The 72,089-nt window shown below is 36.4% G+C and overlaps 1 protein-coding gene across 1 annotated transcript; it reads right to left on the bottom strand.

The window, feature by feature from the left end:
* Positions 1 to 11,339: 11,339 nt before the first annotated feature.
* RGS18 (regulator of G protein signaling 18) lies at positions 11,340 to 41,017 on the bottom strand. The gene is made up of 5 exons (XM_068986638.1): positions 40,899 to 41,017; positions 40,315 to 40,416; positions 39,240 to 39,301; positions 13,790 to 13,956; positions 11,340 to 11,597 (listed from the first exon to the last, which is right to left on the bottom strand). The coding sequence occupies exons 1-5, from the start codon at positions 41,015 to 41,017 to the stop codon at positions 11,340 to 11,342; spliced, it is 708 nt and encodes a 235-aa protein (XP_068842739.1).
* Positions 41,018 to 72,089: the final 31,072 nt, after the last annotated feature.

A 72,089-nucleotide genomic window follows, 5' to 3' on the forward strand; every position in this document is an offset into this window, starting at 1 on the left:
TTTAAATATTGTTACCCTTTCTTCACTGTGATCACCTTTTAAGAATGGGAGTAAGGAAAGAAGGTGGCAGTTCTACCTATAATTCAGCTATTTGCAAATTGACCTGTTCCATGGAACAAGAGCTACATGTATTGAGTGCTTATTATGTGTCAGACATCTGTCTGAATTCTTTCAGTAGATTAGCTCATTCCATCCTCCAGAAACTGTAAGGGAGGGACATTACTATCTCCTAATTTATAGCTGGAAAACAGTCACAAAGAGGTTATGTTGTTTGTCAGAATCAAAACACTGTTAAGTGGCAAGGATAGAACACTGTGCTTAAAGCATATTATACCCTCAATAAATGTATTCAGTGGGACATCCCTGGTGGCCCAGTGGTTAGGACTCTGCTTCCACTACAGGGGAGGTAGTTTGATCCCTGGTTGGGGAACTAAGATCCCTTCAAGCTGTGCTAACGTGCCCCTAAAAAATGTCATTAGTAATTTGATAATCATTTAGGATTACTGGAAAAAATAGTATAGAAAACCAAAGAGGACATGAATACATATATTTACTAAACAAGCATTGTTACTGCTTTATGTTAGAACCTCTCTGGAAGGGTACCCATCTCAGAGAAGTATAAAATCAAATCAGGAAAGAACTTCTAAGTCACAGTTACTTCTGTTTAGCAGTGCTCATTGTAGTGCTGTCCAATTTTTCAGTATATCGACTAAGAAAACCCAGGGTAAAGAAAGGACAAAATCTTAAAATAGAAGCAAACAACACTGGGTAAAATCTCTCTATTGTGTTTGAGAAAGAAAATAGTGGATGAAAAGCATGTAACCCAGGTTTCATTTAATGACATAACCTGACTTTGACCTTTTGGTAAAGAAGTTAGCTAAAAATCATACAACAAGGTGCTTTGCTTCTCTCAAAGCTTGGTTTTGGTTCTTCCAGCAGAAACCTGGGATGGCCTCTCTAGTTCTCAGGGGCTGATTCTCAAGTAGCTCCAGGACTGAGTCTTTTCTCCATCTCTTATTCCCAGGCCCCCATCCCCCAAGGACTGATTATCTCCTCAAACACTCGATTCATCTGGGCAGAGGTTGCGAAGTCCAGCAAAGTACCAGGAATCCAGACTCCATGTCAGGGTCACTCTCGTAGGCCTGGGTGGTCGTGGGATGAGAGAGGAAGCTGCAGGAGGCATAGAGGGATTTTCAGAGGTTTTACGCCCAAATGCTCCAGGAAGGAACCTGGGAGCGGGATAGGCCACGCAGTGTGCTTTCAATTTCACGCTTTCTTTTTAAAAAAAATTAATTTATTTTTTAAATTGGAGGCTAATTACTACGTGCTTTCAAACTGTGGTGCTGCAAAAGACTCTTGAGAGTCCCTTGGACTGCAAAGAGATCAAACCAGTCAATCCTAAAGGAAATTGACCCTGAATATTCACTGGAAGGACTGATGCTGAAGCTCCAGTACTTTGGCCACCTGATAAAAAAAGACGACTCATTGAAAATACCTTGATGCTGGGAAAGATTGAGGCAGGAGGAGAAGGGGGCGACAGAGGATGAGATGGTTGGGTGGCATCACTGACCCAGTGGACGTGTTTGAGCAAACTGTGGGAGATAGTGAAGGACTGGGTAGTGTGGCGTGCTGCAGTCCATGGGGTCACAGAGTTGGACATGACCGAGTGACTGAACAACAACAAGAAATTCAAGTCAGTGGAGAAATAAGATCATGTTTCTGAATTAATATTTTGTAAGATATCAGGTCAGTGGAGAAATAGGATCATGTTCTGAATTAACATTTTGTAAGATCTATTATAAAATTTTAATAAACTCACATGCTCAATAGAGTTCAAGAAAATTACGCTTCTTTATCAAGAAACATAGAAGATTATTAGTTTTTTTAATTTAAAGGGAATAGAGTAGCGATCAGATAAGTGACCCTGAGATGATAATTCTATGACACTTTTATAGTCATTTGATTTTGAGATAAAGAAGCAACAGATCAATAGATGTCTGCCATGCTCTTGAATCAGAGTGCAATTTGAGTAAGAATTCTGTTCAAATAGATAAACACAGGACATAGTTATAAAGAAGCACATGTTGGTTGCCATGGTTAAAAAAATACTAGTGTAAGTTTGGTGAGGTGCAAAGAGGTAATCAGGATAAACAATGCCAGCTTAGAATTACTTGATTAGTAGAACTACATAGAGAATTGTGTTGAGTTGACCGATAGCATTGATAAACATTTTCTAAAGCCAATGAACATATGGAGGCAAATTCTAAGAATTTGTTATTCTACAGGATTTTGTCTTTATGTCTCTTAGGATGAGAGTATGTTAGTTGACATCATCAAAAAAAAGTTTGTTTTAATTGTTGAGCTGTTTCCTCTAATAATTACGCTTTTGCCCTAAGGTTGGCTTAAAAGCTTAAATTATGAATATTTCACATTATATTATTTTCATATTCCTCATACATACCTCATGCAAATTAGCTTTCTTATAGGCTCACACTGACCTTTACCTTACTGATGGAAATTAAATTGTAAAATGAATCTGCTTAGGAAAATCATTTTCAGAAAATATTTCTTCCTCTGTGTTGTTGAAGTTTAAGAGAAGCTTTTAGCGTGCCAAGTCATCAATCCTACTATATAATGAAATAAAAATCTAGACAATTGGTAAAAAAAAAAAGATGTTTTGTTTTTCTCAGGATGAAAATGAAATAACTTAAGATATTGGAATACAACAGAAAAGAAAAAAGTGCCTACAACAATTAGCTGTGAATATTCTCAGAATTTTAGGATGCTTTTCATACCATATACTAGCATACTTGATTTTTTCCTCAGGCTGCTTGAAATTGATGAAACATATATAAAGACAAAGACATTTTGATTCTGTAAATCTCTGAAAATTCTCAATTTGTGCTTCTAAAATAGTATATATTCATAGTTTAAGAAACAAAAAATACCTGAAATATCTGAAATGAAAGATGTGTTTTTGCATGTAGTAGTTACAAATAATAAACTATTTTCTATTTTACCTGAGAGTGCTTTTAGAGTAATTTTTAAATCTCTTATGATTTCTGAGGGAAATAAAACTGCAAGTTGTATATTTTCTGTTCACAAAGCCTCATTTGCTCCTAAAATTCACAAAAGTACCTTATGATGTCTGGTGGCACTCAAGCCTTGTATGCTAAAAATGGAGAAAAAGTTTGGGCTTTTCATGCACCGTTTATTCTACATTCACATTGCATCTTATTCTCAAAACTCTGAAATCATATTACATGGACTCTACTTCCTTTATATAAACATCCTGATTCAATTTTCATACTGAAGTGTTTTTGAATGCAATGTCATGCATGGAATCAAAAATAGAAGCATTGGTGTTTTATTTTTGCACCCGGTAATTTGGTTTTTAAGCCAGGTTTACAGGGAACAGACCTATAAAGAGAGTTTATAGATTTCAGAATAATCTCAGCAACTGATTACTTAGTTTAGGAAGTTAAAGTCTAACAGATGAAATAGCTAATCTATAAAAGCCCACGAAACTCAATTGATTTTATAGAAATTTTAATTTTAAAAAAGTGGAAGAAAGAATAATTACAATAATTATATATAAAGTAGTAAGATAGTCAAGCCATTGATAAGTATATTCAATAACTGTTTAATAAAGTCTATGATTAAGTTACATATAACTTATTAATATATGTATAAGTCTTTCCTATTTGAGAATATTTTCATAGAGGTTACTTATCTGGTTCTCCCAGAACCTCCAAATCTTCCTTCACTTTTATGACAAAGCCTAATTTTCCTTCTAGGTAATTCATTGTTTTTCTATGATTTTAAACATTCTTTTACTTTACATAACATGATGAGCAACTTTAAAAGGATATATTCATCAAAAACTTTCAGATGTCTGATTGTGATTTTGCGTTTAGCATCTGAGCCTTTTTTTTTTCTTCTTCTTCTTAAGGTGAAGTCTAGTCTGAATCATGTTTTGAAGAGATTTAAGCAGGCGCCTCATTTATATTTTTGCTAAACACTCAGTCTTATGACATGGAAGAGAAAAATTAAGCTTTGTTATCAAAATTTACAATTGAAGTTTTTGCTTTTTATACTATTAACCAGTAATAGTCATTCCCACATTTATTCTATAGATGTATTTGAATCATGGAAGCAAATTTATGTAGCATATATAAAGTAGTAAAAAGAAACAATAGACCTTTTAAAATAAAACAAAAGAATGAGCCAACAGCTCTAATTGGGACTTATGAAAATTAATCAATCAGATATATAAAAATTATGGTAGTTCTATTTAAAAATAAATTTCAGAGATCAACTCATTTAGTATTGTTGTTGTTGTTCCGACTGTGTCATGTCCGACTCTGTGACCCATGGACCGCCACATGCCAGGCTTTCCTGGCACCATCTCCCAGAGCTTGCTCAAACTCATATCCATTGAGTCAGTGATGTCATCCAACCATCTCAACCTCTTGCCCCCTTCTCTTGCTTTCAATCTTTCCCAGTATCAGAGTCTTTTCTAATAAGTCAGTGATGTCATCCAACCATCTCAACCTCTTGCCCCCTTCTCTTGCTTTCAATCTTTCCCAGTATCAGAGTCTTTTCTAATGAGTCAGCTCTTGTACGAATTTGAGGGCATATTAAGTGCAGCACTTTAACAGCATTATCTTCTAGGGTTTGAAATAGTTCAGCTGGAATTCCATCACCTCTACTAGCTTTGTTCACAGTGATACTTCCTAAGGCCCACTTGACTTTGCACTCCAGGATGCCTGGCTTTAGTTGAGTGATCACACCATCTATGATATCTGGGTCATTAAGATCTTTTATGTATAGTTCTGTGTATTCTTGGCACCTCGTCTTAATATCTTCTGCTTCTTTTAGGTCCATGCTGTTTCTGTCCTTTATTGAGCCCATCTTTGCATGAAATGTTCCTTTGGTATCTCTAATTTTCTTGAAGAGATTTCTAGTCTTTCCCATTCTATTGTTTTCCTCTATTTCTTTGCACTGATCAGAGGAAGACTTTCTTATCTCTTCTTCCTATTCTTTGGAACTCTGCATTCACATGGGTGTATCTTTCCTTTCCTCCTTTGTCTTGAGCTTCTCTTCTTTCCTTGGCTATTTGTAAGACCTCCTCAGAAAACCATTTTGCCTTTTTGCATTTCTTTTTCTTGGGAATGGTTTTGATCACTGCTTCCTACAATGTCATGAACCTCCATCCATAGTTCTTCAGACTATCTATCAGATCTAATCCCTTGAATCTATTTGTCACTTTTACTGTATAATTGAAAGTGATTTGATTAAGGTCATACTTGAATAGCCTAGTGGTTTTCCCTACTTTCTTCAATTTATGTCTGAATTTTGCGGTAAGAGGTTCATGATCTGAGCCACAGTGAGCTCCTGGTCTTGTTTTTGCTGACTGTATAAAGCTTCTCCATATTTGGCTGCAAAGAATATAATCAGCCTGATTTCAGTATTGACCATCTGGTGATGTCCATGTGAATAAATATAACATCATTTTTAATCAAACTATATATGTATATGTCTATATATATTTAGATATTCTCTATCCATCTATCTCTCTATTATTTTTTCTGTCTAATTACCCTGAAAAATTATTTTACAAATTCTTGGCAAGATAGCCACCTAGAAAAAAGGACAAACAAATAGAATAAAAGAAAATATATCTGAAACTGGCTAGCAAAAATAAATTAATGGACCAAGTTGCATAGTTACTGTTTCTTTCAGGATCCTATGATCTTTTAGAGAATGTGTATAGTATATTTTACAATGATATGTTTATGAATAATATAGGCTTCTCTGGTAGCTCAGCTGATAAAGATTCTGCCTGCAATGCAGGAGACCCCAGTTCGATTCCTGGGTCAGAAAATTTCCCTGGAAAAGGGATAGGCTACCCACGCCAATATTCTTAGGTTTCCCTGGTGGCTCAGATGGTAAAGAATCTGCCTACAATATGGGAGACCTGGATTCGATCCCTGGGTTGGGAAGATCCCCTGGATAGGGCTTGGCAACTCACTCCAGTATTCTCGCCTGCAGAATCCCCCTGGCAGACTACGGTCTAGGAAGTCACAAAGAGTTGGATATGATTGAGCCACTAAGCACACATATGAATAATATAGATAAATGAATTTATGGATTGCACCATGATTTTTCAGTGAATTTACTTCATAATTTGAGTTACCCTGTATCTGTTTCGGGGGTGATATTCATTTTTCTGTGTCTTTTAACACTCTGCTTTTCACTTTTCTACCGAAAATTTGCTTCCAAAAACTCCGTGTAATTTTCTATGAATATAGCCTAAATACATTTCTGGGAACTCGTACTTAAAGGGAGCTTATAATGAATAACATTATGATGTGAATGATGCCCATTTATCTATTCCAGGAGAGCAGCTCCTGTTTCCAGAGACTGGTATTTTAAAGTAGGTTTCAATGGAAAGAGCATTTCAGTACCTAACCTCAGAGTATAAAGTATACTCAGACATATAGTGGAGACACAGAGATGTGACTCTGGTGTTTTACTACATCATTGTGAAACCATCTTGCTAGTTTTTAGAGATAGGTAAGGCAAGATTACATGAACATTTTGCATGTTATATTGAAATGATTGGTTTATGTGTTTGCCTACACAGGAATCCCTATGGGTTTGATATCTTCAGTGATAAACTTTATACTGTGTTACTCATCTTGGCATTCCTACCATCCAGTACAGTGACTAGAAGCAAGGTGAAGCTGTAGTAAATGTTTATTAAACTGCAGGGGCTCTGTATAATTAAATAAGGATAAATTAGGCATGAGGTATTCTAAGCTATAGATTATTAAATGGGTGTCATTGGTATCATTAATATGGATTTGACCTCATTTGAGTTCATATATAAATATTCTTATTCCTCTGCATATATTAATGTTCAGAAAATAATTTGGGAATGTCACATATTGATGGCAATCTTTTCAAATGTTTGTATTTACTTCTTTGGTCTGGTAAATGGAGTCTATTAATCACATTTTTGGGTATTTTTGGTAGCTCCAAATTTGATAGTGTTTTAATCTTCATATCCCACACAATTATTATTTATTTTATGCCAATAGGCAAAGATATCAGAGATGAAAGTTTAAATAGGCTATGTGAAAGTTAACACTGTTGTCTTACTAAATCTATGATAAACTAGTTCCTTTGGTTATAAATTCTAAAAGTCGCATTTTTATTATAGAAAATTTAATTAGAAAGCAAAGTCCACATTTGGAATATAAAGAATGATTATATTGTTAACATCACAGTTGAGGACTGGCTTTTAATTTTATTAAATGCAATATTTTACCACTCATGCTGCTAATTTCTCTCTTTTGTTTCTCAAGTGATATGATTTTTTTAAATGTTGCTTTTAATTATGCTTCCCAGATGGTGCTAGTGGTAAAGAACTCACCAGCCAATGCAGGAGACATAAGAGATGTGAGCTTGATCCCTGGGTTGGGAAGATCTCTGGAGAAGGAAATGGCAACCCACTCCAGTATTCTTGCGTGGAGAACTCCATTGACAGAGGAGCCTGGTGGGCTACATTCATGGGGTTGTAAAGAGTGGGACAGGACTGAGCAACTAACACTTACACTTTCACTTTATGATTATGTCTTTTTTTTTTTTTTACCCTTTGAAGGAGCTTTCTTACTCTTGGAAGGACCTTTCTTGATCAGTAAGGCAAAAACAAAGAAATGAAATTAACAACCAAAAAAGCCTTAATTAAAATGTGTTTATATATTGTGTATGCTTTTGGTTAGTTTTGCCTTTATAAGACGAGCAAAGTTTTTGCAAGTTAATGGTTCTATTTTTCTCTAAAATGAAATTCGTTACTTAACTCCTAGCTTCAAAAGAGAAGTGATACCTACATCATCATTTACAAATGGATTTGTGATTTGTGACTAATATGAAGGGTTGTTTGTAAACAAACATGGCTTTCAGTTGTATATTATAGAATGCAGACTTTATCAGAGAACATCCCAGGAAGAAAGTTTCTTTCTCTCTCTCTGTTTCACTCTTTCTGTTTGATTTACCTCTGAGTGTTCAACAGGTAACAGTATCAATCAAATACACAGTATTCAATAAATATATGTTAATTTAGTCACCATGTTACAAAAAATGGATTTGTATATGTTATCTTAAATTTTATTTTCATTGTTGAAAAGACTTCAGGTGATATAGATGAATGAGCTTGTTAAATTATCACGGGGTTTTGGTTTTGTTTTCATTTTTAAACAGATGATAATTAAAGAGCAAGGCAGTTAAATATAAGGTCTCTTCATGTGACACAGTGAAAATAACTTTAATGTGTTTAAATTTAGCTAATGCTATAGTTAAGTCTGCGAGCATTTCAGGGGTCATGTATCTTCAATAAACTTTGTCCCCTTTTTTGCTCATAAAGAATGACTATACTGAACATAACCAAATAGTCAAGCTTTGTTTTCAGCTTTTTCTTTTAAAACAAAAATTTGTTTTTAATATTCCAATATTTTTCATTTAGCCAAAAGTTATTATTTACTTTTATTTGCAGTGAAAAATTATAAAAGATTTTGTGAGAGCAATAGCTGTCCCTATATTTTATTCAGGAAATCTCATTTTTCTCAGAGGATGTTTGTTTGATTTGTAATCTAGACATTACTAGAAATTTTATATTATAATTAAAATGTGGTACTTAAATACAGGGAATGCTTTTCATAATCCTGCCCATGCACTAAAATAAATTAATCTATACTTGGCACTTTACAAATATTTTAAAATTTATTCATCTTAAGAACACTGTAAATGTTTTATTCTAATATTACAGATGAGAAATTGAAGTTAATATTTAAGTACCTTTGCCAACATGTTGCTCTTGAAAAGTGGCAGAGCCAGGATTTAAATAAAAATATGCCACATTGTAAAGATTTTACCTTTTGCTAAAATACTGTATTACTTTTCTCATAATGCTTTCTGTTGCTTCCAAGGCTATTTATTGATCTTCTATTATGTACAAAATGTGACAGTCTGGTTTGACTTTTGTCTCCGTGCTTCATGACACCTCAAGACCTCTAATTCAGCCCAAGTCTCTCTTTGAATTCAAATTGCTTCTTTGACCCTTTTTTCTTTTTTTTTTTTTTCCAATGGCCATAAAACAAAAATTCAAGTTATATTTCCTGTGATTTGTTTTTCTTTTCACTATACTTCTAATTTTTTTTAACAAAATTGTTTCCTATTCTTAGGCCAATATCCCATGTTAACTTTTAGCCTGAAATTTTCCTTCACTGACCACAATTATGTGCCTCTTTTTTTAATTTGTGTGTCAACCAAGAGGTGCTTTGAAGAATATCAGGTCAATAAATGAACAGAATCCGTAAATGTGAGGACCATAAGGAAAATCAGAAATCTTGAGTCCTTTTCTTGAAGAAATGTGTGGAATAAAGATACTTAGAAGTTAAATGAACATCTGAGGATCAGGCATCTGATTAGGGGGCTCAGGTATTAAGACTCTTGGGCTTTCATTACATATTTCTGCAATTCCTTCAGCCAACTTTCAGTACTGTCTGCATGTTTTTTACTTGACTTCTACAACTGCTTGTTTTGTTTCCTTTATTTGGCTCTTCGTTCCCCCACAGATATCCACTCCTTGAAGTCAGGGCTTGGCTTCATTAAAAAGTCCTGGTATGATTTTGAAGGATCTCATGGAGTATTTCATAATTTATATGATATCAGATGCTTCTGAAGAGCATTTCAAATGAAAAAGCTGCATATTAGCTCTTTGTGGTCCTTGAACAATGCTGTTAACATCAACCCGTGGTTTTTTTCTTATGAGATCAGAAAGCTTGCATACAGTCTTAACTCTATGCATAAAGCAATCAAACTCTTTGAAAAGAGACTGCCGCAAACAAAAAAAATATCAATCAACCAAAGAAAAAATAGAAAAATAATTTTCTTAGTTGATCTTTGAAATGCATAATACCGTGTTTTCATATTCACAATACTGGGAGTTGATATTAGCATTAAGATCAGTGACAAAACACCTCGATTAAAAATTTCTACTCCAATATCATTCTAAAATAAGAAAATATGCCTTTGTCTAATTTGATGACAGGAAGGATAATCAATAATCAGTGAGAGCATTTAGTACCACATAAACATTAACTGGACAAATGAAGAAATTAAAAAATATTTATTTCTATAGGTGATATACAGATTTATATTTTACAGTTCAACTAAAATAACATTTGCCAAAACCAGATGTATGGCATCTTTAAATACCACCATTTACAGACCATGCAACACACATTTATAGGAAGAGAAATATATAACTATTAGCATCATCTTATTGGAATAATATAGTATTAAATTATTCAGTGAGATGAGATTTGGAACAAGAACATGATCAGTGGAAGAACACTTTCTGAATATAAGCCAATGCGGCAGATGCCTGAGTTCCCAGGGCCTTGGACTCCTTGCTTTTTTATTGCTTCTCATTCCAAAAATGAAGGCTCACTCAGGGGATAAGCCTCTTCTGGTCATTATTGAAATGACTGACTACTCATTGTTTTAGTGGCAAGTTCCCCTCACAGATGAGAAGATGTCCCTCCCTGGAGCCATTGCATCATCTGGTCATGTGTCTGTGACCAGCAGTGGTGGCTCCGTGTGACTGGGTGAGTTTATGCTCACTTTGGAAGGAGCCCACATGTGGATCACATTATCAGTGATCAACCTAGGTTACGTATGATCTGGAGGTTCTGTAGAGATGAATGTGTCCTCTCAACAGTTTCTGCTGCTGGTTTATAACTAGAGGTGATAGATTGCTCTTCAAGAGCCAAGGTTAGTAAACCAAGAACAAATGGTCATCCTCTCCCATTATGCGAACTGGATTGCTGCTGTACTTTCTTTAATCAAGCCATAGAGAAGCTTCATCATTATAGAAATTGTCCAAATACATGTCTATTTGAGCACTGTAGAGTCTGCATCTAGAAAAAATTTCAAACTAGATAATTGGCCAATCTGTTGACAATTTTGCAAAAGCTTAACCTTTATTTAACTTTACAATCTTGTGCAACACTGTTTTTATTTCCTTACTGCCTTTTAATTAAGCAGCTTTCTGACTATGAATGAAATGAAGTCGAATGGAAGCTTTTATAGAATATCTTGGCAGATACATTATATATTGTTAGACAAATAACAGTTTTGATTTGCATTTTTAAAATCATTTCAAATGACACACTTATTTTAAAAGACGTACTCATTTGTTAACATAAACATGCTGTATCTTAGAAGCAAATGAACAAGCTTACGAATAAAATGAGCAAAAATAATTTTCTTTATAACCAAATGGCAACATCTGACTTTACATCCTGAAATTCAGTGCAGGTAAATGAACGCGATCGTCTTCTAAGATTTGTTGGTCTCTGTGATCTTCCTTCTGTCAAGTCTAAATAGATGTCAGATTTCAGAAAACGCATGTAACTATCTTGTTCCATGAGCTGATATACTCTGCTTTGGGCAACATCAAAACTGTGGAGGGTGGGTTGGGTGATGCTCTTGGAGATGATTTCTTTGGTGTGAAAATCAAGATTAACCTGGATAATAATAAAAACAAAATGGTAATTATAGTCAGTCTCCTTAAGTAAACACCTTGAGAAACAAAAGTACAGGACTGATTCCAGGTCAGAGGGGGCAAACTGTGCTTGGATGCCAGGTGAGTTTCCTGTTGTGGGCCTAGGGATCCAGTGATTCATTCTGGGCTGTGATTTCATCTGGCTCTTCTCTTCCTGTGTGCCTGTTCTTTCTGTCTCTGCTAATGCAGCATCATGGACCACTGAACTGGTATATACCCAAGAGATCATTAGATTCAACTCATTTTCAAAATGGAAACTAAACTTTGTAGAAATTAAATTATTTTGCATGAAGGTTAACAGTGTGTTTGGGACATATGTGGGATTTCAATGTGAGGCTTTTGCTGTATTTCAATGCTTTTATCATTTTATTATACACCTATAAGTATATGTGTGTTGAAAATGGCTATCTTTTAAAGACATAAAATCTTTAAGGTTTTTTATCAAAGCACTGATGACATATTTGATGGTAAATTTTTAGTTTTCAGGTAGGTTTCTTCCTTTCCCTTGATGGGTAACAGCACATAACCAGCTACCTTTGTCTGAACGTGTGCGTGCTCAGTCACTCAATCCTGTCCCATTCTTTTAAGACCCCATGGACTGTAGCCCGCCAGGCTCCTCTGCCTATGGGGTTTCCCAGACAATAATACTGGAGCAGGTTGCCACTTCCTCCTCCAAGGGATCTTCCCAACCCAGGGATCAAACTTGAGTGTTTTGCATCTCCTGCATCAGCAGGTGGATTCTTTACCACCTGGGAAGCCCTGCTTTCATTTACCTGTGTATAAGTTTGGCCTTGGGGAAAACAGGATAATACATTGAAACACAAAACAGATTGAAACACACTGAAACTAGGAAAATAAGTGTCGTTTCATGCAAAATGATGTCTACACAGGCAATGCTATTTCGTGGACAATACCAATTTATAGTCAAACAGAAATCTTAGCAGTGACAGACTACAAGTTCTATTCTTCAATGAAAAGACCCTATTTATTGAGCACATACTAGAAATATAGAACCTCTAATTCATATTTAAGGATAATCAAGTAATACTTGCTAGTTTATTAGCCATTTTAGTAATTCTTTTATACAGTTACCTCCTACAGTTACCTCATTTGAGCTTGCAATCAAAAAAAGAAAAAAAAAATCACAATTGCTTTTCCACTTGAATTCATTACCACATTAAGTTTAGCTTATCTTTCTATTATGAAATTTTCTTTTCATTTATCTTAAGGTATGGGGATGATAATTATGGGGCAACTTAAACTTTGTACAGGTAGGTGAGCTAACATTAAAATGGTATATGATACAAGCTTCTTGATTTCTCTTATCCTCACCACATGTAAAAATGTTTAGTTTCTATAAGAGGTTACTTGTGCTGTGATTAATATGATAAATGAATGAATCTTAATGTTGCAATTAATTATATTCACTCAGTCTAGAATAAAAATATCTCAAGGAGTAATTTCAATTACATCTTTCCTTCCATGGCAATATCTTTATTTTTATTTTTTAATTGTCTTATAATGATTCTGTTTGTATATAGAAACTTATATACAAACATATCTCAGAGATGTTTCACGTTCCCTTCCAGGTTACCTCAATAAAGAGAAAGCAGCAAAGCAAGTCACACAATTTTTTGGCTTCCCAGTGCATAAAAAAGTTATGTTTACATGATAGTCTAAATGTGCAGTAGAATTATGACTGAAAATACAATCTACATACCTTAATTAAAAATGCTTTATTTCTAAAAAAAGGCTAGCCATCATCTGAGCCTTCAGCAAGTCATAGTAGTAATATCAAAGAACACTTATCACAAATCGCCGTAATAAGCATAACAAATGATGCAAAAGCAAGAAGTTTTGCAAAAATTATCAAAATGTGACATAGAGACCGGAGATGAGCCAATATTGTTGGAAAAATGGCACTGATAGATTTGCTCAATGCAGGGCTGTCACAAACCTTTAATTTAACACAGTATCTGCAAAATGCAGTAATAGTGAAGGGCAATAAAATGAGGTAGGCTTATAAAGAGACACCATTTTTGTTTCAGCAAAATCCTGACCTTTCTGGTAGAATGTACAGCAGTACTGATTTGATGAAGTCATATTTTCTCAAAAGGTTTTCAAACAAATGTACATTTTTACAATCATCCTTACCTCTTGTGGAGCATCATTCTGTATAAATTTCTCATATATTGCTTTCGCTTTACGAATTATTTGTTGAGGGTCTTTGCTTTTCTTGAAATCTTCACAGGCTATCCAAAATTCAATGTTTTCCTCACTGAATTCAGTTTTAAGAAATCTGGTAAAAGTCTCCAGTCCATCTACCAAGAAAAGACGTGACATATTTTAACTATAAAATATTCATTCTGAGAAAACATATTACTTTGTATTAAAGTTTAGCCATGAATGTTAGCAGAAGAGGTGTGCTGTCTTCTCTCTAATTCAGTGCAGTAGCGTGCATCTTGGTCTTCCCTGGTGGCTCAAAGAATCTGTCTGCAATGTAGAAGTCCTGGGTTTGATCCCTGGGTCAGGAAGTTCCCCTGGAGAAGGGAATGGCTACCCACTCCAATATTCTTGCTTGGCGAATTCCATGGATAGAGAAACCTGTAGGATCTACAGGGTCACAAAGAGTAGGACAAGACTGAGTGACTAACACTTTCACTTTCTTCGTTACACAGCACACATCTGGTACAGTATATATGAGCTGTTGTTCAGTTGTTCAGTCATGACTGACTATTTGAGACCCCATGGACTGCAGCATGCCAGGCCTCCCTGTCCTTCACTATCTCCCAGAGTTTGCTCAAACTCATGTCCATCGAGTCAATGATGTCATCCAACCATCTCATCCTCTGTTGCCCCCTTTTCCTCCTGCCCTAAATCTTTCCCAGCATCAGAATCTTTTCAAATGATAGACCATGAATCAATTAGCTGATTTCTTTACAGCTATGAAAACGAAGTACCATTTCTGTTGAAATAAGACCAGTATCATACTTAGGCATGAGAAACAGGGACCTTTGGGCTTCCCTGGTGGCTCAGTGGTAAAGAATTGACCTACCAATGTAGGAGGCATGGGTTGAATCCCTGGATAGGGAAAATTCCCTGGAGAAGAAATGACCATCCATTCCAGTGTTCTTGCCTGGGGATCCCATGGACAGAGGAGTTTGGTGGGCTACGGCCCATGGGTTTGCAAAGAGTCGACATGACTGAGCATGCACACATGCTGACTGTCTCAGCCACACCTTTCCCTGGGCTATGTGTGGTAGGGTTATTCTACACAGTCAAGGAGCCATTCCAGCCGGAGACAACCACAACTTCTGCACTATGCTTCTTAAATTCAGCGCCTTAGAATTATCTGTAAAAAGACTTTGTGTTTCCAGGATTTGCATAGATCTCTTTGCCAAGTTCATCCACAAAAGGCACCTGATCCAGTGGAATGCACACTCCAAGGCTTGGATGTGGACAGGACTTGAATTTGCATGCTGGGGTGTTCACCCAAATGTGATAGGAGGCATCTCACAATGTGGCACCAAACCATGGGTGGAAAGTGGAAGAAGACAGGCCATGCTATTTGGTAGAACTGGGAAGAGTATGAGAATCTTAAAATCAAACTTAATCTGCCACGTATCAAAACAGAAGGATAGAATATCTTCTTTTAAAGGTTTATTAGCCTGATCTATAATGGTTACGAATCTAGTAATACAGTATTGGACTTCCATTTTCACTTTTGTCCTGCGCCCCATAAATGTTAGGGGGCGAGTATCAAGTCTTATGGAAGACTGTTAGGGTTCAAGTTCTTGTTCAGCTAGTGACTATGTGATGTTGTCTTGTGGCTCAGCTGTTAAAGAATTCACCTGCAATGTGGGAGACCTGGGTTCAATCCCTGGGTTGGGAAGATCCCCTGGAGAAGGAAAAGGCTACCCACTCCAGTATTCTGGCCTGGAGAATCCCATGAACTACAATCCATGGGGTTGCAAAGAGTTGGACACCACTGAGCAACTTTCTTATCTTATGGGTGTTGCATGAATTGGTTTTTCTTTCTGTGCCTTGGTTTCTCAGTATTAAAATGAAGATAATGATAGCATCTACCTGGTAGAGCTGTTTAGAGAATTAAATGTGACAAAATATACGAAGTGTGGTTAAAACAGAAACTGGCACATAGTAAGTATGAGTTTTGATGGTGATTGTGATGACGGTATTGATGATCTTGATGATTAAAATATTTGTAAAGCTCAATTAAGTAAAATTTCATAGCTAAAGCTGTGGCAGACTCAGAATTCAACATTAAGACAACCTGACTTTAAAACTAGTTCTCTTTCAATTATTTATAATATTCTAGTCTTTTTGACTTACAGGTATTTTTTTTACATTTAACTTCTTTGAAAAAATTATACATTTACATGTAGTCATAGGAGATAAAAGAGCCCATGTACCCTTTACCCAGTTTCCACCAATATAACATTTTATAAAACTGTAGTAAAATATAACAAATAGGATAATGATACTGATATAGTTAAGATACAGAATATTTCCATGATTGCAAGGATATCTCATGTTGCTTCTTTACTGTTATAGTCACATTTTCCCCATATCCAACCCCTCCTTAAACTTTAGGAATCAATACTCTGTTCTCCATTGTAATAATCTGGTCAATTCACAAGTATGAATCATGTAGTATATATTGCTTGGGGTGGCTTTTTTCATCTACCATGACTCTCTGGAGATGCATCAATATATCAGTAATTTCCTCCTTTTCATTGCTGTGTTGCATTCCATGATGTAGATTTGTTTAATCATTACCACTGAACCATTAAAGGCTTTCCTGATGGCTCAGATAGTAATGAATCTGCCTGCAGTGCAGGAGACCTGGCTTATGTCCCTGGATTGGAAAGATCCCCTAGAGAAAGGAATGACTACCCACTCTAATATTCTTGCCTGGAGAATTCCATGGACAGAGGAGCTTGGGAGGCTATACAGTCCATGGGGTCACAAAGAGTCAGACATGACTGAGCGACTGTCACTTTCACTTCCACTTTTCATTGAAGGTTTTAGGGAGCTATTATCAATAAGGTTGCTGTAAACATATATGTATACATCTTTTTTAAAAATTTTACTTTATTTTACTTTACAATACTGTATTGTTTTTGCCATACATCAACATGAATCCACCAGAGGTGTACACGTGTTCCCAATCCTGAACCCCCCTCCCACCTCCCTCCTCGTACCATCTCTCTGGGTCATCCCAGTGCACCAGCCCCATGCACACATCTTTTAATATAGACATATAAGATTTTATGTCTCTGGGATAAGAGAAGTGAAGCTGTTCAGTCATATGGTATTGAAACAGAGAAAAGGGCATTCATTGCAGGAGCATTAGTAAAAGATAAAAATGTTCCTTTTAGATTTTTCACATAAATACTCTCAGTGAAATTTACATTTGAGTTGGATACAAATGATTCTTAGCGAGCGATCTTTCTTTAGATTTGTTCTCCAGTCATTCAGTCACTAAGTCATGTCTGTCTCTTTGCAACCCCATGGACTACTGCTCGCCAGGCTTCCCTGTCCTTCACTATCTCCCTGAGTTTGCTCAAACTCGTGTCTGTTGAGTCGATGATGCCATCCAACTGTCTCATCCTCTGTCGTCCCTTCTTCTCCTACCTGCAATCTTTCCCAGCATCAAGGTCTCTTCCAATGAGTCAGCTCTTCACTTCAGGTAGCCAAAGTATTGGAGCTTCAGCATCGGTCCTTCCAGTGAATATCCAGGGTTGATTTTCTTTAGGGTTGACTGATTTGATCTCCTTTCTGTCCAAGGGACTCTCAAGTGTCTTCTGCAGCACCACAGTTTGAAAGCATCAATTCTTCAGTGCTCAGACTTTTTAGTGATCCAACTCTCATGTGGTTGTGGCTTATTTCTCTTTCTGCTCTTGCAGGTGAGTTATTAAAAAAGGAAATTGCACAAGGCATGAGCTGTGTCTGGATTTCTCACTTGGCAACATTTGATAATAACAATATCCTCCTTTTTGAAATATTCTTCCTAGGATTCTAGGACAGCATGCCTCCTAATTTACACCATCCAATCACTTTAATGTAATTATCTGCTCTGGCTTAACATTGTTTGTTCCCTGGTTAAATGTGATGTTCACAGGGATTCTTTACAGTCTTCTCCTTTTGTCCCCTCTTTCCATTTCTTAGTCTATTCTCTTATATCTTCCTCTTATAACATTTTCCCTGAAACTCCTTTCCCTCTTATCTTCTTCTGTATTTTATGCATATTGCTGGCACCTACAGGCAAGATAAGGTGTTACAAATAATCTTGGAAAACAATTAAGATTTTTTGAGTTAAATTTACTTTTAATTATATCAAAATAAGAATTTTAATCTCATCATATGAAATCATTAAAATAAATTTTTCTCTTAACCTCAGCTTTTCTCCAACTACTGATCTATATCGTTCCCCTTGCAAATACAAAGTCTTTTGAGTAAGCCTTATACAGTTGGTCTGTTAATCTCCCCATTTACTCATTTATTCATTTACTTCCCTAGACACTAAAGTGTGGTTTCTACTCAACACTTGACTTAAATAATTTTTACCAAAATGACTTACTGTTATATTCAGTGGAAAAGTTTCTTTCCAATCCATATATTACTTCATCTCTCTATATCAGCAGACAAAGATATGTTTATAATTTTTCTATGGCATGTACACTTATGAGTTTCTTCTTTTTCCTCTGACTATTGCTTTTCTTCAGAGTCCTTTGGACAGCAAGAAGATCAAACCAGTAATGAGCTACATGACTCATGATCCTAAAGGAAATCAACCCTGAATATTCACCAGAAGGACTGATGCTGAAGCTGAAGCTCCAATACCTTAGCCACCTGATGCGAAGAGCTGACTCTTGAAAAGACCCTGAGGCTGGGAAAGACTGAGGGAAGGAGGAAAAGAGGATGACAGAGAATGAGATGGTTGGAGGGCATCCTTAACTTAATAAACATGAGAGGGCATCCTCAACTTAATAGACATGAGTTTGAGCAAACTCTGGGAGAGAGTGAAGGACAGGGAAGCCTGGTGTGCTGCAGTTCATGGGGTTGCAGAGTCAGATGTGACTTAGCAACTGAACAATAACAATTGCTTTTCTGAATACTTCTCAATTTATCCTTCTTCATTCTTCCCTTTAACTCTATACCCAGGACAATCACTTCAACACTTCAAGACAATGAATATGCTGATGACTTTCAGAAATCATCTCTAGCTCAGATCTCTTTCCTGAACTCCAAACTTATATTACCTGGTAAACACCTCCACTGAATTTCCCACCAAAATAATCACATCACAGCTGAATTCATTATCTTCACCCCAAAGCTTCCCAGAATGTTTCCGTTTAATGACACCATCGACTCAACATCATAACCCACAACCCTGATATCCTCACGGATCCCCATTTTTTCTTCTCAACACAATTGATAATCATATCTTGTCAACTTATCTCCTTCATATATCATACATCTCTCTTTTAAGATATTTAATTATTTATTTTATTTGGCTGTGCTGGGTCTTAGTTGTGACATGTGAAATCTTTAGTTGAATGTGAGAACTCTTAGTTGCTGTATGTGGGATCTAGTTCCCTGACCAGGGAATAAACCCAGCCCCCTGCATTGGGAGCACAGGCTCTCAGCCATTGGATCACCAGGAGAGTCCACCCGTCTTCATTTTAATGCAATCTGGAATTACCTTTATTCAAATGAGGGTTATCTTTTACATAGCTAACTTTAACTACCTTCTGTCAATAACTGATGATTCTATCTCCAGTCTTCTCTTGCTTCCTTCTCTCCCAACCCTCCACTTTCCTAGTTTATTATCCACATTCTAGTCAGTAATATCTTTCTAGAGTACAAGTTTAAATATGTTTCTTCACTGTTTAAAATTTCCCAGAAGTGCCTTAATCTCTTTCCACTATCTTTTTCACACTTTAAGCTCCAAGCATAGTGAAATAACTTAGAATTCCACTCATGTGCCATGTTCCCACATGTCTTTACCTTCTATTGGAAACATTTTCTCTTCCTACTCCAATTTTATCAATCAGATTTCATCAGGTTAGTCTGTATCAGCCATTGAAGTTTAAATCTGGAAAGATTTTACCAGTCTCTCAAGGGTAAGTTGAGTATCCTTCATATATGACTTCCTAGTACACTGGGTAGCAAATATTGTGCTGCAGTTGCTTGCTTATTTTTGTTTCTCATTTTATATTATGAGATTTGTGAGAGGAAGATCCTTGTCTTATTTGCCAAAAAAAAAAAAAAAAATCCCCAGCATGAAGAAAACACTCAATTTTTCCTTACTAAAAGAAATAAGCAATAATTGAATACAAAGGAAAAGTACAAAATTTCATCAAAAATACAAAAGTTCTAGGGTATGTTTTTGTTTATTTAATGAAATAGAATACTTTTAAAAGAAATTGTCAGAGCCAGGAAACATTAAACAGCAATAAACAAAAAAAAAAACAAAGAATCCTGTCCAATTATAAATATGGACACCAAAGATATGAAATTAACATTATACTATCCATTTAAGAAGTCAATTCTTATTTTAGTGTGATGCCTTTAAACATTTAATTAATGTTCTAATTTCAAGCTTGTCAAGCAAAAATCTTGTTATGGTTTGGCTCCTTTCTTGAGTGCACAGAAGAGAAGTGGCTACCAGTGACAGTTTTATTTCTGAATCTATATTATTAAGTTGGACCTCAGCCTCATGAGTTTTGCCAAAGTGAGCCTCTACTGAATGTTGGGTCCTTCTTAACATGCTAATATTCAAGTCTGCAAGGTTAGATTTTTGTGAAAAATGCCAGCCAGAGTGGCTTCAGATAAGTTGACAAGCCTTCATGGAGGTACACAGCTCCATTTTGGATATCACTGTGGGTTATTCAAGCATATTCCCAATTTTTTTTGTCAACTATTTTATCAAATAAATTTGTTTTCCCACCATATTTCCCACCAAGCAACTTGTTAATTTATTGAGAAAAAAATATGTATTGAGTGCTAAGTATTTCGGGGACACTGATCTAGGTTTTGGAGATCCAGTAGTGCTGAAAATGTTTCATTATATTGGGACTTGAATGCATGTGCCAGGATTTGAACTGGACCAAAACCCTGCTTGGGACTCTAACTCACATGGCTGGGACTCAAACCCAGACAAAACTCACAGTAATGAAACTCGGGTTCTTGTTGTCTTATCACAGCGATAGGTAAGAAGTAAATTTACTCAGAAACACACTCCACAGACAGCATGGGCCATCACAGAGTGAAATGTGGTGTGGTTAGCTTTTATGGGCTGGCTAATTTCATAGAATAGTGAGTGGGATGTGAAGAACTGACTCATTAGAAAAGACTCTGATACTGATAAAGATTGAAGGCAGGAGGAGAAGGGGACAACAGAGGATGAGATGGTTGGATGGCATCACCAACTTGCTGGATATGAATTTGAGCAAGCTCAGGCAGTTGGTGATGGACAGGGAAGACTGGCATGCTGCAGTCCATGGGGTCTCAAAGAATTGGACATGATTGAGTGACTGAACTGAACTGAACAGAATGAGTGGGTGGGTTATTCCGACTCTTTTGGGGGAAGGGGTGGAGATTTTCAGGAGTTGGGTCACTGCCCACTTTTTGGTCTTTTGATGGTGCCTTGGAACTGTCATGGCGCCTCTGGGTGTGTCATTTAGCTTGCTCATTGAGGATCAAGTTCCAGTTGAAGTTGACTTGTCTGCCATCTTGGGCCCATTTGATTCTTATTGGTTTTTGCTGTGTCCTCAGGCTTTGTTGTTCTTTCAAAAGTTGTGCACTGCCCCTTTCCCTCCTGTTTTAGTACCTAGTAGACAAAATCCTTGCTTTGATTTTTAAACTAGAGTCTCACCTTAAATAGAAAGAGATATTGCATTCAAACTATAAAAAAGAAGAGGACCATAATAGAGTAAAAAGAACCAAATTTGCCTTTTGACAGCATATAACCATAAAACTTATGGATGGCATCGCCGACTCAATGAACATGAGTTTGAGTAAACTCTGGGAGCTGGTGATGGACAGGGAGGCCTGGCGTGCTGCAGTCCATGGGGTCACAAAGAGAAGGGCATGACTGACTGACTGGACTGGACTGAACTGAGTCATAAAACTAGAAAAAATATCCAAACAGTCATTTTCACAGAGTATAACTGGCAACAAGGCCTGGGAGCAGTGTGAGAAGAGAAACATATGAAGTGAGCCCTAGGTCTGCTCTTTCTTTTTACCTGAGAGTACATATAAGGCTGGAACGGATGCAGATGGAGCTCAACAAAGTTAAAAACCCTCCTACACTGTTGGTGGGAATGCAAACTAGTACAGCCACTATGGAGAACAGTGTGGAGATTCCTTAAAAAATTGCAAATAGAACTACCTTATGATCCAGCAATCCCACTGCTGGGCATACACACCGAGGAAACCAGAATTGAAAGAGACACATGTACCGCAATGTTCATCGCAGCACTGTTTATAATAGCCAGGACATGGAAACAACCTAGATGTCCGTCAGCAGAGGAATGGATAAGAAAGCTGTGGTACATATACACAATGGAGTATTACTCAGCCGTTAAAAAGAATTCATTTGAATCAGTTCTGATGAGATGGATGAAACTGGAGCTGATTATACAGAGTGAAGTAAGCCAGAAAGAAAAACACCAATACAGTATACTAACACATATATATGGAATTTAGAAAGATGGCAATGACGACCCTGTATGCAAGACAGGAAAAAAGACACAGCTGTGTATAACGGACTTTTGGACTCAGAGGGAGAGGGAGAGGGTGGGATGATTTTGGAGAATGGCATTCTATCATGTATACTATCATGTAAGAATTGAATCGCCAGTCTATGTCCGATGCAGGATACAGCATGCTTGGGGTTGGTGCATGGGGATGACCCACTGAGATGTTATGGGGAGGGAGGTGGGAGGGGGCTTCATGTTTGGGAACACATGTAAAAATTAAAGATTTTAAAATTAAAAAAAAAAAGTTACTTAGGAAAAAAAAAATCTTGTTGAGGAGGGAGAAATGAGTTTGGGGATCATAATATGTGTGGAATATATGGGTCAATGTAGTAAGAAAAAAAAAAAAAGAAATATGCAAAGGGTCCCTGGACATCGACATGCAGGTTCTCTGCTGATTCTTGGCTGAGGGTCACACTGTACATGGGCAGGGTAAACTCTGTGCAGCCCAGAAGAGTGTAGCGGCTGTGAGGCTGAGAGGTGAATGGAGATCAGGAATTTCTGTAGGTATGGGAGGCTAGAGTTCTGACCCAGCCATAATGGAGACACCCCACAAAGGTCATGTTTTTATCTAAATACTTTGCCTAAAGGCAAAGTCTTTGTCCTCAAACTAACATACATTGGAAAGAGATTGGTTCTAAGATCAATCTGATCAGAAATAATCAAGGGGATCCACCAGTGATTTAAGCAGAAAAATAATGTATCAGCATAATCTAAGACAGGATAATCTAGACTCCTATACCTTCCTTCTTGCTCATATGCAATAAATATTTATTAGGAATGCAAGGAATAGCTAATGTGACCTATTATCAATAACAAAAGTAGTCAAGAGAAATTGACCACAAGGTATTTCAAATGATGGAAATTGGATTTAGGATGTTATATGTTTATATGTTAATATGTTGAAGAATGTAAAGTTTAAAAAAGACACAATCAGTGGATAGATGCAAAAATGCAGCAGAGAAATTAAACATATATAAAACAATCAAAAGGAAATTATAGAACTAAAATGGAAAATATTTGAAGGAAAAAATTCACTGGATGGGTGTGATAACAGGTTAAACTGCCTGAAAAGATCAGTAGACCCAGAAGATAAGTAGGTAGAAGTTATTTAATCTAAGGCTAGTAGGAAAATTTCACAGTTAGAGATATAGATTTTAATTCTATCCACTCATAAATTTATAGAACAAGTAGAATGTCAATGAGAATATATAAAACAGAATGGGAAAGACTAGAGATCTCTGCAAGAAAATTAGAGATACCAAGGGAACATTTCATGCAAAGATGGGCTCAATAAAGGACAGAAATGGTATGGACCTAACAGAAGCAGAAGATATTAAGAAGAGGTGGCAAGGATAAACAGAATTGTACAAAAAAGATCCTCATGACCAAGATAATCACGATGGTGTGATCACTCACCTAGAGCCAGACATCCTGGAAAGTGAAGTCAAGTGGGCCTTAGGAAGCATCACTATGAACAAAGCTAGGGGAGGTGGTGGAATTCCAGTTGAGCTATTTCAAATCCTGAAAGATGATGCTGTGAAAGTGCTACACTCAATATGTAAGCAAATTTGGAAAACTCAGCAGTGGCCACAGGACTGGAAAAGGTCACTTTTCATTCCAATCCCAAAGAAAGGCAATGCCAAAGAATGCTCAATTTACTGCACAATTGCACCCATCTCACATGCTAGTAAAGTAGTGCTCAAAATTCTCCAAGCCAGGCTTCAGCAATATGTGAACCGTGAACTTCCAGATATTCAGCTGGTTTTAGAAAAGGCAGAGGAACCAGAGATTAAATTGCCAAAATCCACTGGATCATGGAAAAAGCAAGAGAGTTCCAGAAAAAACATCTATTTCTGCTTTATTGACTATGCCAAAGCCTTTGGCTGAGAGGATCACAATAAACTGTGGAAAATTCTGAAACAAATGGGAATACCAGACCACCTGACCTGCCTCTTGAGAAACCTATATGCAGGTCATGAAGCAAGAGTTAGAACTGGACATGGAACAACAGACTGGTTCCAAATAGGAAAAGGAGTACGTCAAGGCTGTATATTGTCACCCTGCTTATTTAACTTAGATGCAGAGCACATCATGAGAAAGGCTGGGCTAGAAGAAGCACCAGCTGGAATCAAGATTGCTGGGAGAAGTATCAATAACCTCAGATATGCAGATGACACCACCCTTATGGCAGAAAGCAAAGAACTAAAGAGCCTCTTGATAAAAGTGAAAGAGGAGAGCGAAAAAGTTGGCTTAAAGCTCAACATTGAGAAAACGAAGATCATGGCATCTGGTCCCATCACTTCATGGAAATAGATGGGGAAACAGTGGAAACAGTGTCAGAGTTTATTTTGGGGGGCTCCAAAATCACGACAGATGGTGATTGCAGCCATGAAATTAAAAGACGCTTACTCCTTGGAAGGAAAGTTATGACCAACCTAGATAGCATATTCAAAAGCAGAGACATTACTTTACCAACAAAGGTCCGTCTAGTCAAGGCTATGGTTTTTTCAGTGGTCACCTATGGATGTGAGAGTTGGACTGTGAAGACAGCTGAGCATTGAAGAATTGATGCTTTTGAACTGTGGTGTTGGAGAAGACTCTTGAGAGTCCCTTGGACTGTAAGGAGATCCAACCAGTCCCTTCTGAAGGAGATCAGCCCTGGGATTTCTTTGGAAGGAATGATGCTAAAGCTGAAACTCCAATACTTTGGCCACCTCATGTGAAGAGTTGACTCATTGGAAAAGACTTTGATACTGGGAGGGATTGGGGGCAGGAGGAGACGGGGACAACAGAGGATGAGATGGCTGGATGGCATCACGGACTTGATGGACGTGAGTCTGAGTGAACTCTGGGAGTTGGTGATGGACAGGGAGGCCTGGCGTGCTGTGATTCATGGGGTCGCAAAGAGTCAGACATGACTGAGCGACTGAACTGAACTGACCATTATCACCTATATTGACTTAATTGACAACTATACAACATCTACCAAACACATCTTTTCAAATACATGAGGAAGATTATCCAAGATGGAAAACAAGCTAGGATTTAAAATGAAGTTAAATAAACTTCAAAAAACTGATATCTTAGAAAGTATGTCTGTTGCTCTTAAGGGTTTTAGTCAAAATCAACTAGTAACATAGCTATAAAAGTCCCCAAATATTTGGAAATAAAATGTTACATGTAAATAATTTATAGGTCAAAGAAGAAATCACAAGAGAGATTAGAAACTATTGAATTATTATAAAAATACAGCACATCAAAATTTGTGGAATACAGTTTAAACTGTATTTATAAGAAAATTTACTGCATGAAATGCTGTACTTTACTAATAAAACATGGTCCAAGTTTCTACTTTAAGAAACTTGAAAACCAAGAGCAGATTAAGACCTCCATAAGTAGAAGGAAAAATTCATAAAATCATAGCAGAAGTCTATATAAAAGTAAACAAAGCACAGAGAAAAATTTTCAATGCTGAAAGTTAGTTCTTTCAAAACAGAACCCCAAGTGAGGCTGTTTAATAGTAGGAAGCAAATGAGTGGTATTATCACAGAATCTTAGAGATATTACAAAAACAGTAAATATTATGAATGATTTTATGTCAATAAAGGTAATTTAAAATGGGAATATTATTTTTAAACATACCTATCTAAATTGACATTGAAGTGGAAAATCTGCAACTCTAATTAATAAATAGATCTTTATGATAAAGATCTCCCCTCCCCCTCAAAATCAGTCTTTGGGCCCAGATTTTGTGAATTTCATCACAAATGTAAGAAAATAAATATTTTAATCTTCCAGAAAACAGTGGAGGGATGAATAATTTTCTTCTTATTTTCAGAGGAGAGAATAACTTTTAATACCAAAACTTAAAATTATAACATGAATACCACCCCAGAAATAAAAATTAAGAAAGGAAAAGAAAATTATAGACCAATGATCATAGTCGTAAAGATTCTGAACAAAATATTATAATCAAATTCAGCAATTTAAAGAGGGAGAAGCATATATTCTAGCATTAAGGCCAGAACAATTTTGAAGTAAATGATAGCTTTCTTTGTCTACTCAATTCATTCTCAACTTATATTCATTTCTTCTATTCACTGGTCTCTAGAAGTATTCTTCATAGTCCGTGGTTATTTGTAATATAATAAATTCCACACAGAGTGAAGTAAGAAAAATGGATATGGTAGAATTATGGCGATAGCTAAAAGGGTTTGCATTTATAACATGTTTAGAGGTTTTGAGGGCTGAGTGCTGTTTATATGCATGACTACATTTAGTATTTACAACAGATGTCTGGAATATATCCTACGGTCATTTACATAGCTGAGGAAACTGATAGTCATATAAATACAATTGTCCCAGATCTCACTTTTCAAACAAATGTATTGCAGAAGTGTAACTTTCTCAAGAAGGCTACACTTTCTGAGGTAGAGCGATGGTCCTCCAAAGAAGTCCACGCCCTAATTCTCAGAACCTGTGAATCTGTTACCTTACTGTGGAGAAAATGCTTTGCTAATTGATTAAGATTAAGGACCTTGAGAGGGGGGAATTATCTTGAATTATGCACGCAGACCCAATCTAATCATTCAGTCCTTAAAAGTGGAAGAGGAGGGCAGAGAAGTGGATCAGGGAGGTACACTGTAAGGAGCACTGCTGCTGCCCTTGAAGGTGGAAGCAGATGTTCCCAAGCCAAAGAATGTGATGGCTCCCAGAAGGTGAAAATGACCTTAATTTAGAGCAGGATTAAGGAGGCATTGGTCCAAAATTTCAAAGAACTGAGTTCTGTCGGGAACCCAGATGAGTAGGAAAGGGATTCTTAGCTAGACCTTCGGAAAATAACAAAAGTGTGCTGACACCTTGATTTTTTTCAGGTGAGGTTCATGCTACACTCCTGACCTACAAAACTACAAGATAATACATTTGTGTTAGGTCCCTAAAGTTGTCATAATTTGTTACAGCAGCCACAGGAAACCAATGCAGTCTTCAAATCATGTGTTATATATCACCACGTATTTCTCCTACATCTGGAACTTGTCCTCTTTGGCATGAAGCACTTTCTTTAATGTTGAAAGAAAATGTTTGATTATGTTAGAGATCCAGAAACTTAATGTGAGAAATCAGTGGCCAGAAGTGACACAACCTACAGACATTCCTTCTTAGGTATGGGATCTCTCCAAGCACTACCGTAATGGAGGAGCCATGTGGGCCTCTTCTACTCCACAGCTCCTTCCATTGGTGTTTGCACTGGGATAAGGGGGGAGTCTGCTGTTTCTTTCCCTCAGTAAATTGGTCCTGAGCACCAGATGTTAGTGGCTAAACTTTACTGAAAAAGCTAGGAAGACAGGCAAAGGTCAGTCTCCATAAGAATTTGTGAAGGCATCCCAGGACTGACATACAACCCAGAGCTTGTCCACAGTGATTAGATGCTAGTAAGATAATTCCTAGTCAAGCACAACTGTCTTAGGAGGCCTTAGTGCTAAGCGCTTCCTGGATAAGTCAACACATTCTAGTCGCTGAAAAGAAGGAAGAACAATCAATGTCGGTGATATTGAACTACTCTTTTTCTTACTTCTCTGGCACAGTTAGTGTTTGATTTTCAAGATTTATTTCTCTTGCTGAGTAGTGTGATTTGGTCAGAATGTAGCAGGGACATATAAGTGGATAATGATTCCTTAAAGCATTTTGATAGATTTTCCCTAGATACCTAAAAATGTGTATAGTTCAGAGTAAAGTTAATGATTTACCTCTGTTTTTATTATTTTTAAGCCAAAATAGCTGTCAAAGTGAACACAGGGGGTCAGACGTGTGGGTTCTATCCTGGCCTGGTGACCCATTAGCACTCATAGGGACTGTGATTCCTTAGTGTTCTGGTTTGATTTTCCTTTCCTCAGTTCCTTTCTCTCTCTCGAGCTCAGTACCTGAATGCCTGAAAAAGCAGTTTGAGTCATTATTATTGTGGATGATTACATTCCTTTAATTTTTGAAAACTACCATTACAGCAGCAACCTTTCAAGACTTCGGGTAAAGCTGGAGCCCAGGCTGATGACTTTAGAAAACAGGCTGAATAAGCATCATTTGGGTGCTGGTTGGCAACAGCTTGAAAACTTCTTTCTGTTCTATTTACATGACTAGAAAGATAGTTTTGTTTCACAATCTCTGGTTTTACTTTCTGTCCCTTTTCCCCCTTCTTCTCTAATGATCCTAGAGAGACTAAGGCACAACAGGCCTTTCAACCCTTAAATAAAAACTGCAACAGAATGTTGGCAATGTTAGGTGTGTGAAAGCAAAAACCATAGCATACACAACCATCTGTAGACCAATTGGCTTGACCCAGACTTTAGACAGTTCCTTAGTCATGCCCCAGCTTCTAGCCAGAACTTAAAAAAATATATTGAGAATTCCCCTTGATGAGTTTTTAATGTAACCAAAAACCACTGCTTACCACCCATACTTCCTTCCTCTTTCAAATTTCTAAAATGCTTGCCCTTTTGTCCTCCAATTAACATCCACTTTTTACTGGATTGAATACTAAATATATGTGTACTCTATTAATTTATCTCTCATAATTATCTACATTCTTTGCATTTTTAATAGATTTCTGAAATTTCTTATTTGCTTGGTAACAGCTATAAAATAGATTTCCAAGGAGAATCCCTTGACTAGGTATCAGGAAAGACAGCAAAATGATTGTGAGAACATGTTCAGATAACTCTAAGAAAGCAAAAGCGGTTACGTGGAAAAGTGCACTCAGATTTTGCAAAGCCTGTCACTGGGTGGTATTGCTCTGTGTTCCTGGTGCAGATACTGCCTCTTCCCCTTTTGTTCCTCACCACTCCTCTGTTACTATTTAAATGGAAATTAAAGCAAAGCTAGCAAATAAAATGCCTTACAACAGAATGGTCTGTTCCAGGTCAGATCTAGATTGGAGAGAGGCAACTAAGAATATGTTTTATTGGTTTTATGGATAAAGTTACTTTGACCTCAGTGAAGAGAAAGGCTTTTTTGCATTTTATTCTATCCATATGTCACATGGAAGCATGGACTAATCAGTTTTTAAATACTGGATTATTCTTAAAGCCAGTTGATAAATAACTGTGACAATTTTAGGAGGAAATGGCTATTACTTTTCTTATTAATAAATCTCAAGTATAATAAACTGTTTTTTATATTGACACCTAAAGGGGATCCTCCATATGCCAGACAACTGAAAGTGTTACTCATTAAAAATAACTTCCTGCATCTATCTCTTAATTATTTGTGAAACACCTAGTATGAACCTGAAAACTGTAATATAAACTGAAAAGGCAATAATATTAATTATAGCAGCTGCAAGTTTTGAGTCTTTTATAAGTTATTGGTGCATTGCTATGTGCCTTTGATTAGGGAAGTTCCATTTAATTTTTAAAAATTTATTTATCTTTTTTTTGAAGGATAATTGCTTTACAGAATTTTGTTGTTTTCTGTCAAATCTCAACATGAATGAGCCATCAGTTCAGTTCAGTTTAGTCACTCAGTTGGGTCCGACTCTTTGCAACCCCATGAATTGCAGCACGCCAGGGCTCCCTGTCCATCACCAACTCCCAGAGTTCACTCAGACTCACGTTCATTGAGCCAGTGATGCCATCCAGCCAACTCATCCTCTGTCGTCCCCTTCTCCTCCTGTCCCCAATCTCTCCCAGCATCAGAGTCTTTTCCAATGAGTCAACTCTTTGCATGAGGTGGCCAAAGTACTGGAGTTTCAGCTTTAGCATCATTCCATCCTAAGAAATCCCAGGGCTGATCTCCTTCATGATGGACCGGTTGGATCTCCTTGCAGACCAAGGGACTCTCAAGAGTCTTCTCCAACACCACAGTTCAAAAGCATCAATTCTCCAGTGCTCAGCCTTCTTCACAGTCCTACTCTCACATCCATACATGACCACAGGAAAAACCATAGCCTTGACTAGACAGACCTTTGTTGGCAAAGTAATATCTCTGCTTTTTAATATGCTGTCTAGGTTGGTCATAACTTTTCTTCCAAGGAGTAAGCATCTTTTAATTTCATGGCTGCAATCACCATCTGCCATGATTTTGGAGCCCCCCAAAATAAAGTCTGACACTGTTTCCACTGTTTCCCCATCTATTTCCCATGAAGTGATGGGACCAGATGCCATGATCTTCATTTTCTGAATGTTGAGCTTTAAGCCAACTTTTTCACTCTCTTCTTTCACTTTTATCAAGAGGCTCTTTAGTTCTTTGCTTTCTGCCATAAGGGTGGTGTCATCCGCATATCTGAGGTTATTGATACTTCTCCCAGCAATCTTGATTCTAGCTTTTGCTTCTTCTAGCCCAGCCTTTCTCATGATGTGCTCTGCATCTAAGTTAAATAAGCAGGGTGACAATATACAGCCTTGACGTATTCCTTTTCCTATTTGGAACCAGTCTGTTGTTCCATGTCCAGTTCTAACTGTTGCTTCCTGACCTGCATACAGGTTTCTCAAGAGGCAGTTCAGTTGGTCTGGTATTCCCATCTCTTTCAGAATTTTCCACAGTTTATTGTGATTCATACAGTCAAAGGCTTTGGCATAGTCAATAAAACAGAAATAGATGTTTTTCTGGAACTCTCTTGCTTTTTCCATGACCCAGTGGATTTTGGCAATTTGATCTCTGGTTCCTCTGCCTTTTCTAAAAGCAGTTTGAACATCTGGAAGTTCACGGTTCACGTATTGCTGAAGCCTGGCTTGGAAAATTGTGAGCATTACTTTACTAGCATGTGAGATGAGTACAATTGTGTGGTAGTTTGAGCATTCTTTGGCATTGCCTTTCTTTGGGATTGGAATGAAAAGTGACCTTTTCCAGTCCTGTGGCCACTGCTGAGGTTTCCAAATTTGCTTACATATTGAGTGTAGCACTTTCACAGCATCATCTTTCAGGATTTGAAATAGCTCAACTGGAATTCCATCACCTCCACTAGCTTTGTTTGTAGTAATGCTTTCTAAGGCCCACTTGACTTCACATTCCAGGATGTCTGGCTCTAGGTGAGTGATCACACCATCATGATTATCTAGGTATATGTATATCCCCTCCCTTTTGAACCTCCCTCCCACCTCTCTCCCCATCCCACCTCTCTTGGTTGTTACAGAGGCCCTGTTTGAGTTTTCTGAGCCAAACAGCAAGTTCCTGTTGGCCATCTATTTTATATATGGTAATGTAAGTTTCCACATTACTCTTTCCATACATCTCATCCTCTCCTCCCCTCTCCCCATGTCCATAAGTCTATTCTCTATGTCCGTTTCTCCATTGCTGCCCAGTAAATAAATTTTTCAGTACCATTTTCTAGATTCTGTATATATGTACTAGAGTATGATATTTATCTTTCTCTTTCTGACTTACTTCATTTTGTATAATAGGTTGTAGGTTCATCCACCTATTGGAACTGACTCAAAGGCATTCCTTTTTATGACTGATTAATATTCCATTGTGTGAATGTACCACAACTTCTTTATCCATTCATCTGTCAGTGGACATCTAGGTTGCTTCCATGTTCTAGCTATTGTAAATAGTTCTGCAATGAAAATGAGATACATGTGTCTTTTTCAATTTTGTTTTCTTCAGGGTACATGCCTAGGAGTGGGATTTCTGGGTCATATGGTGGTTTTACTCCTAGTGTTTTAAGGAATCTCCATACCGTCTTCCATAGTGGCTGTATCAATTTACATTCCCACCAACAGTGCAAGAGTGTTCATTTTCTCCACACCCTCTCCAGCATTTATTATTTGTAGACTTTTTGATGATGGCCATTCTGACCTGTGTGAGGTGATATCTCATTGTAGTTTTGATTTGCATTTCTCTAATAAAGAGTGATGCTGAGCATCTTTTCATGTGTTTGTTAGCCATCTGTATGTCTTCATTGGAGAAATGTCTGTTTAGGTCTTTTTCCCACTTTTTGATTGGGTTGTTTGTTTTTCTGGTATTGAGTTGTATGTGCTGTTTGTATATTTTAGAAATTAATCCTTTGGCAGTTGTTTCAGTGCCATTATTTTCTCCCATTCTGAGGGTTGTCTTTTCACCTTGCTTATAGTTTCCTTTACTATGCAAAAGGTTTAAGTTTAATCAGGTCCCATTTGTTTACTTTTGTTTTTATTTACATTATTCTAGGAGATGGGTCATAGAGGATCTTGCTTTGATTTATGCCATCGAGTGTTCTGCCTATGTTTTCCTCTAAGAATTTTACAGTTTCTGGTCTTACATTTAGCTCTTTAATCCATTTTGAGTTAAGAGTAAGTCCTGTTCTACCCATTTATACAGATGAAGAAGCTGACGTTCAGAGAGTTAAGTTGCCCTGAATCTTACAGGTAGAGAAAGATGGTACAAGGGTTTGAACCTAGGTTTATTTGGATTACAATTATAGAACATTTATCACTTAAGTGCATAAAACAACAAAGTCTTGACTGTTGGGAATATGGAGATTAACAGGCAAGACAGACATGTATAGACCAATGACTAAGGAAGGAAAATTTCAGGGGTGACTAACTCTGGCATTTGTGTATGTGTGTGCGCATGCGTGTGCGTGTGTGCACGCCCAGCCGTGTCTGACTCTGCAACCCTTGGACTGTAGACCACCAGGCTCCTCTGCCCAAGGGATTTTCCCAGCAAGAATATTAGAGTGTGTTGCCATTTCCTTCTCCAGGGGATCGTCCCCACCCAGGGATCTAACCCATGTCTCCTGCATTAACAGGAAGATTCTTTAACACTGTACCACCTGGGGAACCAAATTGCTTATGATTGTCTTTAGAAGCTTTCCAGAAATAACATAAGTGCTGCTTAAATATCGTCCTTCAGGAATCCACAGAGCACGAATGAGTGTTAGCTCTGCATAGCCGCTGTGCTTTGAAATATCATCCAGAGCCCTTTGTTACTATGCTTAGTCTTAAGCTTGATACAGACATTGGAAATGAAGTCACAGCATTAACATTAGGAAAAGCGCTGTGTGCTACAAGTGCTTGTGGCAGGCTAATCAAGAGTGAATGGATTTTGCTGGCATAATACGAACATAATAGGGAAGAATAAATACTAAATAGAGAAACAAATTAATGATGAATGAGAAGAAAGCTAATTTATTTAAAACTTTAAGTAAGTGACTTTTTAAATAATTATACACCATGTTGTGCAGGATTATCCTAGCATACTGGTTATTTCCTGTTTCTCTAGGCACTTTGAGCCGCTGCACGAAGTCAGGTCACAATGGAACCATTTCTCACACAGAAGCAATAACTTACGAAAGACTTCTTCAGAAAGAAGCAGTGGTGATGCCTCTGCCAAAAAGTGCCTGATAGAACCTGGGATTAGAATTGACCCTGGAAGGAGCTGGCTCAGTGTGTCATACAAACAAAATGCTTGTAATTGCGTGCTTCTAAATTGAAACTCTGGCATCTGTTGGAGTATTTTTCTCATGCCAAGAAACCAAATGAAACAAAAAGTCAAGAAACTGAAGCTGAAAACCCAAGTGCAGTGTAATATGCTAAGTACTAGGTTACCTTGCTTCTCCTTTGATATTTGGCTTTTGACCTGCCGCAGAATGTTGTGGTTACTTTTGCAATATTGATGTATTTGTGTGGTCCACTTATAATTTACATTGGACTCTACCTTTTGTTTTTGGAGAAATCAAGTAACTGTTTGTTATGGGTCAGCTTGATTCAGAAATTTAACTTTGCAGAACCCTGGAATCTCTTATCTTGCAGAACACCAGTAACTGAAAATTGGGACGGGCAACTTGAAAAACCACAAGGTGAAATGTGTAAGAAGCGCTCATTTCCTTTCCCAAAGGAGAAGTGAGCATTTCCCTGTAGCCTTTACTCAAAGTCAGTGATATGTATTTTCTACAGTATAATCAGCTCATATTTTTAAATCAAGGGGGTGAAATGATTTACATATTCTATCTACTTTTATCTTATCTTGCTATGAATTATTCTCAAAATGAAGCTTAGTATAATCACAATTTAGGGTGCAAAAAGTCCAAGCCAATAAAGTCCAAGCCAATACTTGTCAATAAAAAGGCTAAAAAATTGGTATTATTTGTAATGGCTTGAAAAAAGGAAATAAACAGGCAGGTTTTTTCTTTTTAAATTGATAGAGATTCCCTTCACAAGAAGTAAACTTCTATTTCAAACATTAGGTATCAAGTATATGAGGTGGTTAGAAAATCTTTCTATCATCAATCACTCTTCCATATTCTAGATGTATGTCTATAAAATCCTGCAAAACTTCTGAAAAAGTTTATCAGCAATTAAAGTTCAAACTCTAACCTGTTACCTTCTCCAAACCTTTTCCCCCTCTATTTCTGATAGATAAAAAGCACTGTTATGTTCCTATTAATACAGAACAGAGTCTAGGGGTCTTTGGCTCATCCTTTTTTGTTCATCTTTTTCTTTACCATCTCACTTTATAACATCTATACAGTCAGTCAATCATCAAGTTCATCCATTTTCATTCCAAAATAGCCTTTAACTTGAGGTTAACTTTGACATTTGTAACGGCCTTGTATGTAGTCCTTAACATATGCATAGAATTCTACCTTTCTGTCTATCAGAGTAAGGCTTCTAACGAGCAAACTCTTCTGAAATTTGTTCACAACTTGATTTTTCTAACGTGTCCGTTCACTACTCTGCCTCAATGAAAGAGACCTACTTGCTCTCCTAGGTTACATTCAAATTGCTTATTTCTCTGGCCTTTTTCCTGCCTTTTTCTCTACTCAAAAATAACCTCTGCCTGTTGAAATCTTGCACAGATCTACATAATTTCCATTTAATGATTTTCTAAAGCCTACATGAAACATTGTGAGTTCTATAGGCATTTAAAAAACAATTGTTTTTAAAAATTGTTTTTAAAACAATTGTTTTAAAAAATTGTCATTTGGCCAATTGTTTTGCACATGATGTTATTCAGCAGCAATGTTTTACTTTCAGAATTGTCTTAAGCAGAGCCATATACACATATGCATACAAATACACTTACCTGTGTGAGTGTAAATATATATGTATATAATTTTGTTGGAATTTATTGATTTGCTAAGTTCATTTTGGTAACATTTATTTTCATAAAGTCAATAAGAAAGAAGACTGATGGCTAAATTTGAAACTGATGATTATGAACAACAGATAATCTGATCCTGGTTTTTGATTGATTGTTTGTTTTTCTTAAACTACATCATTGATATGTATGAATAGCCTTAAATTACAGATTTTTATGATTTATTTTGCCATTTCAGACAAATCTGTCAATCAACAGGGAAGGCAGGGGAAAATTATCCTAATATCTGCATAGAAACACATGAGGAACAGAAGTAAAATTATTTATGGACTGTGTTGTGTTAAATTTACTATATAACATGTTTGAGTCTATTTTTTAAAGATGATCATTTGCTTTTAGGGTAACATTTACAGAAAAGTTAGGAGGCTCAGACAGAACTGCCTCACACCACACCTGCAGTTCCCTCCTATTATTAACATCTTATATTGGTAAGGTACGTTAGTTACAATTAATAAACAAATACTGATTCATTATTACGAACTAAAGTCCCTACTTTGATTATATTTCCTTGGATTTTATGTTTTGTGCCTTTTATCAATTTTAAGAGAGTTTAGTTACATTTTAGAAATGAAATTTGAATATAATAGTGGAATTATCAAAATACTCTACGGATTCTTTAGTTTCTGTGGAGCATAGCAAAAACACTGTTCTTTCTGTTTAGTCTTGTCTATTATCTGTCATCCTCAGCCACCCTTTTTCAAATTATTTTTCTCAATATAAAATTATGTTCTCTCCAGTTCACTAAATAAAATGCAGTGTTTAATGCCCCGTGCTTCTGTTGGCTTTCTGCTTGGATGATCTCTTTCTCTGTTTGTCCAGCTAGTGAATGTTTTATTAATCCCCTAAAATCTAACATAAGAACCTTCTACTCTATGGCTCCATTCCTTAAAATGCCAATACTTATTCTATTTTGGTTTTAGGATCAGGCGTTTTTGTCAAATATTCAAATTTCTCATGTATTTTGTTTTGACTTATCACTTCACTCTCTATTTGACTAATTTAATACATTTCCATTTCCTTTGTGTAGATATGACATACAGAATTTGAGAAAATTACACGTTTAACTAAAGGGAAATCCTATAAAATCTGGTAAAGTTCTGATGTGTGTGTATGTGTGTGCGTGAGTATAGGAACTTTCCTTGTTTTTTTTTTTCTTTCTGGCCTACAGTTAAGTCAATAGAAATGAGCTGAATTTAACCATTGCAACCATGAGAATTTTTAGGTGACTATTTTAAGCTTTATAGCTTAATATTACAAAACGATTTGCAATTTAGAAAAACTGGATTTGGGGGATTGATAAAAAGAATACCATTAACATAAGTTTTTGGAAGTCCAATATAATTTAGTTATCACTTTGATCATGAGCAATAATAGTTCCTCCCACTGAAATTTAACCCTGTAAGTGATGCTAATACAGCTTGGAGTAGGTTGCAAAACAGAAAAAGGTTACTACAGAAAAAGATGATAATTATTTTTTATAATAACAGAAACCATTTACATTTGAATAGTGCCAAACAGCTATTGGCTTCCTACATATCATTTAATCCTGAGAGAAATTTATTCATATTGGCACTAAAGACATTGCTATCTCCATTTAGAGTTGAGGAAGTTGAATGTGAAAGTGATTAGGAAGCTTAACTAAGGTTATACAACCATTGTGTTACAGAAGAGAAGTAAAGTGAGGTGAAAGTCATTCTGTCATGTCTGACTATTCATGATCCCATGGACTATACACTCCACGTAATTCTCCAGGCCAGAATACTGGAGTGGGTAGCCTTTCCCTTCTCCAGGGGATCTTCCCAATTCAAGGATCAAACCCAGGTCTCCCACACTGCAGGCAGATTCTTTACCAGCTGAGTCACAAGGGAAGCCCTACAGAAGAGAACCAGAACTCAGATCTCTAAGGGAGCCCGAGACTAACATTTTTGCTAGCAACAGATCTCATTCTATAACTCAAGCACTTAATATTTACCAGGTGATGTGCTGGGTTTGGAGATCCACATATGAAAAGTCATGTTTCCTTACAATAAACATTTAAATTAGAAAAAAAGAAAAAAAAAAGTGAATTCCATTCTTTTTTTTTTCCTTCCCTGACTAATGAAGAGGCTCAAGGGCTGAGTTGTGCCCAAGTGTTGGAAATAATAGGAGATTAAAAACAGAAATAAGTTTTGGGAGGCATGAATTACAGAGGAAAGTTTCACACAGGCTGTTAATTAGATAAATACCTGAACTCAGTCGCCATGGAGATGAGAATGGGAGACAAGTTCAACATAACATTTGGCAAGAATTTTAACAAAAGTCAAGATGTGACTGGATATTGGGAATGAAGAAAAATGGGTAGTTGAAGAAAGCTGTTCACATTATTTTTCTCCAAATAGGGAGTGATAGAGCATTACAGTGAAATGAGGCTGGAGTAACACATTAACTTTTTTCAGCATAAACTTCCTTTCTTACCACGGCTCTCCATCTTCACTGATGACATTCTTGCCTAAACTTAAGCCTTGATTTCTCTATCTATACTTTTTCTTTCTCTGAGTCAATATAACAATCCAGAGGCAGAATCTATTCTCATTGAAAGTGGGAGAGTCTTCGGGGATTGTCTGCAGAGATAGGATTCTCTGTCAGTAAACTCAGGAGAACGTGAACTAGTTGCCAAAACTTTATAGAGGGTGAACAGTTAGGGATGAGAATACTGCAGGACATGAAGACAGACTAGACAAGCTGGTTTCAGTGAACAGTGCACAGTACTTGGGGCTGAATTACAAGTCCTGAGCTCAGCTGACCCAGCAATAGGAGCGCCTGCTTCCAGTAGACACCCTGGATGTGGAAACCACTGACAGTGCTGTAAACAGTAGTCAGCCAGAGCTCATTCAAAGAATGAGATAAGGAATAGGACTTGGATATACAAATAAAAGTTGTGGACTAGATGAAACCTGTGGCTATTTGGCAGTGATAAAGTGTTGCTTTTTAAGCAGACTCTGCATGATTTTGTGTGGGGAAACAATGAACCCTGTGTTTTTTTTAACCTCATTGCCTACTTAGCTTAACCTGTTAATTTTCCTACCTGAAAGAAATCTGAATAAAGGTAAGAAAAAAATTGCTTACTCACCTGCTGCCTTATGAAAGTAGACTCTTAAAAAGTTGCAATTCTGGCAGCCTGTTCTTAACCCTTGCTTGAACAAACTCAGGATTTATCTTTACTTTCCATCTCATCTACAAAGCTCCACCTTAAACCTCAGCTCCTCTGCAAAATTCTGATGACTGATTCAACCAGTGAATATTTATAAAATTAAACAACATCTCTTCTCATGAAGTTTTCTAAAATGTCCATCAAGAGAACTACTCTATATATTTTTGATCACTTAACAATAAAAATAACATAGATAATATGGGATTTAATAAAACCAAGTTTCTCATTCACAAATTATAAACACTGAAAATTTGTATTCATCCAGTGGGTGGAACTGGATGAAACTATCCATCCAGCACCAAGAAATATTTTATCCACAAAAAGCAGTTTTTAATAGCATAAAAATATTTGAAAAATACTCTTTATTTTTAAACAAAAAATACTGTTTATTTGTTAACCAGTCTATTATTTAGTAATTTTTATGAATCAGAAACTCAGATTGCTGTATAATTTCGATCAGGCTAAATTTTTATGACAGCCTGTTTTTGTACAGTTACATACAAATTTCATATACTTTTCCATTAAATAATAAAATGTTTGGGAAAATAGCACTAACCTTTATGGGAAAGCAGTTTGTCAAATGATTCACCCCATTTTATTGCTTCTTCTGGGGAGATTCTGTTTGAGAAACAAAATGTTTTATACTGGAGCATGCAGGAAGTCTATTTATGTATCTGCTGCAATATATGTTACCATACTGCTCTTTTTGGTCATATTTCACAGGATTTCTCCTTTTATTATTATACGAAAGATCAAAAGTATTAGTCAAACTTCTTTTGGATTTTGCCTATCAGATGATGTGTTAAAATAACATTATCCTCTCTTGAATTATTTTATTTCTAAACAGAAAAACGAATCATGTCTTCAGTTAAAAACAAAGAAAAGGAAACCAGGTCAGTTATCTTTCTTAATTCATCAACTAGAAGAACCTAAACTGACAGTATCTTTTAGTCAAACTTTTTTTTTTAACTGCAATTTCCTTGAAACTTTTACCACAATATGCAGCAATTTTTTAAAAAAAATAGATACAGGAAGTTTGACTAATTAAGCTTTAAAGGTGTAAGAAATATGAAATGTTTTTAATGCAATAAATGTTTTAGAAATGATAATTGAGAGAATTGAATATATTTGTCATGTCTCTTTTATTGGTCATATTTTCTGTTTGGAAGAATCTGTACTATCCTAGTATGTAAGCTTATTCCATTTTCTTTTTAAACTAAAGAAATGGCTAAAAATGACATGACATCCCTTTTTGTGTTTTACTTTATATTATACCCAGGGCGTTTTTCCCGAACTGCTGAAGAAAGAGATGAATAGCACTTTTCAATGACATTGTGCACACTCTTAATGAGTATTTCATCAGTTTATAAGGAGTAAAATATATCATTTAAAATTGACAGGCATATAATTTTAAAAGAACATCTTTAAATTTTTATGAGATTATTTAATTCAAGCTATTAAAATAGTTTAATTTTATGGAATATTTCTAGTTTTTTTTGAAATGAGATCTCTAACCTTCCTTATATTACTGTATAATTTCCAATAAAATTGGAATCCCTAATTTCCTCTTTCTTAAATCTTTAATGATAGAATCAGCAAAATGTCCCCACCAATAATTGCAAGTTATTCACCTTGTTTCTTTGGCCAATTGCCCAGATCTACTGGAGGGAGTATCATCGTGAAACACAGGTTTCTGCACCAGAAGACTTAGCCTATTTCTTTTTTCCTTAGCTCTGTAATGAAAAGGCATTAGCTTCAGGACAATTTGGATGACAATTAAAATCTCTCTTTCTGACTGTCAAACAGATTTGTGACTGGTAATCACATGAACACTCTTTCTCACCCACCTCCACTCCTGACACACTCACAGTGGTCTTCTTGAGCGTCTTATTTAAATACTATGTTTGTGAGGAATTAAGATAGCACATGTGAAATATACTTATTTCTCCCCCCACCATGACTATAAAATATTTGAGATTATATTTCCATAAGTATTATTACTGGTTCTTCTGTGTGGTTAAAATTGTTGGACTTAAAAAAAAAAAGAACACTTTAGATTTAACAATTGTTTACTCCTAATAAATACTTTTTTTCAGTTGTAACAGTACAATGAATATATTTTCAATCAGATATTTTAAAAACAACTGCTAACAAATATTCAATGTCAATCATGTTTTTAAAAGTAAACCGCTGATTTTTTAAATTATGATTTTACCTGCTTTTGGCTTCTTTGCTTGTTTCTTCTTTTCCTGAACCGTGTATTAACTTGAAAATAGTTTTTTCTTTTGGTTCGCACATACTTAATTGAGAAAAGAAAACCAATGATGTTTCCATCTTCTCTAAAATGAAGAGATGTCTAATTTATTACATCTTTCACTTGTTAATGCTACTGCCTCATTATACAAGTTGTAGTAAAAAGTTATCTCGATTCTGTCAGCAAACTTTTAAAAAAAATCAAGGGCTTATGCTTCTGCCTCTGCAAAAATATAGAACTGAGGAACTGAAGTACAATTCGGTCCAGAGTTGTTTAGGGAAATGATACTACAAATTTGCAAAGGCTTCTTGGTCTCCAAGATAAAGACTAGTATAACCACAGTGCCACTTCTCTTTCTAGTTTGTGCAACCAGATGATGCTTTAATAGACTCAAATGACACTGTCATTTCCCACAGGAACTTTTTGAAAAGGACTTTAACGTGTGTAGTATGCGTTAAAATGTATCGGGGCAAAGTCCTACACTAATCATTAGGAGATATTTCCCTTGTTCTTAAAAAAGTATTTTTCCTAATTTAATTACATTGAATTAGGTAAATTACATTTAATGACATGTCATGTAATATTAATCACATTTACTTAACATAATGTGTCAAAATAAGAATATAAATCATAGAGTTTCCTAGTAGAAGAGGGAAGTTAAGAAGCATTTAATTCAATGATTTTTAAACACAGGTCCATGGAATGATTTTAGACATTCATAAAATTTTTACCAGTCCATGATGAAAATGGAAAAAAAGATAATATGCAATTTTTTCTTGAACTACATATATTTTTAATGTGAAGCACTTGTTTTGAATGTCTTTTTAATGAAATGTTTTTAATTTCTTTATGTCTTTAATGAAATATTTTAACTAGACATGGCAGTGTGTATGATTGTTTATGTTCTTACTAAAAAAGAAATGGAAACTGTATGTTTGCTCAGCCTCCATTTTCTTTTGTTTCATGAATCCCAAATACCTCAGAAATGCTAATGTAGACCATATCTCACACTAAAAAGAAAAAAAACAAAAACCCCAAAAACCCCGGATGCAAGTATAGTAAGTGATTTATTCTTATAAAGTCCCAGAGGTTAGTAGAAGAGGAGATCTGGAATTATCAGAGCCTTTGATCTCCAGTAGCTTGTGCTTTAGTCCTTCCAAATCTTCAATCTCCAGTTGTGAATGCTTTAATTCCTCTAAAATTCTATATATTAAAAAAGTTAGCAAATCTAAAAGAAAATTTATTTCCAATCTTTTGAGTGACTGATTTTAAGAAAATAGTTGTTATTAGGGATTATTCTTAGGGACTCACTGGGCTCCCTCTTAGGGATACCAACTAGGAACTAAAAACATTTGCAGAATTGAAATTAAAGAGTTTTTAGTGTATATTTATATATACACTCCTGATTCTATAACTTTTACTTTGAACATATTTTAAGTTCATGTTGATTGAAAATTGAGTGTTAAAAATATTATACATGAAGGAATTTTATATGTCAAGTCTAGCTGGAAACAGATGTTGATAATGCAGGTACATTGTCATCATGAAGTCTTCTGTTCTCTAGGTGAATGAGGTCAAGGGCAGAGGAGCCAGGATATCTTCTAGTCCCTAAGACTGTATTTGAATTATTATATCCAGAGGAGTGAGAGACAGGAATTTACTATTTTCATAAGATTTGCTGAAGTTGTGTGTCAGATGTGCTCTATATAGGCTGATAGAACTATGGAGACAGAGATTGTAAAAAACAGACCCAAGTTAATAACATCAAAGGCCTGTCCAAAGATCCGAAGAGAATTGGGAGATGTATGGACTTCCTCTGAGTGTATACAGAGAGGTGGAAGCAGAAGAAAAGAAGGATGGATACTACATGATGACCTGAGCTGATAATCATTCTCTGGGGTGCACTTATCCTTTAGCTTGAAGAGTATTTTCAAAAGGTAGGTTGCTAGGTTGACTGTTGATTTTTTTTTTAATTGTGTTAAATTTCAGCACTTTTAAGATGTTACATTTTTGTCCCCTGGTTCCATTATCCCCGATGAGAAGTCAGTGGTAATTTGTATCACATTTGTTACTCTTTTTTCCCTTTTACTCTCTTTTCTCTTTTTTTTCTCTGACTACTTTCCAGATTTTTTTGTTTGTTTGTTTTAATCTCTGAGTTTTAAAAATTTGAATGAGATGTGAAAGGTGTTCATTCATTCTATTTGGGATGTATTTAGCTTCTTGGATGTATGGGTTTATACTTTTCATCAAAACTGGAAACTTTTAGGCATCGATTCTCCTTTTTCTCTCTCTCTCTTCCACTTTCAGAAACCCCAATTGCAGCCGTGCTTGACCCCTTGACATTGTCCACCTGGTCACTTAGGAACTCTTCAGTTTTTTCAGCTTCATTTCTTTCTGTTCCTCCAATATTTTTTCATTTCTAGGTCTTAATAGAAATTTTCACCAACCTTTTCTTTCTCATGCTCTAATCTGTTGTTAGATTTATTCAGTAGTGTTTAAAATCTCAGTTCAAGAAATTTGATATTATTACAGTTTGCATTTTTCTCTTCATTATGTTCTTTTTTTCTAAATACTTGAACATATTTAAAATATACTTGTATTGAAGTCCTTTTCTGAAAATTTGTCTCAGTAGTTCTGGGTCTAATTTTATACTGATTTTTCTCCTAAAAGCACATTTTCCTACTCTTTCAGATGTTGAATAATTATTTATTGATGCTGAACATTTTGAATTTTATAATAAGTATCAGGACTTTGTTAGTCTTTATTTAATGATTTTAGAGTTGGTGTTGGTCTGGCAGTTACCTCAGTATTGAGTTTGTCCTTAAAGACTTTTATTTAAACTTTGTTATGGTGAGCCTAGAATAGCCTTAATTACTAAGATACAAGGATTCTTAAATTTCAAATGAATTCTCAGAGTGTTCATTAAAGCTTTTCTATTGTGGATGTTAAGTACTCGAATGTCCCTTAGCCCTGTGTGAGCTCTGAAAATTAACTTATATCTTATGATTGGTATCCTTTGTCAATACCCATAGTGTTTTATCCTTCATATAAGCTGCTTGGCGTTCAGCCAGGCTCAAAGGTACCAACCTACAAACTATTTAAGATCTTTCTAGTACTTTGTCTTGCAAATTTAACCTCTCTTTTGTTCACTGAATGTAGATCACTATTTCCTCAACTCGGAATAGTACTTTTTGCTCTATTTAAAGAATACCCCTGTAAACTTCGTCTCTAAATAAGACTTACATTTCTTCCCTGCACTGAAGTCTTTAAAGAAGGCTGTTGAAATTGTATGGTCTACTTCATCTGTTTTCTGTTAAAAATCACATATCTATGTTGCCTATTAGTGTCTGAAAACAGTTGTATTATATATATTTCCAGTTTTCAAGTTATTTATGGTGAGACATATGTTATATCAGTTAATCTATCATGATTAAGGCCATCTTTGTGATAAACATATGTCTGCTTCTTGTTCAGTTGCTAAGTTGTGTCTGACTCTTTGGGACCCCATAGATTTCCCAGGAGAGAATACTGGAGTGGGTTGCCATTTCCTTCTCCAAGGGATCTTCCCAACCCAGGGTACAAACCCGTGTCTTCTGCATTGGCAGGCAGATTCTTTACCACTGAGTCACCAGAGAAGCCCATATATCTTGTTACATTACTGAACTTCATTATTGGTATTATTGCTCATAGAATTACTTACAGTTTTTCGGTCAGTTTTCTTGAGTCTCTCAATAAACAGATTCTTTATAAATATTAGTTTCAATGATCCTTTACTAACTATTATACTCTCATTTATTTTCCAGCCTAATATTATTGTTTTATAACTTCAATATAGAAAGTTGATAGTTAGAATCTTTGTCTTCTTTTCCTTGGCATAATGAGAAATTAAGACCCACTGAAATGAGGCTCAGGCTTATATTTTGTGAATATGTGCATTTATGTGATTATGTTCCTTGTTCTCATCTTTTCTTAGTATAACTTCACAAGGAACTTCATACATTTCTTTGCTTATTTTCACATGAAATTAGTTTTCTTGTATTGTTAGAAACTAAAGCTAAGAAAGTTTAGCTTTTGCTTATCTAATTTTGATAATTATGATGATGGTAATATTGGTATTATCATTCTGAGACTTTTAAAAATGAATAATTAGTTGATGTTTTTATTTACCATTCTTTGTGTACTTGAGAAGAGGAATTTTTAGTGCAGAATAAGGGACACACAGATGCAATAAGGAAGAGTTTAATTAAAATCTCATTAGTCTTAAAGTCTCATTTTATCAGTATAAGTTTAGGAAGTTGTTACTCAGTTGGTTATTCTTTCTAGTCTTTTACATTGCATGGAGTTGGGATATATATTTTTCCTACCTGTAAATATTTCCTACCTCTTTACACTGCAAAGACCAAGATACAATGACTAATGCTTTAGTAAAGAGACTCAGATTGTGGTCTTAAAATGTCACTTCTCACTAAAAAGCAATCTAGGTTTAGTGGAGACATTGCTGAGGTCTGAGACAGGAAATGTACAAGCTGAGCCTGGCAAATCTTGTTATTATCAATTAGAAAGTTAGCTGTCAAAGGCTAGTGGAGTCAATCAAAATTATTCAAGGGCCAACTTTGCTAGTCTTCTACTAATCAAAGTGAGACCTTTCAATTTCAATAATATTAATAACTAGAATGGATGAAATAGATCAAACTTAATTATATCTATGGGTGCATAGTGGTATTTTAAAAGAATTGTCTACTTTCAGAGGATTATAAAAATTAACCCATTAAATTGAAAACTGGTTAATAAAGGGAGAAATTAAGCAGTTATCCTATATTTCTTATTAACTCTACCAGGGGTAATCAGACAGTCAGTGAGAGGAAGTATTTCTTTATTAAAAATTTCTAACAAACAAGTACAAGTGAAATAATACCATTAAAATCTTGTTTTTTAAAAAAAAACATCAACAAATGATTAGATAAGGTGTTAAATTACAATGGTTGCTAGGATCTCAGAAAGAGACAAGCAGACATCATGTGCTTCCAATAGCTGTGACATATTCTACTTACAGCAGAGATCAAATCTGAGTTTGACCCAGTCTCTGGACTCAGCTGCCCACTTGCAGGCATGACAGCTAAACTCTAAGGATAAGAAATGGCGTCAAATAAGTGGGTGGAGGTTGGGGTAGGACTGTCTCTTTCATTCAACCGTACACCAAATGAAAAATAAACAGCTGAATATGTCTTCTCAAATAAGGGACTAATTGCCCAATTAGTTCTACCTGAAAGTCTGTTTGATGTTATCAAGGAGACAGCCATGTTTTACTACCAATCAGGTACTCAAAATCAAATACTATTGGTACTTTACTAGCAATTTTGAGAGTAAACTGTATGACAGCATGAGGTAAGGGAACTCTGAAAGAACTTACATTCCCCAAAACTAATCAAGTCTACCTTTCCATAATTATCCCTGAACTACTTTCAATCAGAGCAGCTGGGTTATTTTTCAACCCAGCAACACAGTGTGACTACTGGCTCACATTAGTTCTTCCAAAATTCTTTTTGTCCTCATTTGAAAATCAAAATATTATTACTGCTGCTTATAATCATAAAACAAAATTAAGCTGAAAACAAATTCCTTGACTGCCTCTAGCGCAAAAGGGAAAAATTACAAACATTCCTAACATATCTACAGTGAAAATATTACATTGGGTTTATTGGAGAAACACAGACAGAAAAGCAGCAAAGCATACAGGATTTTCAACATTTGTGTTATTCTGCGTAAGAGGATGCCTGCCATGGGTTTCTGCCTGCAGTGCAGGAGCCACAGGAGACACAGGTTTGATTCCTCAGTCTAGAAGATCCCCTGGAAAAGGAAATGGCAACCCACTCCAAGATTTTTGCCTAGGAAATCTCAAAGACAGAGGAGCCTGGTGTGCTATAGTCCATGGGGTTGCAAAGAGTTGGACACAACTGAAGTGGCTAAGCACACAGATACACAAAAACTAGATATTTCACAGAAGGGCTCTAAGAGTGAAGTCTCTTTTCAATCACTAAAAATGTATTTAGGAAAGGAGGCCAGATGGCATCTGTGTGTCAATGGGAGAGTCTTAGTTGTGGAAATACCAGAGTTCACTTCTCTTCCACTGAGCTAACTCACAACTGCTATGCCAAATTATTTCTGAGCTAGAATGATTTAGCTATGCTAAATTATTTCTGAGCTAGAAGAAGAGGAAATGACCCCTGAGTCCATCCAGGATTGTCTCTACTTATTCCATTTTAACCTGAAGAATTCCCATAATAGAGCTTTACGTATTTGTTGTTTAGTCACTAAGTTGAGTCCAAGTCTTTGCAACCCCATGGACTATAGCCCACCAGGCTCCTCTGTCCATGAAATTTTCCAGGCAAGAATATTGGAATGGGTTGCCATTTCCTGCTCCAGGGGGTCTTCCCCACCCAGGCATCAGACCCCGTCTCTTGCATCTCCTGCATTAGCAGGTAGCTTCTTTGCCACCCACTTCCATACAAAATAAAAGGCTTCACTCAGCTTCATATGAACCCTGACCACCTTTTCAGTCTTTTCTTCTCACCTTCAACCTTCTGTCCTTTTAACCCTCAACTGTACAGCATTCTAGCCACTCTTACAATGGATCCTGATATTTTCCAAAACCTAGTCTTTCTGCTGTCAGTAAAAATATTCAACGACTTTGAAAAGGGGAAAAGAATTACTGAGTAACTTGTCCAGTTACCCCTTTGGAGTTATCTTCCCTTCTCATTATCTTTGAGATATTTGACAGTTCCATTAATTGTTGACCACTGATAGTAACACCCATGCTTCTGTTTCACATAAATGCAGGTTAGCCCAGTGGAGATGCATTCCATTACTGCCCTATGGATATTGACTAATTTTGTATCTATGTGTAAATCATTTTAGCATTCCTAATAACCCATATGTGTGTGTCTTGAATTCTTTTTTGAGCCATCAGTAACATCTTCCTTATTCCTTCACTAATTAGTGAGTTAAATGAAATGTCAGATACATACTAATATTTACTTTACATTTGTATGAGTCATGATTTTACCTGTTAAAAAATATCTTTCAACAAAATAATTGGCCCCTTCTTTCTAAATGGTTCCATCCTCTATTCCTTTTGAAAACTGTGGCTAACCTGTAAATATTAAGCTGAAATGTTGGATTTGCTCTCCTTCAAAACCACTTACAACTTAACTGGGCAAAATTGAACACCCCATCCATTGGACTTCTCTGTACCTAATACATAATCTCATGATAAGAATTGCAAGATTCCATTGCTCATTTTGTCACCTTTTTTTTTCTTTCTACTTGATTTTAGCCTTTGATTATAGGAAAACTTTCTTATTCATTGTTGTAAATGTAGCACACAGCTTTCTGCCAGGAACACATTGAGATTTTATTACATACTGTAATAAAAAGGGAGAAAATGACACAAAACAAATGCATATTGTAAAGGATTATTAAAATGTTAACACTCTTGGAACCACTACTCAGGTGAAAAAATCATATTTTTGCCAGCTACCTGGAAGCCGCATCCATGTGACTGACCATGATTACAAGTTCTCTGTCTCCCCATGAGTAACTATTACCCTGAATTTCATACTGATCACTTCATTTTTTAGTTTTATAACCCAGCATACTTTGATATTTATCTTTCCCCTTTTTAAGCTTAATATGAGTTTTAAGTCTCTTTACTACCTCCCTCATCAATCCTCTTCTTCCCTTAAAATTTAACTATTGAAAAACTAGGATGCAGTTTCTCCCATCATCTAGACTTTGATGACTGCGCATTCATGGTGCAGTGCAAACAACAAGTTCCTCTGCTTCTGAATGATACTTGCAAGTAAGATGAATACTTCAGGAATTAAAGGTATAACTATCAATATCTATGGTCAAAGCTACACACATTATAATTGTATGATAAATTACCTACTATATCCAAGGACTTGCCAAAATGAGAATTTAGAGTGTTATATGCTGACTGGAGTTATTTTTATTTCCCTTTCATATTGCAATGTATTTTAATTTTTATGTCATTGTTAAATATAAAGCTTAATAAATTCAAAAGGATTAAAGAACTTGCCTTTATAAATTAATATAATCAAAGCTGTGGATGAATGCAACCCATAATTAAGAGAATCAAGAATGAGAAAAATGACAGTGAACATGACTTGTTCAGTGTCAGCATATTACTGGCAGAGTTGAAACTGGGATATGGTTTTTATAACTCTCAGACCTTCCTCAGGCTCATCTGTAAGTGGGTAAAAGCTTTGGGCTGGGAAGATGCTCTGCTCACGTCCTATGTATAGCATCCCTCTCTTTGGTTGTGACTTGACTACTACAAGGTTCCTTTTCCTTTCCCACAAAAGCTTTAACCTTCAAGTGAATAAAAGCTACCATTAGTCTGCCTCTCTTCCAGGCTCTAGTCCCAGGACAATTCTCTGCTTTATTATCGTGCAGTTCAATGATGTCCTTCCCCACCTGCTCTCCTGTAAAGTCTTCTTTTCTAATGCTTAATTGCTAGTTTTGCTAAGACTCAAATAATATATTGAAGTTTTAAAATTTGGTCAGAAGTTTACTTTTTTAGTAAGCTGTTTAATTTGGAAGGATTATAGATTCATAGAAATGTTACAAAAATAATAAGGGAGTTGCCATATATTCTTCCCTTATTTTCTGCCACTATTAACATCTTACATATTCCTGGTGCATTTGTCAAAGCTAATAACACAAGTGTTAATTTTGGTGAATTCCCAGAAGTTGAGTGGAGGCTAGTGTGAGGGCAAAAAGTTCCTGGGAACTGCAAACTTAGGGACACGCTACATTTTATAGGCTTTCCTTCCACTAACCCCAGTACATTTTTATGGTAAAGTCTGAGAAAATTCCCCTCTTGTCAGTAATCATTATCCATCATAATCAATGCCTTCTCCATATCAAAGACCTATTCTCTGGTAGAAAAGATTTTGCCAAATCTATTCTTAAACTTTATCCAGATAAAGGAACAAAACTCACTTCAGCCTTCCTATCTCACTGGAGGGGTGGAAAAACACAGATGTCTAGGAGCAAGGCTTTAAGGAAGTATATTTGGTAATGCTGCAGCCAGGGAAAGGTGTAGGGGCCTGAATGCAAAGAACACTGGAAAAACACTTGTGAAGGTCCAACCTCCAAGACACAGGCACATCAAATGACTGAGACTTAATTAGATCACAGAATGTCCCCTCCTCCACTTACCACCACACCAACACGGCTCCCCGCTTGGGTAGAATAAAAGTGCACTGTAACTGAAAGAACTAAAATACAGACTCTATGAACAGGGATACTTAGGGAAGTCTGAAGTCAAGGGAGGAGATCAAAACAACGACATTGTAAAAACTTCAATTAGAATATCCTATTGTCTCCTTATATGAGAAGTTGCATGTGACTTTCTCCTATATAGAAGAAAAGCTTTTGGTGGGCAGGGACCACATTGCACCATCTTGGCATGTTCTGCATTGGTAACGAATAGGTTGTCAGCAAGGTTTTTAGAGTGAAGAATTGGGTAAACAAGACAAGCATGTGTTCACATTATGGGAATATATATGGGACTGACAATAAATCCAGAGACTTAAAATCTTGATTTTTGATATATTTTTTATTGAAAATATCAACTCATAAAAGTTGGTATTTCTCCTAATTCACATGGTTTCCATTTTCTATAGATGAGTGGCTAAATCAGGGAGGCCAGTAAAGATTAAGTATATATTATAGTTGTAGGCATCTCTGTTGGAAATTTCCACATAATTTTGTTTTTACTTTCATGAACATTTCATGCTGAGTCCTGGAGCGTTCTACTGTTTTTGTAATGAAATTTCCTCCCAACTCCGCATGGTCCATATTCACTCATACCACTCTTTCTTTCTTTGTGTTTCTTACTTTTACTGAATAGGAATGCAGCATTTACAAAAAAAAAAAAAAAAAAAGACACAAATGGTGCAGCCACCCAAGGACCAAGATGGTAGCTTCTTCAGTAAGCTGCATTGCAAACCTCAATATAAACTCCCCCTAATTGAAAAAGCCAGATTCCAGTTCTTTTATCAAAAGGTGCTGGCAGCTGTTGTCAGGAGCCTTCAGATAGAGATCCTCTACCCCACTGCCAGCACAAAAGAGAGAGGAAAGACGGGAGAAAAAGTTTTAGAAACTGCAGAGAAAACGCCATGTTCCTCCTGTTGAGTGGGGTCGTGCACTGCGGGTGTCTGAAAAGGAACTTGGCAGAGTGGGGAAGGGATGTTTTCTGGTCAACTTGACAAATCCCGTACCACGTATGAGTTTTTTTCCTCAAGATTGTTTCTACGCCTTTTCTTCTCTTCATATAATCTTCCTCTGACTGAGAGCTTTGTTTTTCGTCAATACTATGTGGTCCTATTTCGGAAGCTGCGGTACCTTGGGGCGGGGGCGGGGCCGGGCAGCGGGCTGTGAGCGAGTTGAGTGGTCACAGTGAGAACTCCTGGAGCAGCTCCGTCCAGATTCACGCTGGGCATACAGCAGTATTTCTTCCACATCACCATTAGAAACAGAAACCGAGTCTGGAACACAGAGGCGTCCCCACTATTGCCGACGTGTAATTCCACTCAAAAGCCACACAGACTCTCCTCATGCAGCACGGTAGGTCTCATTCTGAGACATGGAGCCCAGGAATCGGGTTCAGCGTCTGGGTCGACGTGGGGTCAGTGTACGTCCGGGTCGACGTCGGGGTCAGTGGATGCTCTGTGGCTGGAGTGGGAGTGCTGGGCGCCGAGGCTGGAGACCCGAGTCAGCACACAAATGCTCTTTTTCGAGAGGTAGGGACAACCACTGTTTGGGTAATGTGTTTACCGTTCCTCTGTGGTCTTGACTGAACAAACTGATGTTTATCAGTGAATTACCTCTTCCAGATAAATATCTCCTCATTTTTAGGAAATGTGTGAAAGAAATGACCTTTGAGAAACAGCCTCAATGAACGCCTTCTTTGGTCATAGTTTTGGTGTGCTCGTTGAACCCGGCAGCATTGATGCCCGTATTTTCTGACCATTGGTCAAAAAAGGTGGTTGGCTTGATTTATTTTGTTAAATACTAGAATATAGATACTGAAATGAGGTATGTGTAGTGCTGGTCGAAAAGTTGAAGACAAATCATAAACAACAAAATACCTTTGTATGTGGGACGGTGGTGGGAGTGATAAAGAGAGAAAAATACTGTCTTCAGAAACCCAGCTTAACACATTATTGACCACAGACGTATTAGTATGTCTTTTGTTACCCAAACATTATTGACTAGAGACATTTCAATATTACCTACATAACAAATCACTGGCCACAGCTGTTTGTGGAAAAATCCCTGCGTCAATAATTAGTTAAGATATTGCTTATTGGATTCCTAATGAAAGCAGAAGACCCTCAAATTCTTGCTGACTAGGTTTTATCCTTAGGACAGAAATAAAACTCCGTATAACATGTAAACTATGTATCTTATATTGTAAACCACTTTTTCATAATGTGTTTCAGTATGGTTCACATGAAGTTCATAATCATGATTTAAATATCAAAATGTAACATTTTCCTTCCAACTTTGTCCAAGTTCAAGAAACTGAGAGAAATTGTATTTCAAGTGACTTTAGTGTTTGGCTCACTGGAAGGTTAAGTTTTTGAGCATGGATGGTACATCAGCCTTTTTTTTATGACCGGATAAAATATTCTCTCAGGCTCTCTGATGCTCTGGGCACTTTTTCTGTGAGCATCAGGCAAACTTGGGTTCTTAAGCAACTTGTTTGCCTTGAGGCTGAGAAAGATGTGCTCTTGACAGAAGACAGGGAGGAAGTGCCCTGGTTTTGAGCACATAAACTAGACTCCTGGTTTATTATCAGTCTCTTAAGTTTGATTGTAGAAGTCCATCTTTTAGAGCCCAATTGACTGGGATTGTACTGTCAGACTTGGGCTCCTGAAAAAATGGCTATCAGACCTGGGATTGAAGTTACCCTGTCATCTTGAGAGGCTCTGTCAGAATCACCCTCTCACCTCCCTCTGAGCTGGCTTCTTCTTTTTTTTTTTTTTTAAAAGGGGGGTTCTTTTGTGTTTTTTCTTTGTTGGTTAATCCATTGAGAGACACATTCAAATATAGATCAACTGACTGGCCGTTTCTAACCTTGAGTCTGTGGATTTTTTTTTTTAATCTTAAAAATTATTGGAGCATAGTTGATTTCCAATTTTGTGTTCATTTCAGGTGTACAGCAAAACGGATCAGTTACATATCCACTCGTTTTTTAGGTTCTTTCTCCATTTGTCCATTAGGGAGTATTGGATAGAGTTCCGTGTGCTATACATTGCATTCTTACAAGTTATCTATTTTATGTATGCTGCTGGTGCTAACGGAGAAGGCCATGGCACCCCATTCCAGTACTCTTGCAGAGATTCTTTCTACACCTTTCTTAGCAGCAGCTGCTGCTAAGTCGCTTCAGTCGTGTCCGACTCTGTGCGACCCCATAGACGGCAGCTCACCAGGCTCCCTGTCCCTGGGATTCTCCAGGCAAGAACACTGAAGCGGGTTGCCATTTCCTCCTCCAATGCGTGAAAGTGAAAAGTGAAAGTGAAGTCGCTCAGTCGTGTCCGACTCTTCGAGACCCCGTGGTCTGCAGCCTACCAGGCTCCTCCACCCGTGGGATTTTCCAGGCAAGAGTACTGGAGTGGGTTGCCATTGTCTTCTCCACTATTTCATGGGTAGCAATGTGTATATGTTAGTCCCAGTCTTCCAGTTTATACCTTCACTGTTTATACCCTGGTAACCATAAGTTTATTTTCTATATCCATGGCTGGAGCTTTTTAATAGCAGAATTATAGTTGCTTAGAGCTTACACAGCCTTTTCCAGAATAAATTGTTCATTTCCTTTCTAACTTTATTCCACCCTCCCAGGAATTTCTTCACCCACAGAGTCCCCAGATCTCCTATGGGTTACTCACACTTGCCCATGAATCATGTGGTCTCATTAGTTGCTCTGCCCACCTCTGCAGAGTCATCAGAGTGATGAGCAAAGTAGACACCCTGTGGTCCCTAAGTGGCCTGTATTGAGCCCTCTTGGTCCGGTGCTTTGCTCACCACTGTTTGTCAGCTCGATGTGCCAGTCGAGATTTCTGACTCATTCCTAATGGCACAAATGTTCTTTTCTGAGGAAAAGCAGGAATCCCTTCCCATTATATCATGTTCAGCTCCACAGCAAAAGTCATTTTGCTTCAGCAGTTATATTGGGAAAGGGTTAATCTAGTTCACTGTTATTGCACTTGAATTCTTTTTGTGTTCATGAAAATTTACATATTTGCCAGGTGCATATGCCTCAGCAAACTCAGTTTCCTGTTGATTCTGTACCAAATTACCACAGACTAAGCAGCTTAAAACAACACAAATTTATTATCTTATGGTTCTGGAGGTTGGAAGTCCAAGATGTGTCTCACTGGGCTAAAATTAGTCAACAGGGTCATGTTCCTTTCTGGAAGCTGTAGGAGTAAATTCATTTTCCTGCTTTTTCCAGCTCCGAGGAGCTGCTCATGACCTCCTCCACAGCCTGCAATGTCTGGTTGAGTTTTTCTTCCGTGGCATCACTTTGTTGTCGCTAAGTTGTGTCTGACTCTTTGTGGCTCTATGGACTGCAGCATTCCAGGCTTTCTTGTTCTTCACTACCCACACTGAATCTTGCTCATGTTGATGTCTGTTGAGTCAGTGATGCTATCTAACCATCTCATCCTCTGCCACCCTCTTGTTTTGGCATCACTTTAACGCTGATGTTTCTGTTTCCCTCTTCCATGTTTAAGGGAGCTGGTGATTACATTGGCTCCACCTGGATAATCCGTATTAATCTCCCTATTTTAAGTCAGTTGCTTTGTAATTTTAATTCCTTCTGCTATAATTCCTCTTTGCTGTGTAAAATATATCCACAAGTTCTGGAGAACAGGGCCTGGATATCTTTGAAAGGCCATTATTCTGCTAACCGTACATATATTCATTACAACTAAAGACCAGGAAACAGAATAAGGGTAAAATTCAATCATTCTGATAGTTGAGAGTTTGGTTTGATGACAATATTTAATTTTAAAGATAAATGTTATTTGAGTCCACATATATTTAATTGTTCAAATAGTTTTCTTCTGTGGTCTAACTAATACCTAAATTTTAGAGTTTAGGTCTCTAATAAAAATGTAAATGTGGAAAGGAAAATTCTTTGGACTCCACAATCCATTCATGTCTTTCACCTTCTCACTTTTGGTAAAAAGGTGGTTCTTTCAATATAATGATATACTATTTTCTAAGTCCCAGTCAAAGTGAATGATAAATACTGTGAAATTGGAAATATAAATACTTTTTCCATTAGTAGCAAACCTTCCAATGTTTTTCAAGTATTTTGAACACAAAGTTTTTTTTTTTTTATTATGATATCAGTATAATTTTACACTAAGGCTGTTGGGATACTTTCAGCAGTTGTGGATTGAGAAATACTATACCAAAGTCTATTATGGTTTTACTAATGCTTTAAGATAAGTATGCACATTATTCATTATGACACACAGATATTTTACTGACAATGGAACATATATGTGTATGGTACTCTATGTATTTATTTTATATATACTGTTCATGCATGTGTACTAAGTTGCTTCACTTGTGTCTGACACTTTGTGACCCTATGGACTCTAGCCCACCAGGCTCCCCATCCACGGGATTCTCCAGGCAAGAATACTGGAGTGGGTTGCCACACCCTCCTCCAGAGGATCTTCCTGACCCAGATATTGAACTTGTGGCTCCTGTGTCTCCTGCATTGGCAGGCTGGTTCTTCACCGCTAGCGCCACCTGGGAAGCCCAAAGTGTTAGTCACTCAATTGTATCTGAATCTTTGTGACCCCATGGATTGTAGCCCACCAGGCTCCTCTGTCCATGGAATTCTCTAGGCAAGAATACTGGCATGGGTAGATGTGCCTTTCTCCAGGGATCTTTCTGACCCAGGTAATCTGCATTTCAGGCAGATTCTTTACCGTCTGAGCCACCAGGGAAGCCCCATACACTGTTCACAGGCCTCTTATAATAACTCTGCAGTTCAGAAATCTGGTTAAACCCAGATGGCAAGCTGCTTACTAAAAGTCAAAAACCTCTCAAATCTGTCTTTTTAGTCTTCATCAACAGCAAAAATTTTGATTCCGGTATTTTAGAGTATTGCAGAATACAGTTGCTTCACTTTTGACAATTAAAAAAAAAATTAAGAACCTGGAATCTACAAAGAAAAAGTGTTGGAAATTCTGAAATACAAATGTGTAAATAAATTGATTTTTGATCCCTATCTCTAGTAGTTGCCCAGTATAAAACATGTAATTTAAAATCATTTAATTTACAGAATTAAGATATGCTTATTAAATACTACGTGATAATTTAACCCACAGTCTCTCAGAACAAATTTTAAAAACTCTTGAGCCAGATGCATATACAAATTTTACTTCTGATTTAAGACTTTAAGAAGCAGGATGCTTATTTATGATAAACCCCAGTTCCATACAAGTGAAGAATATCTTGTAGGCTTTCTAATAATATTAAACTCTCTACCTAAAACCTGAAGTACATTGTTTCACTGAGTGGTTGTCTATGCTTGAGAGATCACTGTGTTTTATGGAACAATAATTGGAAAAAACTTTTAGAAAGATAAAAAGAAAACATTTGATGAGATACATAAATACTGTGTACTAGAATATTTATTAGAAAAAATAAGCAAAAATTTTAAACAATTAAAAAAATTTCCTATTGGCTTATTGAGAATTATTAAAACAGAATAATGTGGAAAATAAATAATGTACTTAAAATAATTGCTTAAATGAGATTATGGAAAATTTAGCTTAGTAAGTTGAAAAAGTCAATTTAAAATTATATAGTTTGGCTAAAAAATCTTTTCACCTTGTCTCATTCATTTTACTAGATAATGTTTTTAGAAGCTTTATCTCTCAGTTAACATTTGGTTAAGGACTCCTAAATTTTTAAATAGTTCCTCAGGTTTACTTAGATGATGTATTTAAACTTGTTATTAATGGAATATATGTTTGATGTTGACTGCAAGCTTTTCTGTTCAGATGAGTGTGGTATAAATTTACTCTAAAATAACTCTTGATCCAGATTTAAGATTATCAGGAGCCCAGCAATGCAGAAATGACATTAACAATTTATAATTCCATGATAGTTAAAATTTTCTCAAATCTGATGGGGAGGAGGGATTATATGCCAGTAAAATAAGTAAAAGACATTGGCATATTTCCATTGCTAAGGGCTAAGGACACAGAACATTTACAGGTTAAATGGGGCATAAGTTTTAGTTTATGTGCCCATTATAGCCACTGTTGACAGGAAGCAGGATGCACACAGTGTGAAACATGACTTGCAGAGTCACTTGAGGCTGGTTCTCTGAAATTTACTGAGTCCACTGCCATTAACAGCCTGTGTAAGTAGGAGCCTGCACAAAGTATTTCGGTTTTATTTACATAGCTAAACAGTGTATTAAGAATTAATCATTTATCATTCAAGTTTTATAAATAACCATTGAATCTTTTATTAAGAGTATTAATATCTAAAAAATGGTGATACCTAGCCTGAACATATTATTTTTCCATGAGGTATTAAATAAATACTTAAAGTAAATTTCTGGCACATAAGGAAATCTACATTGGTAAGTTAGAAATTATATGGTATTTAGGAATGCTGTGATGGGAATATTTTATTGCTGTTGCTTTTGTAAATGTTACTGTTTTAGAGAGACTTAAGTTCTTCCTTTGAAAGCTAGATGTAGACAAGAGCATGGATTAGTTTAGATTATATAACAAGGTCTCTAACAAAATAACACATCTTATTTTCTAGTGATTAGATGTGACTGATATTTAATTCTAAAGAAGCAATGATGGATAGTTGAAAAGAACATAGTATAGTTTTAATCCATCCTGGGCTCACGTGTTGTGAGCTATGTTACCTTAAGGTCGCTTTGCCTTACTCTGCTTTAGTTTGCTCATTTTATAAACGATGATAATAGTAGCATGTACTTCAAGAGGTTGTCTTGAGGATTAAATGGGTTAATATGCATAAAGCACTTAAAACATGGCCTGACATCTTCTAAGTGTTTTTGAAAAAGGTGTTTACATATATATTATTATACACCGGTCGCTGCTTTGGAGTCTGGAAGAGGAGTGCGGTCTGGGTCCTGTTCTCTGAGAGCTCACACTGCAGTGTGGGAGGAGGGGCTACCCAGATCACCTCTGTGCCAGTGTTCAGCCTCTGTGTGAGATTCATGCCAGTTGCTATGCAGAAACTTGACTGTGGGTTTCTCAAATAGAATATCTGAGCTACTTCTTGAAACTAAGAAATTGTCCAAGCGAAGGAGCTGGGGAAGGGCATTTCATTTAGAAAATAGCTTGAAAGCAGACACAAAAGGGTGGGATAACATTATACAGGGAACGTCTAGTAATCCTATTTCAGAAAGCTTAAACACAGGGCCTATCTACACCTATGGATGTCCCTCATTCCCCCTGCCGCTGCTTTGGTTTATTCAAAAGAAATCAAATGTTTTTATATTGGTCATAGGCCCTGCAGACCAGCACAGTACTTTCCACTTATCTTAAGTTAAGCACACCTGGGAAGAAGGATGTGGGAATAGGTATTTTACTTGAGAAATGATCCCAGGAAGCACAAATGAGAAAGTACTGAAAAAGAAACAGAAAGAAAGAAGTGCAAATGAGCTGTGTGTTAATAAGTGGGTTTCTATTTTGGGAATTGAGGGCTCAATCCTATCGATGATCCTCTGAAAAGACATTTAGAACATATTTCTGAATCATTCCAGGGGAAAATGGAGAGATGGGTGTTTGTTTATCAACTTTCACCCCTGTACATACACCATTAGTTGAAGGTTTTATTTTGAAGCGTTTAGTCAGCAAGCTCTTGTGGGGCTGGAATTAGCTCTCATGAAGAGGAGAGTAATGCAGTATTTAGAGTAGAATGGTATCAGCACACCAAGTACTGTCTTCTGCAGCTGCAGGTGAGTTCAGGGGGAGACTTACAAGTTAGGAAGGAGGGACCAGCTGAGGCAACACAGTCAGGTGAGCTGTCAGCCCTCTGAAGACTTGATTCTGTGGCCCCTGGTAAGAAGAATGAGGCAGAGGCTGACTGGAGACTTGCGATAAAGGTGAAGTAGGGAGAGGAGACATCATTGAGCATCTCACAGACCATGTAATGCTGGCAGTTTATCTTTTATTATTAAGTTCTTTAAAATGGTTTTCATAGAATGTGAAGTATTTGAATTTGCATTTTGGGTTGTTGTCTTAGATTGTAAACATTATCCTTAACTGGAAAATAACATAAATGTATCTGATTTGTTGAACATGGTTTAAAATGTGTCTTGCTCACAAGTGGAGATCTGGGATTTAGCAAAAAAAAAAAAATTAGATTCTGTGTTATAATTTAATTCAAACTAATTAAATTATAAAACTATTAAATTATTTGAACATGTTTTAAGTTGGTAAAAAAGTAAGTAAATTGCAGTATTTTTTATAGTATAGAGTAAAATGTATGTATTTCTACACATTTACATAATTTTATCAATCTCTCTCATGATGTCACATATTGGGTCAGAATGTAAAATGCACTACCATATTAAAGAATGTTATGCATAGTAACTGATGAATGCAAGCAGTTGACCTTTTAAATTTTATTATGACCATATGCCATTTTATTTATGTTTTTCCAGCTTTATTGAAATATAATTGACATGTTGTATAAGTGTAAGATGTACAACATGTTGATTAAATAAGAGTGGAGCTATCACTTCAAGATATTGATTTCATTTTCTTTGGCTCTGTACCTAGAAGTGGGATTACTAGATCATAACCATGTGCTATTTTAGATACAAGTTTTAGGATCAAAGAGTTGTATAATATTCATGCTAGGTGTATTCCTATTTGTCCCCACTCAGTGGGCATACTCAAAGAAGTGAATGATAGAGCTTTAACTGCTTATTTCTGCATAGTATAACATTAGTTACAGAGTTTAATATTGACTTATGTTAACAACTTTGTAGAACTAATGAATAATTGCATTCACAGTGATTATTAAACAAAAGAATAATTTGCAGACTGTGATCAAGTTACTTTAATTCACTGTTTCAAATTTCTACTGATAATCCCTTTTACATTATATTATGACTTTCATGAAAGTTCTAATATTGCTTTGTGATCTTAAATGCAAATCCTTTGACAGAGATCACTCTATCTATATTTCCCATCAGTGGTTTTTAACATGCACATTAACCACATTGAATAATTTTGTAAGATGGAGTTAATTTACCTGGCGAGTTCACACATAAATCCAGTAGAATAAGGCTAAATTGACCACATTGGTGGTATAGTGTGAGCATAGCTGCCTTGCAAGCAGTTGACTTGGATTCAACTCCCACCCAGTGCAGCAGGCCAACCTTTGGGCTTCCCTGGTGTCTGAGCTGGTAAAGAATCTGCCTGTAATGTGGGAGACCTGGGTCCAATCTCTGGGTTGGGAAGATCCCCTGGAGAAGGGAACAACTACCTGCTCCAGTATTCTGACCTGGAGAATTTCATGGGCTATAGTCCATGGGGTCGCAAAGAGTCAGACACGACTAAATGACGTTCACTTTCACAGTATATTTAGCTATGTCAGAATGGATATATATTCGATTATGTTAAGTTTAATGTCTAAAATAGCAGCTCTTGAATTCCTAGAAAAAATGTTAGTCCACTTAAATGTGCATGTGTAGTGTGTGTACACGTCTTATTTTTGGAGTATTTGTTAATATTTATATCTACAGAGAAATATATAGAGATACTTAGCCAAAGATACTTCACTTTTCAGCTATTTCTCACAGTTTAAAAAACCCTAACCAGGTACTATTTTCACTGATTAATTGTTGAGAGCCAACTAAATGTTATACTTTGTCCAGGAAAGATGTACATTTTCAAAATTCCCATAATATGGAGGAAGAAGCTGCTGAGTCTGCCAATCCAGAGACACTCCACATCGCTGAAATGTAGACTGGAGAACTGCCAGAATGTCAGGACCCAGGTAGCTTAGCATGGTCCCTGATGTCGTTTTTACGGGAAGGAAAAGAAACTTCCTTATAAAGATTCATCTTTCAGCAATCTCAGGGCAATTAACTGCACAGGCAAAGTTCAAGTGTAGTTCCTTTATGTATATAAAATAAGGTAAAGGCCTTTGTTATACAAACAGCACATGGATACAAGCATAGATTGCAGTGGCAGTGTGTTGTGGACAAAAAATAAAAGGAATCTCACTGAGCTGTAGTGTTTCCCAGGCATGTGATTTATCATCTGCACTGTCCTATCCTAATGACAAACAAAAGCTTCTAAGCTACCTTAAATTGTTCACGTAATTATTTTAAACAATACAACTGCTTGTCTTTTCTTTGTCATTGTTGGACAAGTTAAAACTTAACATGGAGTGGAATTTTTCTGTAATATATTCCTTAGTACCTACGTGCTTAGATTCAAAGATGATAACTACTGCACAGCCTGTGATTCTATTCCACTCCATTTTCTCTGATTCATTCAAGGTTTCTTAATTATTTTTGTAAGAGGCTTTACTGGTTTTAGTCTGATATAAGTAATTTGTATTTTTAGTGGGAAATTGGGAATCTTATGAATATTTCACTTGTCTGTAATCTGTGTCTACTTTCACTCAGATCAGTATTTACTGAGCTTGGTCTGCTCTGTTCATCTTCCTATAGTAAAACCATCCCTACCCTTCAGAGAAGTCCTTTTATTCATTAAATGTTCAAGATACATCTCACCTAACTACTAATTGATTATATGAAATAATGCTCAATATATGCACCTTTATCTATATATTGATTTTTTATAATTCCTGAACCCCAGGATTATCTTTTTCTTAGAGCAGGATGCCACCATGTTACTTTCTGTTCAGTCCATCTGGATGAGCAGAGGGGAGTCCCTAGGATGGCTGGAAAAGGAAAACAGGGACTCTTGTAGAATATACACACACCATGTTAACACTAAATGATAGACAGTGTTGATTGTGGCAAGACGCGTTTACCTTGTAGTTGTTATATATTAAGGTTGCAAAGGGAAGAGATCATCTTTGTTCCTTCCTCTCCCACCTGGAATTTTTAAAGCTGTTTGTACCCTTCCAGAGGGAGCTTCCTAGGTGGCTCAGGGGTAAAGAATCCACCTGCCAATGCAGGAGATGCAAGAGATGCAGGTTCAGTCCCAGAGTCAGGGAGATCCCCTGGAAGAGGAAATGGCAACCCACTCCAGTATTCTTGCCTAGAAGTCTCATGGACAGAGGAGTCTGGTGAGCTACAGTCCATAGGGTCACAAAGAGTCAGACGCAACTGAGCATGCATACATGCACCCTTCCAGAACATAATGGGACAAACAGACCTAGGCTTGAGACTGAGAAACAGACCAAGTTAGATTCTGGGGGAAGGCTAGAGGAGTTAAGAGGCTTAGGGTATCCTGAAGAAAGTGGAGAATTGAAAGAGTGAGACACATACTCGGTTCTCTTTTGCATCAATTGAAAAGACAGATTAAAAAAAAACTGATAGGCAAACATTTATACATGTGGCATATGTGTATATTATGTTATTAAAAATAGAGATAAAGGAGACATTGCATTTGTACATCAACGGTATGCCAGTCATTTGCATATACTTTCCCATTTACTCTTCAAATAAATTTGAAAGAAAGGCACTACGGTCAGCTCCAGTTTGCAGATGAGCAGTGGGCTGAGAGAGGTTATGTAACTATCCTGTACAGGCCCCCCACTAAAGTGGTGAGAATTCCCACACCAGTCTCTCCAGCTCAATTAATTGCTTGAATTCAAACTCTTAGAAAGAATTTTTTTGGTAGATAAACTTAAAGTTATTAAAATTTTCTTATGTTATAAAAGTGTTATTTTCCTAAAGGCAATAATTTTAATTTTCTTCCTTTTCCCCAAATCCCACTCCATTCAGATCTATTTCATTTGTACCAATGAAATTGCCAATATGCTTTTGCTAGTCTAGCATGTTTAAATGCAAGTTAAATGACTTGGAATTAAAAGATATTCATGAACGTTTCCTGAGGTATTTTAAAATTGCATAAACTCTCAGTTCTTTATGGATTTGTGAGAAGGTATCATATTCACGAAGCTGTGCTATTTTTGGAAAACAAAAATTTCTTCCCTCTCACCTTCTTCTCAATTTAAAAAAAAAAAAAAGCAGATTTCTTTAAAGACTACCATTGTCAGCTTATGTCCTGTCTTTACAAACTTCTATGGAAAGTGCTGAAGAAAGCAAGAATGATACTTGGATAAATCCTATATTTAATAATCAAGTGTATTTGCTTCTTAGCACTCTCACAGAATCCAAGGGCTGCCTCTAATTGCCATCTTCTGATGGTTACAGATCCTGACAGGGAAAGTCATGTTCAAATACACATCCAATTCAAGAAATTCTACTTATTTCCAGATTTTGTTATTTAAACCTTTCATAAGAGTTTTTAATGCAGAAATTAAAACAGAGTTAATCAAGACAAAGCTAATTCAAAACAAAGTTAATCGTAAATGTGTGCACAGCTTTGATACTTGGCTGTGTAAAAATTTTAAGCAATAATATTTACTTTCCTAGACAACCGAACTTAGTCTTTTTCAAACTAAACTTCCTAATCACTTTCAAACTTATTCTCACTTTAGTCAATACCCAAATAAATGTTTGGCTCTGTTTGTAACATGTTGCTGCTGCTGCTGCTGCTGCTGCTGTGTCACTTCAGTCATGTCTGACTCTGTGTGACCCCATAGACGGCAGCCCACCAGGCTCCCCCGTCCCTGGGATTTTCCCCATCCCTGGGATTTTCCCTCATCCCAGGCAACAACACTGGAGTGGGGTGCCATTGTCTTCTCCAGTGCATGAAAGTGAAAAGTGAAAGTGAAGCCGCTCAGTCGTGTCCGACTCTTAGCGACCCCATGGACTACAGCCTGCCAGGCTCCTCTGTCCATGGGATTTTCCAGGCAAGAGTACTGGAGTGGGGTGCCATTACCTTCTCCATGTAACATGTCGCTATATGACACCAATGACTTGGTCTTTTCGGATTGATAGTGTGACTTTTTCCATCTTATCTCAGAACAGTGAAGATTCTAATTTATAGCATACTGTAAGCAAGATCAGCTACAAAATTAGTGGAGCCCAGTACAAAATAAAATTAAGTGCTTTGTGTTGAAAAATAACTAAGAATTTCAAGATAGCAACATCAGAGCATTAGGCCAAGTGTGGGGACTTTCTCAGCACTGGACCCCATATGACTACATAAGTCACACACCCAGGGAACCAGTCTTGGCTATAAAATTTCATATACTTGTTGCCTTGCTCCTTCTGGTAATAGTCTAGATTCCAGGTACTCTGTAAATAGACATATTGAAAAAGTGGTAGATATACTGCTTCTGCCTCCAAGTAAAGATTAAGTAGATACTCCTTTTTTATTTTGAGAATGTCTATGAAACATACCTCACAGTCAGTAAACTCTCAGAACTGGTAGTAGGAAGAACTAAAACACTATGATCTATCAAACTTATTTTGAGATTTAATACTTTAAAAAAATGACTAGATGCTGAATGCCTTTATGAAAATGTCTACTTTTTGTCATTATACTAATAAATCTTTCTAGGATTCTCTTCAAAATGAATATCTCATTTTCTTATAGCTCAGACTGGCCACACAGATATTCTTTTCTATCAGAGTGTACCTGATGCATGCATTGAAGTTTATTAGTCTTTATCTTGAATTGCCCCTTTTATCTGCTGTGTCCCAATGTGTATTTTTCATGTGAATAAATCATGTGAATAGATGATTTGAATTATTTATTCCAAACTAGTGGTTCTTGGTATGTTGATTACTTCTTATTACATAATTAATGCATTTAGTCTAAAGTAAAACAGAAAATTTGGACATGAAAAGTGAATAAATTATCCATATTTTTCCTACTTTGAGTTATCAGGTTTTACTATTGGAATATGCTCCATGTTTTTCTCTATCATTTAAGAAGGAAAGTATACAATATATATTTCTATAAATGTTTTCTATTAACAATGAACCAGAGACATCTTTTTAGGCCAATAAATATAGTTTTATAGCATTTTTGATATTTGTATTATAGTCTGTTATCTAATTGTAGTAGAATTTATATACCTTACCTCTTCTGCTGGAGAGTAGGGACTGTGATCCTTTTCCAAGCCTTTCTCTCAGTCTTTCTGATCAGGCTGCCATTATATCTTATCTTACAGATCTAGCAGGGCCTTTTAAACTACCTTTTAGTTTGTAAGAAAGTCGTTGCATTGTTTTTAACTTCATTTTCTTTTTGGATATAATACTATTTCTCCCTCTTGTCTCAACTGTGACTTATTCCTGCCTCAAGTCCTGTTCCTCATCACTGACCCTGTGGGCAATTTCCAACCTAGTGTATACTGATTTCATGAAGGATGCCTTGATACTTAAGGGGTCATGTTGCTGCATATAATAATAGTATTTTTATGAAAATCTAAATACACAATCATTTCTTATTTAGTGTTATCTATTCTTTCATGCTCTAGGCCATCAGTAGCTGTCATTACATACATCCCTAGTGCTGCTCACTTGTGGACTTTCATATAGATTGTCAGTGTAGACAAGTTCAGTTAACATTGCTGCATGCTATGAGGAGAATTTGCTCCATGCTTTCAGGTTTGGACTTTCTACTTGAAACCACTGTTTCCTATTTTGTCCACAGTTTCTGAACTTGTCCACTTCATCTATCACAACCATCAGTCACAAAAGTCTCTCTTTGTGGCTTCAAGTCAGCTGCTCTGAATGATCTCTTTGCAAAGTTTTCAGTAACCCCTATTGTGATTTGTATGTATGCTATGTGGTCTGTATCTCATGGTATTCCACCCCAGCTACTCTCATTATTTGATGAAAAATCTGACCTCAGTGTTATTTTTAAATGGCAGATGATTGCCTTTCAATTTTCTGTCATTTTGAGGTATTTCTCAGGTCTGTGCAAAATGAATTTTGTGTATGCAACATAAACTATACTCTGCAAAATACACTCTCAAATTTGATGAAACTACAGCAGAAATTGTCATGTAATAAGTAAAAAAACTTACGTTGATAAAGATATTTTTCTTTAGTAAATATCTTCCATGTAATGCTTAAAATATTTTTTAATACTAGGAAAAGTTTTGTCCTTAAGTTTTTAATGAAATTTTGCTATAATATATCAAAAAAGAGTGCCTCCCACTTCCTTATCTCTTTGATCCAAATCATTTCACTAGTAATTCATTCATTAATTCATTTAACAACTTTCCAGCAGGGCTTTTTTTCTGTAGATACATTGTTAAACTATACAATAATGTATCTGTTTGATAAATATTTATTCAGTGTCCATTTTTAAGGCACCATTCTCCATCCTTGGTACATGTCAGTGAAAAAAATGACAGACCAAAAAATCCCTCCTTATGTTAAAAGAGAGAATGGGAAGCAAACAGAAATAATTTTAGAGAATGAAGACTGTCAAGGAGTGTAATCAGGGAGATAGGGCAATCTCAAACAGGCAGGGAATGCATTTCTTAAAAAGTGATACTTAAGCTGAGAAGAAAGGAGTCGTGCACATGTCCAGATAAAAGCACCCAAGCAGAGGGAACAGTGAGAGTAAAGGCCCAGTGAGCATGGCAGATCATTAGCTGAGACTCAGGTACAAGGAGGAAGTAATGTGACATTGTAACAATAAGTTAAAAAAAAAAAAAGCTTAAGAAATAAACTCATGCTGTGAATCAAGATAGAGATGTGGATGACAGGATGAGGTCAAGTAGAAAATACAGATCTTTGGGGTTGATAAGACTAAAAATTGAGAAACCAGGATATTGGGCAGATCATCTTCACTGGAATTATATTCTGTAAGAATGCTGACAAGGCAGTGGTGGAGATATGCATCCGAATTATATCTGACTGTTAAACCAGAGATCCCAAGGTTTCCACTTATATCTCATAGCAGAACATTTTCATACTGCTGCACTGCAGAACAAAAGTGTTTTTGTGCTAAGAAGGAAGGAGAGTAGTGTTCAGGAGGTTATGGTAAGTCCTTGTCTGATTGTCTTTACTATTAAGTATGAACCTTCAAAGAGTGCTTTAGCCTTTATCTTTAGGCTAAAGAAAAAAAAAAAAGTACTGGTTTGTGTTATGATACAGTTTTCTCTGTACTTCAGAGTTAGTGACTAAATGTGGTAATTGACACAACACCTGTTTGATAAACAGATGAATCAATGAGAAATAATTAGACAATTGCGTATCAACCATTGAAAACATTTCTCCTTCAAGCTTTCAGTACTCTGCTGCTGCTGCTAAGTCGCTTCAGTCGTGTCCGACTCTGTGCGACCCCAGAGACGGCAGCCCACCAGGCTCCCACGTCCTGGGATTCTCCAGGCAAGAACACTGGAGTGGGTTGCCATTTCCTTCTCCAGTGCATGAAAGTGAAAAGTGAAAGTGAAGTCGCTCAGTCGTGTCCGACTCCTAGCGACCCCATGGACTGCAGCCCACCAGGCTCCTCCGTCCATGGGATTTGCCAGGCAAGAGCACTGGAGTGGGCTGCCATCGCCTTCTCCAGTACTCTAGTAGTTCATCTTACAGTGTGTCTACAGTTCACATACACAGAAGATAGCTTGGTGCAGTGGACAGAGCACAGACAGACAGGGTTAAATGCTAGCTCTATTATTAACTTGCTGTAGGACCAAAGGCAAGTTCTTTGACCTCAGAGAGGTAGACTTTCCTTTCCTTCCATATTCCAGATCCATGCTTTACACTCAAACTAGTAAGTAAAATCAATAAACCTAAAATATTGCTTTCTCACATCACTGGTTTTGAAGCTGTGTAGAGCTATCTCAAATATTTGTTTCCTTCTTGATAGTGATTTCTACACATCTTTCTAGCTGTTGGCTATGTGGGGGCCAACAATTGGATGACTTAGTATTCTCAGAAATATGATAGTATTGCAGTTCACAGCCTCCTGTGGTTCAACAGAGTCATAAGGCTAGTTCTAGTCAGTGGGTTATCAGAAGTCACCTGTGGGCTAGGCATTGAGTGGCAGGATAAGATGCTTAGGTAGAAATTCTTATCTTCTTAGGTAGAAATCTAAGATGACTCTCAAAATTCTTCCCTAGTGTACCTTCCACATATAATCCTCTCTCCCTTGAAATGGACAAATCTGTCAACAAGATGGGATATCATTCCTGAGATTAGGTTACATTATATGCCAAAGTTGAAAGATTTTTGCAGATACAATTAATGTCCCTAATCAGTTGATTTTGAATTACTCAAATTATTCTGCATGATTTGATTTAATCATTTGATCCCTTAAAAGAGAAATTCTGCTGACCTACTGAAGTGAATTGCCATATTGTCTGTAAAAGAGGCATGTCGCAAAGGACTGTGTTGTGCTTAGGGTGTGAGATCGGACTCTGGCTAGCAGTCACCAATTGCAAGGAGACCTCTGTCATACATCCACAAGGTGATGAATTCAGCTGACAACCATGTGATTTTGGAAGAGTACCTTGAGTTCTGTCAGAAATATAGGCCAGGTAGCACTATGATTACCATTTTGTGATACCTCAAGCAAGAGATCAAGCTAGATTGTACCCAGACCCTGACCTACAAAAACAATGAGATAATAAATGGTGGTGTTTAGGTGATGTTTTACATCACTGAGTTTGTGGTAATTTTTTTTTTTTAAAGCAGTAGAAAACCAATATATAAGGAAAGATACAAAAGCAGCAATATTTTAAGAAGTTTCTTTGGCAAACTAGTTTCTTGCATGAAAGATTATGTGTAGAGTACTCTTGCCAAATCACCATGTACTTATAAGCAGTCAAAAACTGAAACTCTTGTTTTCTTCAACTATTGAGATTTAGGAGTTCACTTCTCTTTTGTCTTTTCTTTTTCTTCATCCATAGCCTACACTAGCCTATCCTCATTGATACAAATTTGGCACCAGAAAGCAAATGCAATAATAAGCAAACACCATATTTTACACTGCTTTAAAAAGTTTTTTTTTTTTTTTTAGGAATTAACTATTATTAGAGACTAGAGGGAGAGTCATCTATGTTATGTAGTGGAGAAACACATGAAGAAATTGTCAAATGTCATCATTTGTAATGCAAATAATGTATATTCTGACCTTGTAACTTTTAGGAAAGTGGGGAATAGAATGCTAATAATGTCTGTTGGTTACTGTTGGCTACATGTGGAAAATGCAAAGAGGAGGAAATGGATTCAGAAATAATTGGCCTGCTTATAAGCAGAAATGAAAAGGTCTAGAGAGAGTGCAAAAATATGAGAAATTGTACAATTGGAAAAATTATTTTCTTCTCAATCCTGACCAGTAGAATATAATTTTGGAAAATTTCATGAACAACAGAGATTGGTTAAAATTCATCCATGCAGCAAGAATGCCGTCAAGGGTGTGGCCATTGTTAAAACTTCTTGATGGGTTAAGGTTACAGGATAACAGAAGAGAGAAGGTATCTTTGGAGACAGAGCTGATGATCAAAGAGATCAGAGACCAACATTTCCTGAGCGTGAAACAGGGCCTAATTGAGAAACATTTACCACAACCAGTGTAAGGTCTTCTTGTAGTTGAAATGCCCATGGAATTTCAGAATTGCCAAGGACCAATGTAATCTGTCCACTTTCCCTTCTTCCCATTTGTCAGTGGGGGTGCTTATTTTGATTGTCCTGTGTGTGTTCAAGCACTGCAGATTTTTTTGGAGATTGAGCACACAATTTTCTGATATATCTATGAATCAAGGGAGGATCCTGTCTAGACCCACTGTAGTGTCTACTACTCATCACTTAGAGATGGTGGGGTGGACTTTGAAGTTTGGGTCTTGATTTTATGAAATTTTGGAGTTACTTCATTTCGGGACTGGGGGAGATGTCTGTTGACCTCCTTTAAAAGAAGTAAAATGAACCAGGTAGCTGACCAGAGAGTGTTCTGTCTAGTATTAATTATATTCACCAAATATTTCTGATTCTTTTCATTCCAGGCTTATAGTAGTGGAATATATATTAACTGACACTCACAGAGTTGTTGCACGCATGTGTGCTAATTCACTTCAGTCGTGTCCAGCTCTTTGCAACACTATGAACTGTATAGCCCACCAGACTGCTCTGTGTCCATGGGATTTTCTAGGCAAACATACTAGACTGGGTTGCCATGCTCTCCTCCAAAGGATCTTTCTGACCCAGGGGTTGAACCCTCGTTTCTTATGTCTTCTGAATTGGCAGGCATGTTCTTTACCGCTAGAGTCACCTGGGAAGCCCAGGTCAGTGTTGTTGGATGCAGTCAAATAATTGGTTGTGGCCAACAAGCTATGGACCAGTGAGCTATAACCTTACCTATACTGAATAATGCAAAAAAGGAAGCCTCTGTTACTTGTTAAATACATACATCTTATGGGGAAAGATTCAGGGGATCTGCCCATTAGAGTCCTTCAAAATTCAGAATGGAATTTTGCTATTTGATTTTAAATTTGTTTTCACAAAAAAATTATTTTCATCCTCTTAAAAAGTTCTACAGTGAAATGCCTCTTAAATATTATTACATTTAAATGAAGGGGAAGTTGTAGTGCTGGAATTAACACAAACCATGTTGATGTAAGTGATTCTATTTATAATGTTAAGAAAGATTAGCTTAAATATTGCATTTTAACTGCAATGTAAGTTGAAGTGCTGAAAGTTAAAATGACATGATTTGAATGAATTTACCTATGAATTAAATCTACTACTCATAGGAAATGTTTCAAAAATTTATAAAAAAAAATCACATGACTGTTCATTGTAAGTTTACTTCTAAAAGCTTTAATTGTGCCAGCACTTTTACGATGATATTGATTGTGATGAAAAACCAACACAACATCATTTTCTTTGTCACCAGAGAAAAACCTATGTTTGTTTCATCAAGAAGGTCCAAGGCAAAAATAATTTTTAGAAACTTTATATAAAGGAAAGATGATATTTGAGTTGAAATAAAGTATTTTGCAAAAATAATATCTTCCCCAGTTAAATTCTTACAAAAATCATTTTGATGATTTGATTTTCAAGGTATAGCATCTTTTAAAACTGTAACATTTATTGTGATATAATTGCATGATATATTGTGTCAGTATATACTATATTAATGTATCATATATTATATAGTATATATACTATATATTATATATTATATACATACTATATTAATATAGTATATTGACTGCTATAATTAACATTATAATAAATGTTTTAACAATATAGTATTAATATAATGTAACACCTATTTTATTGCAACTTAGAGATAATATGGTTCTCTAAATACAGGGCTTTATTTGCAAGGCCTGTCATTTTAGTTTCTGCTTAGTGACCTTGAGAGATTAATGTAACCTCTTTTTCTTCTTTAAGCATTTGTAAATGGGATAATAACTTATTGAGTTTTAAAAATTAAAATGAGTTTTACCTAAGTATGTAAGTAACATTTGCTTTAAAATTAAAAAGAAGAACCAGTTAAGTAGATGTTGCGTTAGTTCAAAAAGTACATTTACAGTAGAGAATAACTGCTTTTACAAGTGTTGCAGAACCAGATGAAGAAATAAATGAAAATGACAGCAACAGAAGCAAATCCACTAAAATCAGAGGCACACATTCTGAACTCTTAACCATACCAACAGATAAGAACAGGTAAAAACACCAAGATTATTTCTTAGGAACCTTTGGAAAGGAGAGATTAAGAGGATTAAAAGTAAAATCCCCTACCACTTTATAGTGAATGGGGAATATGGGTGGGGGTAAGAGAATGGAAATGATAAGGGAAAAAATGAAACAAGGAAAGGGCAAGGACAAGGGTGCCATTGAACAGGAGGTAAAGAAGGTGCCTAGACAAATAATTTTGGAGCTCTTTTAAGGGGATTTATTGTGAGTACTCATGCTGCCAGGTCATGGTGGAGAGGTCTGACAGAATGTGGTCCACTGGAGAAGGGAATGGCAAGACACTTCAGTATTCTTGCCTTGAGAACCCCATGAACAGT

Source organism: Capricornis sumatraensis, chromosome 14, assembly GCF_032405125.1.
Source record: "Capricornis sumatraensis isolate serow.1 chromosome 14, serow.2, whole genome shotgun sequence".
Classification (NCBI taxonomy): domain Eukaryota; kingdom Metazoa; phylum Chordata; class Mammalia; order Artiodactyla; family Bovidae; genus Capricornis; species Capricornis sumatraensis.

What these genes read in the sequence shown, in the direction of transcription:
- RGS18 (XM_068986638.1), bottom strand. Translation starts at nt 41,017, where the DNA reads ATGGAAACATCATTGGTTTTCTTTTCTCAATTAAGTATGTGCGAACCA. An exon ending in AGCAAAGAAGCCAAAAGCAG is followed by an intron (nt 40,417 to 40,898) that starts GTAAAATCATAA and finishes TTTTCATTACAG; the next exon opens with AGCTAAGGAAAAAAGAAATA. An exon ending in CAATTGGCCAAAGAAACAAG is followed by an intron (nt 39,302 to 40,314) that starts GTGAATAACTTG and finishes TTTCTCAAACAG; the next exon opens with AATCTCCCCAGAAGAAGCAA.